Source organism: Ahaetulla prasina, chromosome 15 (assembly GCF_028640845.1).
Source record: "Ahaetulla prasina isolate Xishuangbanna chromosome 15, ASM2864084v1, whole genome shotgun sequence".
In the NCBI taxonomy this organism is placed as follows: Eukaryota; Metazoa; Chordata; class Lepidosauria; order Squamata; family Colubridae; genus Ahaetulla; species Ahaetulla prasina.
In genome coordinates, this window is record NC_080553.1 from 530,593 (window position 1) to 587,341 (window position 56,749).

At 45.9% G+C, this 56,749-nt stretch overlaps 1 protein-coding gene across 1 annotated transcript; it reads left to right on the forward strand.

The window, feature by feature from the left end:
• Positions 1 to 8,586: 8,586 nt before the first annotated feature.
• On the forward strand, positions 8,587 to 33,113 carry LOC131185832 (solute carrier family 2, facilitated glucose transporter member 11-like). The gene is made up of 12 exons (XM_058158737.1): positions 8,587 to 8,691; positions 9,586 to 9,684; positions 13,272 to 13,432; positions 13,961 to 14,085; positions 15,259 to 15,388; positions 15,465 to 15,613; positions 16,996 to 17,186; positions 18,387 to 18,497; positions 22,784 to 22,885; positions 25,483 to 25,558; positions 30,243 to 30,370; positions 32,910 to 33,113. The coding sequence occupies exons 1-12, from the start codon at positions 8,587 to 8,589 to the stop codon at positions 33,111 to 33,113; spliced, it is 1,581 nt and encodes a 526-aa protein (XP_058014720.1).
• The last annotated feature ends 23,636 nt before the right edge of the window (positions 33,114 to 56,749 follow it).

Genomic DNA, 56,749 nt, shown 5'->3' on the forward strand with positions numbered 1-56,749 from the left:
AGAAGCCTTCCCTGGACCCAGCTGTTTTAGGTAATTATCGTCCGGTCTCCAACCTTCGCTTTGTGGCGAAGGTTGTAGAGAGTGTGGTGGCACGTCAATTACCCCAGTACCTGGATGAAACTGTCTATCTAGACCCATTCCAGTCCGGCTTTCGGCCCGGATACAGCACGGAGACGGCTTTGGTCGCGTTGGTCGATGATCTCTGGAGGGCCAGGGATAGGGGTTATTCCTCTGCCCTGGTCCTATTAGATCTCTCAGCGGCTTTTGATACCATCGACCATGGTATCCTGCTGCACCGGTTGGAGGGATTGGGAGTGGGAGGCACCATTTTTCGGTGGTTCTCCTCCTATCTCTCTGATCGGTCTCAGACGGTGTTGACGGGAGGGCAGAGGTCGACCCCGAAGCACCTCACTTGTGGGGTGCCACAGGGGTCGATCCTCTCGCCCCTCCTGTTCAAAATCTATATGAAGCCGCTGGTTGAGATCATCAGTGGTTTCGGTGTGAGTTACCATCTCTATGCTGATGACACTCAGCTGTACTTTTCCACACCGGGCCACCCCAACGAAGCTGTCGAAGTGCTGTCCCGGTGCCTGGAGGCCGTACGGGTCTGGATGGGGAGAAACAGGCTCAGGCTCAATCCCTCCAAGACAGAGTGGCTGTGGATGCCGGCACCCCGGTACAGTCAGCTGCAATTGCGCCTGACTGTTGGGGGCGAGTTATTGGCCCCAATGGAAAGGGTGCGCAACTTGGGCGTTCTCCTGGATGGACGGCTGTCTTTTGAAGACCATTTGACGGCCGTCTCCAGGAGAGCCTTTTACCAGGTTCGCCTGGTTTGCCAGTTGCGCCCCTTCCTGGACCGGGATGCCTTATGCACGGTCACTCATGCTCTCATGACATCTCGCCTGAATTACTGTAATGCTCTCTACATGGGGCTTCCCTTGAGGAGCACCCGGAGGCTCCAGTTAGTCCAGAATGCGGCTGCGCAGGTGATAGAGGGAGCCCCTCGTGGCTCCCATGTGACACTACTCCTGCGCAGACTGCACTGGCTGCCTGTGGCCTTCCGGGTGTGCTTCAAGGTTTTGGTAACTATCTTCAAAGCGCTCCATGGCTTAGGGCCGGGTTACTTACGGGACCATCTGCTGCCACCAATTGCCTCCCACCGACCCGTACGCTCTCACAGGGAGGGTCTCCTTAGGGTGCCGTCTGTCAGGCAGTGCCGACTGGCGACGCCCAGGGGAAAGGCCTTCTCTGCAGGGGCTCCCACCCTCTGGAATGAACTTCCCCCAGGACTTCGTCAACTTCCTGACCTTCGAACCTTCCGCCGCGAGCTTAAAACACATCTATTTATTTGTGCAGGACTGGACTAGAATTTCAATTTTAAATTTAATTTTAATGGGGTTTTATCATTTTAATTGTAATTTTAAATTTTGGCCTATTTAAATAAGTTTTTTAATTAGTTTTTATTTTGTATTATATTTGTATTTTTATCGGGCTGTAAACCGCCCTGAGTCCTTCGGGAGATAGGGCGGTATAAAAATTCGATTAAATAAATAAATAAATAAATAAATAAATAAATAAATAAATAAATAAATAAATAAATAAATAAATAAATAAATAAATAGTAGATTAATATTTTAGATAAATTGATTCATTGTCTAACTGATTAATTAATTACAGTTATTAATGCAGCTTTAATTCCGTGCAGCTTCGCCGGGCTGCACGTGACTTCGGGAGGAGCCCTAGAGTGCTCTTCCCCCCCCACCGGCGACGGCCCGGCCTTTTTCAGCAGCGGCGGCCGCGGCCAGGCTTCTTCAGACCCTCCGGTGGCGGTGGCAGCGGCCGGGCTTCGCCGGGCTTTGTGTGGCTTCGGGAGGAGCCCCGGAGCTCTCTCCCCCTAGCGACAGCATCTCCCCCTAGCGACTCCCCCCGGCGGCCTGGCCTGGTCTTTTCCACCAATGGCGGCGGCGGCCGGGCGTTCAGTGGCAGCGGTGACGTTGGCTTGGCTCGGCGTTGCTTTGGGAGGAGCTCTGGAGCTCTCTCTCCCCAGTGGCAGTATCATCGGCGGCGGCGGCGGCCTGGCTTGACCGGTCTGGCATGGCTTGGCCTGATGGTGGGCGGCTGGGCCCGGCGAACTGGCTTGGTGGTTGGAGCCGGTAGCATGGTCCAGCAGGCCCAGCGGGCGAGTGGCCTATTCCAGCGGCCTATTCCAGCGGCCTAGTGGCCTTGGCCGGTTGGGTGGCCTGGCTTAGAGGCCGCAAATTAGCCCGATGGACGCCCTTTTGTGTCATCTTGAAGGCTGTCCACGGGTCCAGTGGACGCTCTCCTCTTTATCATCTTTATCATCCAGAGGACGTCTATGGGCCACCTATGGGGGGACCTTTTTAAGACCTTTTAAGACCTTTTTGAGATCTTTGTTTCCCCCCCCCCAGACTTTGGGAGAGAGATGGCTTGGCGGTTGAGCGGCTTGACCTAGTGGGTGCCCGTGGCCCAGCGGTGTGATGGCCTCCCCTTCCTCCTTAATCCACCCCTCGAGTCTGTATATGAGGGGCTGGTGAACTGTCTGAATCATGGCGGTTTTATTCATCTACCACCTAAGAACTATTCCTCACTGTGGCTCACCCGGATTAGCTGGCGTTGTCAGTTACCACCTTGACTGGTCCAGGATGGGCCTGTTTGGCGGACTCCTACTATGCGGACATTCACAGTGGCTGACCTTCTTGCCCTGCAAGATTCCCCTCTCTCGCGGGTTTGGCCCCCCACACTATCGAGGGCCCATCTTGAGGACGGGTTTTGGAACCCCGAGAGGTGGCATGCCAAAAATAGGAGACTCAGGGGATTTTTAATTAATTGTTTTAACCGTCTTTTTAAGGGGAATTTTAATGGGAATTTTAAGGGGAGGGTGGAAATTGACGGGTTTGGGTTGGGGGGGAAGGCGGGTGTTGGGGGAAACCCATCGGGGAGGGTATGTCCAGTCCCACCGCATGCTCACGACACCATTTTAGTTGGTCCGAAGACGAGGGGGGAAGGGATTGTACAGAGCAGAGAGTGTTATTCCATCTGTACGGTAAGTGGGAGGGGCAGATATGGCGGAGGCAGGGGGCCGTATCGTCCTTTGGGAGCACGTGTTCGATGTTTAAAAGCGATCACGTGCTCCGGCCCCTCAGTCCTCACTCGTTCCTCGGATGGTCAAGACCCTCAGAGCTTGGGTCTTCGGCTGATGCTTTGCAATGCCCGGTCCGTGGTTAATAAAGCTCCCCTGATTTGTGAACCTTATTCAGAGGGAGTCTGCGGACTTTATGGGCATTACGGAGACGTGGTTGGGCACAGAAGGGGGTGTACCCCTGGTTGAACTGTGCCCTCCGGGTTTCCGTGCATTCCATCAGCCGAGGGCCCAAGGTAGGGGTGGGGGGGTGGCAGTCGTGATTAAAGAAAGTCTGGAGCCGAGGGAGTCCACTGTTCCTCAGATAGCTGGCTGTGAATCCCTCCTTGTGAAGTGGGGCCATCGGAATCAGATGGGGCTGTTGATCACGTACCTGGCTCCTTGCTGCGTGTCTACAGCCCTACCTGAGCTACTAGAGGTGCTCGCTAGCGTGGCGGTTGAGATTCCCAGACTTTTGGTCTTGGGGGATTTCAACCTGCCATCGGCCGGCTTGTCATCGACGGTGGTTCAGGAGTTCCAGGCCTCCATGACAGCCTTGGACCTGATTCAAGTAACTGATGGCCCTACACACATTGGGGGAGGCGCGCTAGACCTGATTTTTATCTCTGGTCAGTGGGTTAATGATCTGGATTTAGGAGATATAATGAAAGAACCAGTGTCATGGTCAGATCATTTTCTTCTTCACCTAGACTTTCGGACCGCTGCTCACCACCGCAGGGAGACGTTGGTTCCGTCCCAGGTGCCTGATGGACCCGGAGAGGTTCCAGATAGAGCTTGGGCCGTTCCCTGAGGATCTTACCCACGGCACGACTGAAGAACTGGTTGCGGCTTGGGAACGGGCCGCGGCTGGGGCTTTGGACCGTGTCGTGCCTTTGCGGCCTCTGACCCAGCGTAGATCTCACTTGGCTCCCTGGTTTTCCGAGGAGCTGAGGGAGATGAAACGCCAGAGAAGACACCTAGAGAGTACCTGGAGGTCCAGCCGTTCCGAGGCTGACCGGACACTAGTGAGGTATTTTACTAAGACCTACCTAGTGGCAATGAGGGAGGCAAAACATTCCTACGTTTCCACCCTCATTGCATCGGCAGATAACCACCCAGCCGCTCTGTTTCGGGTGACCCGTTCCCTCCTTCAACAGGAGGGACGGGATGACCCCCTGCAGGGTCGAGCTGAGGAGTTTAATGGTTATCTATACGATAAAATCGTTCAGCTTCGGGACGGTTTGGACCAAGATTGCGATGATCCAACCGAGATGGCGGAGACACGTCTTGTTGAGGTCATTTGGGATGAGTTTGATTCTGTGGCTCTCGAGGACGTGGACAGGTTGCTGGGGAGGTTGCATGCAACTACATGTTTACTGGACCCGTGTCCTTCCTGGCTAGTGCTGGCTGCTCAGGAAGTGACACGAGGCTGGCTCCAGGGGATTATAAATGCTTCTTTGCTTGAAGGGGTTTTCCCCACCGCCTTGAAAGAGGCGGTGGTGAGACCTCTCCTGAAGAAGCCTTCCCTGGACCCAGCTATTTTGGGAAATTACCGTCCAGTCTCCAACCTTCGCTTCACGGAGAAGGTTGTAGAGAGTGTGGTTGCGTGGCAGCTCCCCCGGCACCTGGAGGAAGCTGTCTATCTAGACCCGTTCCAGTCCGGCTTCCGACCCGGTTACAGCACGGAGACGGCTTTGGTCGCGTTGGTGGATGACCTCTGGAGGGCCAGGGATAGGGGTTGCTCCTCTGCCTTGGTCCTATTAGATCTCTCAGCGGCTTTTGATACCATCGACCATGGTATCCTGCTGCGCCGGTTGGAGGGATTGGGAGTGGGAGGCACCGTTTATCGGTGGTTCTCCTCCTATCTCTCTGACCGGTCGCAGACGGTGTTGATGGGGGGGCAGAGGTCGTCCGCGAGGCGCCTCACTTGTGGGGTGCCTCAGGGGTCGATTCTCGCCTACCCTGTTCAAAATCTATATGAAGCCATTGGGTGAGGTCATCAGTGGTTTCGGGTGAGTTATCATCTATACGCTGATGATACTCAGCTGTATTTTCCACCCGGACCACCCCAACGAAGCGGTCAAGTGCTGTCCCGGTGCCTGGAAGCTGTACAGGTCTGGATGGGGAGAAACAGACTCAAGCTCAATCCCTCCAAGACGGAGTGGCTGTGGATGCCGGCACCCCGGTACAGTCAGCTGCATCCGCAGCTGACTGTTGGGGGTGAGTTAGTGGCCCCAAAGGAGGTGGTTCGCAACTTGGCCGTCCTCCTGGATGGTAGGCTGTCCTTTGATGAACATCTGGCGGCCGTCTCCAGGAGGGCCTTTTACCAAGTTCGCTTGGTGCGCCAGTTGCGTCCCTTCCTTATGCACAGTCACTCATGCTCTGGTTACGTCTCGGTTGGATACTGCAATGCTCTCTACATGGGGCTGCCCTTGAGGTGCACCCGGAGGCTGCAGTTAGTCCAGAAGAGTAGTAATGGGAGCCACTCGTGGCTCTCACGTAACACCACTGCTCCGTAGTCTGCACTGGCTTCCTGTGGTCTTTCGGGTGCGTTTCAAGATTTTGGTTACCACCTTTAAAGCGCTCCATGGCTTAGGACCTGGGTACTTACGAGACCGCCTGCTGTTACCCTATGCCTCCCACCGACCCGTATGCTCTCATAGAGAGGGTCTCCTCAGGGTGCCGTCCGCCAAACAGTGTCGGCTGACGGCCCCCAGGAGTAGGGCCTTCTCTGTGGGAGCATCAATGCTCTGGAATGAACTTCCCCCTGGCCTACGTCAAGTGCCTGATCTTCGGACCTTCCGTCGTGAGCTAAAAACATACTTATTTATTCAAGCGGGACTGGCATAATAGTTGATTTTAAATTGGGGTTTTATTAATATTTTTTTAAAAAAATGTAAATTTAAATTTTGATTATCAGCCTTTTTTTGTAATTTGCTATTTTTTAATTTGGTTTTAATTGTACATATTCTGTGTTTTATCTTTGGCTGTACACCGCCCTGAGTCCTTCGGGAGAAGGGCGGTATAAAAATTTGATAAATAAATAAATAATTAATTAATTGCCTACCATATTTATTAATTATTGTTACTGATTACCAACAAATAAGAGATTAAGTAATCCATACCCGCAAATAACAGATTATACATCTACAAAACAAATCCACCATGCCAAGCAAAAGATCCAAAAAAGCCACTACCAAAACCTCCCCAATAAAACACATCTCTGCCAACAATGACCTAAACAACTCCTGTACATGTTTTAAATGTTCTGCAACTATCAACAATAATGAAGATAACATTAAATGCCTTACATGTGACAATTACGCCCATCTCACCTGCTTAAAATTAACCAAACAATTAGCAAATTTCATACAAGCATCAAGTACACTTCTTCGTCAATGTCCATCATGTTTCGCTAAGCCAGACATTCAAAATGTCCCGTCTACATCCATTGACTCCATAGATGCACGCTTAGCAACATGTTTAGAAACAATTTTACAAGCAAGTTTACAAACATGTTGGGGAAAAAATATATAGAAATGATAAATACCTAAATGCTCAAAATACTACCTCAATTCAACAACCACTACCTCAATCACAACCACATGTAACCATCAACCCAGCAATTAATTCAAACCCACCAAATAATATGACCTTACTCATCAAAGATGCCACTGAACATGAACAAAAATGTCCAAATGCTATTTTATTTGGCCTGGAGGACAACGATGAATCCAATTATATCATTAAGGTTTGCAACATTATAAGAAACTCCAATAAACCAAACATCTCCCCTGATGACATCATCAAAATTTCAAGAGATGGCCCATGATTTTGCACTTATTTGCAAAAATGAGTCCATCAAACGCATATTCATACATATGATAAATTCAATTGCCAAAACCAACATCAGCCATAACAAACTTCGCTCGCGTTCCAGCTCATCCATATTGCAAAGAATCCGCTCCCATGAACTCTGATCAGAACTTAAAAAACATCAAGACCAAGGACATACTGACTTGTACATTGACTATTGTGCCGACTGTATCAAAAGAAAGTCCCACAACCCACATCCTAACATCCAATCTTCCTCCATCCAACCCCCCATCATCCAAAACTAGGCACGCACCCCCTGACTTCTTCTATATCAACTACTACTACTACTGATCTTAAATGCAAGCTACTTAATGCAAGAAGCCTTGTAAATAAAATACCCAAATTCCTCCTCTTACTAAATACTAAATATATTCGACATATATTTGTCTGTGAAACTGGGCTGAATACATCCCTCCCTGACTCCATTACAACAGTAAGAGACTATCATGTTTACCAGTCAGATCGTGAAATCCGTAGAGGAGGTGGTGTTGCTATCTTCTACAAAAAGTCTCTACATCTAAAAAATATTCAAGTTACACAGGAACTTCTCTTCCTGAGACCATCGTCTGCGACCTGTCCTTAAATACCACATTTCGATTCTTACTTTGTTACAGAGCCCCAGATTGCGACATCGAACATGCAAACACCCAAAAGAAAGTTCAAATCCCTGCCCCAGACCTACACGTCCATCACATGATCCAAAATGATACTGTAAAATCCCCATTCCCTCCACACTCTTGGGGAAGGATACTGCAAAATCTCCATTCTCATACCAAATACCAGAGGTGGTGTTTGCCGGTTCTCTGAACTACTCAAAATTTCCACTACCGGTTCTCCAGAACCTGTCAGAACCTGCTGAATAGCACCCCTGCCATAGGATCGGCCAGCAAGCACTTGCTGGCTGCATTTCACAGAGTCCAACGGAGCTCCACTATTTTCCAGCTGTTCTTACTGCGACATCAACCAGGACTAGATTATCCTTATGGTATGTTCCAATTCAACAATTCTGTGATTCTGTTATTCAGGACAGCTCTGATGTTCTCTGCCTTCTCGTGAACTGGAATCCATATTCTACATTCAGGCAGGAGAGTATCTTGGAGCTGTGAGCCTTCCTGAACCAAACTGGCGAGGATTAGTGAGCAGATTTTATAACTAGAAAAGGAAAGAGATCTATTTACAGGAAACGAATAATAAGATTTGGCCAACCCATCCTCCCAGGAGGTGAGTCCTGGAATGTGTGTCCATTCATATACCTGGGAAGGAAGGTGACATTGGGAGACACAGAAGGGGTACAGTGGAAATCCCCTCTTTAGCTGCCCCCTAAAGGCCAGTACGACATGAGGTGGCAAGGAACAAATTAGAACCAAAAGCATAGCAGGAGCACTAGCCTTGCAAGCATGAGGTTGGCTGGTAGGTTTGGGTTTCATGCCTAAATGAGTTTCAACTTTCTGCCATCAAGCATTCCACTCTTTTATTCTGCATATATTAATGGATGAATTATCCAACAATCTCATCTTACCCAATGAGCAAGAAGAGCAGAAACAGGCAAGGTTAATGATCACTCTGCTGTCATGGTTTCTGTAGCTCAGCGGAATGAAAACCAGCTGACCTTCCTCAGTCAAAGCTCTTTGGTGAAGAGGAATTACAGGATGATGCAGGGGCTCTTCTCCAACCTGGTGAGTAGGCAGGCAGTAAATGTGGCAGTCTGCAGCTGAGGCACATGGAGCACAGAATGGGCTTACTGGCCCATCCAGTGCAGCCCTACAGTCCACCTCTGGGTCAGCTGCTGGCTCCAAGGCCAGGATGGTATTTTCCTATGGGGCTCTGTGGCTTTGTCCAGCATGCTGTGGATGGCCTTGTGATTGATTGTTTGGTTGGTTCTAAGAGAGTCTAGCTGCCATCTGCCCATCATCCTACTTGTTTCTCTTGTCTTATGGACACACTCTACCTTACTACAGGAGTTATCCTTCTTCTCTCTTTTAGGCCTTTCCTGCTGTTCAGTCACTTACCTCAAAAATAGCTGTAAGCCATAATCATAATCATCAAAATCCATAAAACATAGAACACAGAATAATAGAGTTGGAGTGGACATTGTAGGTCTTCCAGTCCAATCCCTTACCCATGGCAGGAGATCCCATACCATTTTGGGCAAATGGCTGTCCAGTCTTTTTAAAAACCTCCAGTGATGGGGCACCCACAGCTTCTGGAGGGAAATCACTCACTGGTTAATTGTTCTCACTGTCAGGAAATTTCTTCTTAGTTCTAGGTCTGATCACTCTGTAATGATCTATCATCATTATGATAGTAATGATTATTATTAATTATATTATATTTAATGACCCATCATGCTTCCTGCCATGGGAAACAATTCTAAGCAACTTCTGAACATGTTTCCTTCTAATCACAGGACTTGAGCGTCTCTAACCCAGAGTACCCCCATGTTCTCTCCCCAACCCACCCCTCCCCACCACATTTTTTAAGGGTTTCCCAAGGTCAGAGGATCTTCTGAAAGAATCTGACTGGGGGCAACTTTTGTTTTAGTTCTCATCCATGCTTTGCTCTCTCTACAGGGTCATTACCAGAAGTTCTTTCAGATGATCCTTGTCCTGGGGATTGGTGGGAACCTTATCGTTGGCTACCAGATTTCTGTGATCAATTACCCCTCTGTGGTAAGAGATATCTCAAGCTGGTAGACTGGGAGGCAGAGACCCCTCTGTCAGATAGTATCCATCAGGGTTAGAGTTAGGGTTCATCCAAGGCTGCTTCCTGTCTTTTCTGGATCCAGGAGGCCACCGTATGTGTGTCCCGAACCCCACTGCCATGAATTAAGCCAATTCTCTTTCTGCGTGTTGAATGGTGTCATTCTAAGTCAGATGAAGACAGATAGCAAGTTAAAATGGATTGCACGCCCTTCATCTCCATATTGATGAATGTATTTGTCTGATAGGAGAAAGTGAAGGCCAGAATAGCTTTCAATTAGCAGCTTACCCTGATAGGTCTCAGCCAAAGTGCTGAGCAACCCCCAGTCAGGAGTGAAATAAATAGTCAGGAAGTGATGGAGCAGGATTGGTCTGCTTCCCTTTGAATTTATTTCCACAGCCTGCCCTTTCCTTAACTATAGGATGGAGCCAGTCCTGAGCCCACATGCTTCAAGCAGGGCTCTTGGGCTCTTCCTCATGGCTGCAGAGGATGCATTTTTCCAGGCCATGATCTTGCAGAAAAGCATGCCAACACAAGCTTCCCTCCCCACAAAGCTCAGCTTCCCCCACCCCCATTATGGGCTATCTAAATCAGCCAGAGGATTTTTAATCTTTGGTTTTTGCCCTGAGAAGCTCATCTACCAATCAGATGCAGATCAGTGGCTCCCTCCTACTATATTTGGCTCCTCCACGAAGTTCCACTGACTGCTCAGCCAAAACACTTTCTTTGCCATTTTTATTTTGCAAACGAAATGTGTCAATCAGGTCAGAACTTGCATGGATGTGGATCTTGCTTCATCCCACCCACTTCAGCTGCCAGCCAGAATTTTACTTATTTATTTCCCACATGATTCAATCAATCTCCTCCAATAACACTACTGCTTTGACTAAATAAATATATAAATACATTCTGGGTTGATAGGCTTGTTCTGTGCAAGCCAGATGCCCTGTCTGTCTTGCAGCCAAGCCCAAATGGACATGAGGATCTGTGCCCATCAAAAGGAAGCAGACCAAAAAACCCATCTGCCCATAAAGCTGGGACTCAGACAGGCTCCCAAGTCACTCAGGGCACTTCCTAACCAAGCACCCGACAGTTGAGATATTCCTGGTTAAAGGCAACAACAACAGCAGCAACTACAATATACAACCAGGTTCGCCTGGTTCGGCAGTTGCGCCCCTTCCTTGGTCGGGATGCCTTGTGCACGGTCACTCATGCGCTCGTTACCTCTCGCTTGGATTATTGTAATGCTCTCTACATGGGGCTCCCCTTGAAGTGCGCTCGGAGGCTTCAGTTAGTCCAGAATGCAGCTGCGCGGGTGATAGAGGGAGCTACGCGTAGCTCCCATGTAACACCGCTCCTGCGCAGACTGCACTGGCTACCTGTGGCCTTTCGAGTGCACTTTAAGGTGTTGGTTACGACCTTTAAAGCGCTCCATGGCTTAGGGCCTGGGTACTTATGGGACCGCCTGCTGTTACCACATGCCTCCCACCGTCCCGTACGCTCTCACAGAGAAGGACTTCTCAGGGTGCCGTCCGCCAAACAATGTCGGCTGGCGGCCCCCAGGGGAAGGGCCTTCTCTGTGGGGGCTCCCACACTCTGGAACGAACTTCCCCCGAGCTTACGCCAAATACCTGACCTTCGGACATTTCATCGCGAACTGAAGACACACCTTTTTATTCGCGCGGGGCTGGCTTGAATTGAATTTTAATCTTAAATTTTGTAAATTTGATTAATTTTAAATGGGGTTTTTAGTTCACGGCATATTTTAATTTTTTCAGGCTAATTTTAAAATAAGTTTTTTAAATGCATTTTAACTTGTACATTGTATGTTTTATCTTGCCTGTACACCGCCCTGAGTCCTTCGGGAGAAGGGCGGTATAAAAATCAAATAAATAAATAAATAAATAAATAAATATAGGATGCAAAAGGTAAGCGACTCATCTCTCTCCCAAGCAAGCCAAAATGTCCAGCAGTAGATAGACTTAAGCAGCTGGATTTCATCCTCTACACCATCACCGGCCATCTCACCAATGCATTGTAGTTGGTTCATATGGCAAGACATGGTTGGGAGAAGACTGTTTTAGTAGGCCATATTTGAACCACTCCTGGTAGTGATTAGACCATATCTTTGTGTTACAAAAAGCAGGATGTAAGAATGGGGCCAGTTTACCTGTTGCTAACCATAATAATGCTTTTTCTTTCTGTTCTATAAGTAAAAGAGAAGCAGGAAAAAGCCTAGGAAGAGAGCAAATTAAAGATGACTACTCCTGACCCACAGTCGGGGGTGAAATGCTCCCGGATCGGACTGGATCGTGCGATCTGGTAGCGATCGTGGCCGGTAGTTTGGTGATCCGGTAGTAATGGCGGAGCAAAGCTCCGCCCACCCACCTGGGTGTCATTACTTCCTGGTTTTAACCAGGAAGTAATGTGTTTTTACCTTCTGCGCATGTGCAGAAGGTTTTGTGCATGCACAGAAAGTCTGCGCACACACGGGGCGCATGCACTTCCGAGCCGGTAAGGAAGGTAAGTAGATTTCACCCCTGCCCACAGTGTATAGATCTGAAACAGCACAGCTGCAAAGAAAAAGTTGTTTGGAAGCCTTCATAAATTCATCTGGAATCACACCCCTCCCCCAAACATCTTCCTTGGCAGAGAAACAGGGGCTCTGGAGTCCCTCCCTGGTGCCCAATGCCATGGAGGCTTGGCAAAGACAGACAGGCATATCTACTTGGACATTTAGCCAGATATGGGTAGAGTGACTTGACCAAGACTTTGACCCAAAGCACTAATCTGGAGCTTCAGGTCTAGTAGTGGTTGGAATGGAAAAAAATTAAGAACAAAATTCATAAGCACCTCAAGGGAAGTCATAAGGGATGGCTGATCCTAGAACCAAGGCAGAGAATCTTAGGGTTGGAAGGGACCTTTCTAGTCCAGCTGCCAACGATCAGTGGAACAGCTTGCCTCTAGAGGTTTTGGTTGCTCCATCATTGGAGGCTGTTAAGAAAAAATGGTATAGGATCTCCTGCTCAAGCAGGGGATTGGACTAGAAGACTTCCAAGGTCTCTTTCAACTCTTTTAACTTTGTTATTCTGTATTCTATTCTGCCTCCCTCAACAAAGACCTGTCCAACCTTCATTGCAAATGATGGAGCTCCCAAAACCCCAGGAGGCAGCTGGCCCACTGCTTCATAGCTTCAAGAGCCCAATAGTCAGGCCAACTCTCCAGCCTCAAGGTTGACAGTTTCTTGGATTTGGGGCCTCAGACTGAAATGCTACAAATTTGTTTCAAATTTTCAAAGGGATCATTTGTTATGGCAGATAGTATTGCAGTTTTTTAAAAATAATATTACCTGTAACTATTACCTTGGTTTTACACCAGGCTTGCTCAGACACTTTCACATCATAGGACCTGCTTGTAGGCTTGGTGCGCAATGCAGCCAGCCACAGCTTGGGGCAGGTGGGGCGGGGAAGGTTGAGAATTCAACAGTAATTTAGTCTGGAGAATCATCATCATTATCATGCTTTTGGCTGGTGTCTCTTCTTCCCTCTGTTCTCAGTACATCAAGAGGTTCATGAATGAAACCTGGCTGGAGCGCACTGGAACCCCCCTCAGTGAAAAGACGCTGCTCTTCCTGTGGTCATTTGCTGTATCTGTCTATGGAGTAGGAGGCCTGCTGGGATGTCTCTGCAGCGGATTCCTGACCGTGAAATATGGGAAGTAGGTGTGCCCAACAGATGCCAGGAACCTGGCAGCTTCCTAGGGGCAGAGCTGAGAAACGAATGCATCCCTCAGTTGCATAAGAAATTGTTGGGCTGCTGGTCCAGAAAAAGCAGGAAGGACACAAAACAGCTGCAGGCTTCTTCAAAGAAGCCTACAGTTGTTTTATAAACTTTCTTTTGGTCTAATAAATATAGGAAATCAATGGGCTTATTCAAAATGCAAATGCAAAAGGGATTTTAAAAGGGATGTTTCCTGAACTGTTCGTATTCATCGTTGGCCCTGCTGGCATCTGGGGTGATGTCTCTGTTTTAGAAAGCCACCCTGATTCTCTCTTAAATCTTGTTCTCCCACCCTTGTCATTCGACTCTCTGTCACTTTTAGATGGGCAGGTATCAGGGCTTCAAGGGAGCAGTAGATGGAGACAGTCCCACGAAATAGGCTTGCAGGCAAGGCAGCCCAAGGCTACCTTGAGGTGGCTAATGTGTTAATTTCTCTCCTACCCTTTTTCTTGGCCCATGGGCACAGAAAGAAATGCCAGCTGAGCACAGACCTCCTGGTCATCCTGACGGCCATAGTCATGATCTGCAGCAAGAGAGCCAAGTGCTTTGAAATGGTTCTGCTTGGACGATTCGGTTACGGGATATGTGCTGGTAAGAAGCCTTAGAAGGCTGGGCTTTAATGTGGCTTTTGATATTCTCTGGAGAAATCCCAGGGTCAGTCAGAGTCAGTCTCCTGCCACATACCAGCCTGCCTGCCATGGAACCCCAAGACAGAAGGCGGCTGTTGCTGTGCCCATGTCCACTGATTCCCATGGTGATAACTAACTGGTCAGCTTTTGGAAGAAGAAGGCCATTAGCTGCATCTACCAGAGCTCTTCTGCCCTTCCAACAATATAGCTAGAAGGGACCTTGGAGGTCCTCTAGTCCAATCCCCTGCTCAAGCAGGAAACCCTATACCATTTCTGACAAGTGGCTGTCCAGCTTCTTCTTAAAAGCTTCCAGTGATGGAGAACCCATAACTTTTGGAGGCAAGCCGTTTCACTGGTTGATTGTTCTCACCGATAGGAAATTTCTCCTTAGTTCTAGGTTGCTTCTCTTCTTGATTAGTTTCCACCCATTGTTTCTTGTCCTGCCTTCAGATGCTTTGGAAAATAGGTTGACTCCCACTTCTTTGTGACAGCCCCTCAAATATTGGAAGATGCTATCATGTCCCACCCAGTCCTTCTTTTCACTAGACTAGACATACCCAATTCCTGCAACCATTCTTCATATTTTAGACTCTGACCCTTAATCATCTTAGTCGCTCTTCTTTGCATTCTTTCCAAAGTCTCAACATTTTTTTTAATAATGTGAATGATCAAAACTGGATGCAGTATTCCAAATGCAGTCTTACTAAGGTTTTATAAAGTGGTACTAATACTTCATGTGGTCTTGATACTTAATGTGATCATGACTCCATCCCTCTGTTTATGCATCCAAGGTTTTGCCTATTTATGCATTAGGTTTTTTGGCGGCAGCTGCACACTGCAATAAATGATGGTCCACTAGGTCTCCAAGATCTCTCTCTGATAAACTGGGCAATTGACTAATGATGGCGGCAAGAGAGGAGCCTGTATCAGATCCTGGGGAGAAAAAGTTAAAAGTTAAAGTCAAAAATTAAAGTTATAATTTGTGACATGAACACCCCACTGAAAAACCTCTGAGTGCCCCACTGATCTGATGCAGCTCTTGTCATCTGCCTAAGCCAGCAGACCACTCTGCTCCTGGGACCGTATGGTTATTTTAAATTTCATTGGTTTCTGTCTGTCCTTCCTTTCCTTCTAGGCCTCTGCCAGGCTGTTCATTCTCAGTACGTTGGAGAAATTTCCCCCAAGAAATGGAGAGGACTTGCAAATGCTACCTCAGGATTCTTTTGGTCTCTGGGGAAATGCTGGGGCCAAATCTTGGGACTCAGGTACAGAAGGAGCATGATGAGGAAAGCGGGAGGGGGCTGACCCTCCACCCCCAACCTTCAATTTCCTACTCTCCAGGGAACTCCTAGGAACTGATTCATCCTGGCCTCTGCTGCTGGCCTTCCCTGGTGTGGCAGCGTTCCTCCAGCTGCTCCTCCTGCCCTTCTTCCCTGAGTCTCCTTCTTATCTCTTAATCCAGGAGGGAGATGAGGAAGGCTGCCTGAAAGGTAAGTTGTCCTTTAAAAAATTGGTCTCACCTCAGAATGACCAAAGTGGAGCTGGTCTTGGCAAATGTATTGTCCAAACCTTTTGACTGGCCAGGATTAAGGAGGAGCTGGAGATGGTAGGGACTTCAGCTTTCCTGCCAATCTCTGCAACATCATCATCGTCTTCTTCTTCATTGTCATTATCTAGTGTTTCTTTTTAAGGGTCCAGAATGGGCTGTGCCATGTTGTGTGAATGTTAAAGGGAAAGGCAATAAGAGTGGCTTATTTGGCTAAGTATATATATGGGAGGTACTTAGTAGAATTCTGATCAATGTAATAGGAGAAGGCAGTCATGGAACACAATCCTTAAACAATCCTCCTATTGGCCCTTCGCTCACCTGGATCATCTTGAACAGAGTTGCTGGTCTGTAATTTGTGGCTGTCATAAGAACAGCAAAATTGTGGTGATTGGTGGTCTTGCTGCCACAGGATCACACCTAAGAGAGGTTCTTACATATGTTTTATTTCTTTTATGCACTCCTTGTGGAGCCTTTTTGGATACTTCATCTCCTGGAACTTTTCAAAAAAAAAACAGGATGGAAAACAAGATCTATGAACAGAAGGGGCCATCCAGGAATAACCTGGTAGAAGGGTGCTGTTGTCCACCATGATTCCAAGCAATAACTAAGGCCTCATTCATAGTACAAGACCCTCAAGAACAACCCCAAGGTCCTTTTGAAATACAGCATGGTCCATTGATCCACCCGAAGTGGACCAAAGGAAAGTTTCCAAGGTCCTACATCAGAGAGAAGCTGTGGAGAACTACAAAGCCATCAAAGAGTGATCTAATCATGATAAGAGATAGATATTAATATGTCCAGATCACATTGCCACTGGCCCAAGACAAAAAACAGATTGAACCTCTGTCATCTGCTAAGGCAAGTCCATGGTTACCACAGCCAGGGAAGCCAGGTGAAATCTCCCAGTGTTTGGGAAGCTTCACTGCCAACCTGACCAGAGAATCAGGCAGTTCAAACCTTTGTTCTTCTATCCAACTAGCCCAATCCTTAGCAAGCTGTGAGCTAGGGCAGTGGGTCTCAACTTCAGCAATCTAAAGAGGTGTGGATTTCAACTCTCAGAATTCCTCAGCCCCAAATCATAAAAGTTGATGAGGGGGAGAAACACTGAGCTACAGGACCAAGTTAGAGGGCAGCTCTCCCCACCCCCACCCGTGGCGTCCTTTCTCAGTGACCACTTAGAGGTTGGGCAGCTGCCTGCAAGGATGAGAACTGCTGCTCTGGGGCTCTTGTGATCTGTCAGGCTTTTCTGGCTGTGGGGGAAGGCTGCTGCTGCCAGGAATGACTTAGCTAACCTTTGTGACCTGCATCTTTTCTCTTCCCAAGCAATGCAGCAGCTGTGGGGCCAAGGGGATCACCAGGAAGAGCTTGGGGAGCTGAAGAAAGAAATGGCCCCAGGAGGGGAAAGGAGCAAAGTGCTTTGGCCAGGAGAGCTGCTCCATGATGCATCACTTCGCCAGCAGCTGAGCATCTTAGTGGCTGTCATTGTCACTGTGCAGCTCTGTGGCATCAATGCGGTTAAGTGTCCCTCTCTCACACAACCTTTATAGAATTGAGGAAGAGCCAGCTGGTGCCTGCAGCCTAGAAACTGCCCAGGCTTCTCCAGCAAAGCCCCTTGAAGGAGAGGCCTGGGTGGCTAGCCAGGCTAGGGAAAGGGATGACAACATATGGAGGGAGATGCACTGGATTTATAATATGGAAAAGCTAACACAAAAAAATGAATTAGCAAAGCAGCACAAACTCTACAAGAACTACAGCAGGGCATTCCCAAAGTTGCACAACTCCTGTTGCATGCCATCTTAATCAAGACTAGTGAAACTGGCAACCACCACATTTGGAGGAACAGCAAGGGGCATTCTCCAGGCCCCACTTCGGGCAAGAGCCCAACTAGACAGTCCCCTATGTGTTTTTCACTCTGGGGTCCATGGTTTTGTCTCAGCACTACACCGGACTTTCTCCCGCCCAACTCCTGGGCCGCCCTCCAGTCTAGGACAACTCACCAGTCAACTTGCTGTGGCCAACTCACCTTGGGAAAACTTGCTGCAGGACAAAATTGAGATAATATCAAAGAAACGGTGTAATATAATCATTAAAGAAAGGATGCAAAAGGAGGGACAGAATGAAATGTGAATGACAAAAATTAAAATAATTTTTAAATTATTTTAAATAATTAAATAAAAGTGTTGAATTGTCCCACAGTGAGTTGTCCATGGCAAGTTGGCCATGACAGGTTGTCCCATTCTCCTGAGGTCCCCTGAGGCAAGTATTTCAAGAGGGGGAAATGCTACTTCCTGAAGCCAGCTCCCATGATGCGAGAGCCTGGCATATTGGTCTGGGGAGGCAAAGGGTCCACCAGCCATCTCAGAGGGTAGCAGGGATCTTGAGCACAAAATCAGTGCCCTGTAGAAGAAAGTCCAGTCTTGGGTAACAAGCCTGGCCAGATTTGGCACATTTGCCCTTCAGCTGCTCCCCACCCCACCCCCACCCCACCGTATGTGAGTGAGCTGCTTCTAGGAAGGAGTCGAGCAGCCCCAACCCTCTCCAGCTCTCGTCTGTGGAGTCTTGTGAGCAGATTGGGGGTGGGGGTGGGGTGGAAAATGACAGCAGGCACTGCTAAATGCAGACCTTCACAAGGGACCGTAGCCCTGAGCTTCTGAGGCAGGGGCAGGTCTTCACTACTTCTTGGCAACTATTGGCATCTTCTTTTTTCCACTTAGGTTTATTTCTATGCTTTCGAAGTGCTTCACAATGCAGGTTTAGAAGAGAGACTTATCCCCTACATCTCCCTGGGCATCGGCTTCTCTGAGCTCTTCTCATCTTTCCTTTGTGTAAGACCTTTCTAAATAGTTTGTTTTATTCTGAAAACCTCCCTCCTCTCCCAGTGTTATGTTACCATTATGAATCTTCTTCTGTGCCGGTCACTATTCTTCTTCTTTTTTTTTTTATTGAAAAAGTTTTACAAAATTTTCCCCCCCTTCCCCCTTCCCCCCTCCCCCCCCCCGACTTCCCAGAACAAACACAAGGTATAGTAAAAATAAAGCAAACATATACTAAAAAATTTTCCTTCCTAACTAAATTATAATCCTACAATTCTCATCAATTCCTAACTTCCCCCAAAACAATCAAAAATAATACATCCTAATCATTCAAAGGCAGTCTGATAACTCTTAGTCTGATATCTGTTTTGAATATAGTCAATCCATTTTTTCCATTCACTTAAATATCTTTCTTGCGTATTGTCTTTCAAAAAGGCTGAGATTTTTGCCATCTCAGCCAAATTGGCAACTTTCAATATCCATTCTCCTATTGTAGGTACTTCTTTTTTCTTCCAATACTGTCCTATTAGTAATCTTGCCACTGTTATTAAATTTAAAATCAACTTAGTCTCAATTACTGTACAGTCTGTGATAATTCCCAGCAAAAAAACTTGTAGCAGGAACTTTATCTTCTTTTTCAGAACATTTTGTAGAATCCACCAAATTCTTATCCAAAAAGCCTTAATATAAAAATATGTAGCGTCATCACAATTACATCTCCAACATTTTGCTTGCATATCTGGATATAAACACGATAATTTCTTAGGATCTAAATGCCATCTGTAAAACATTTTATAAAAATTTTCCCTTAAATTCTGTGCCTGTGTAAATTTAACATTTCTAACCCAAATTTTTTCCCAAGTTTCCAATAATATTGGCTCCTGAAAATTTTGTGCCCACTTTATCATACAGTCCTTTACCAAGTCCCTTTCAGAGTCTATTTCAAGTAACACATTATACAATCTCTTTATAAGTTCCTGAGATTGATTTCTAATTTGCTTTACCAAATTTTCCTCATTCTGGACTATACCAATTTTCTGATCTTCCTTCCATCTAGCACATAATTGCCCGTATTGGAACCAAGTATAATTTTTCCCTTCTTTTTTTAATACGTGCAAAGATTTTAATTGCAAACTACCGCTTTCAGTATACAAAAGATCTTTATATGTAGTCATTTCCTGAGTCTGTTCTAAATTTATGTTTTCTATTGTATGTCTAGGACTTGCCCACATGGGAACCTTATAATTTAATTTATAAAAATATTTCTTCCAGACACGCAAGAGAGCAATTCTTAACACATGGTTTTTAAAAGCCTTATCCACTTTTTTATCATAAATTAAATATGCATGCCATCCATATAATAAATCATAACCTTCTATATTCAAAATTCTCTCCTCCGTTAAATTAAACCAATCACTTTTTGGAGAGAGAACAGCTGCTTCATAATATAATTTAAAATTAGGCATTTTTAAGCCTCCCCTTTCCCATGAATCTTGAATTATTTTCATTTTAACCCTTTTTACCTTCCCATATAAATTTGTTAATTCCAGTCTGCCAGTCCTCCAAATTTTTGTCTTTCTTAATTATTGGTATCATCTGAAAGAGGAATAAAAATCTAGGTAAAACGTTCATTTTAATAGCAGCTATTCTCCCCAACAACGATAACTGCAATTTTTTCCAAACCATCAAGTCCTTCTGAACTTTTTGCCATAAGACCTCATAATTATTCTTATACAATTTCACATTTGATGAAGTAATATAAACCCCTAAATATTTAAAGTTTTTTACAATTTCAAATCCTGTTATTTCCTCTAATTTTTCTTTCTGTTGTTTGGTCATATTTTTTATTATCACTTTTGTTTTATCCTGGTTTACCTTAAACCCTGAAACCTTTCCATATCGATCAATTATGTCCAACAGAGATACACTTGAATTTATAGGATTTGTTAGAGTAATCACCAAATCATCTGCAAAGGCTCTCACTTTATATTCATGTTGTCTAACTTTAATTCCCTCTGTCTCCTTTGATTCTCGTATTTTATCCAATAGTAGCTCCAGAGTTAAAATGAACAATAATGGTGATAAAGGACATCCCTGTCTTGTTCCTTTCGCAATCTTAAAAGCTTCTGTTAAGTTACCATTAATTATTATCTGGGCTGTTTGCTCTCCATAAATTGCTCTAATTATTCTTACAAAACCGTCTCCAAATTGCATTTTTTCTATTAATTTAAATAAAAAATCCCAATGCAATCAATCAAAAGCTTTCTCTGCATCCAAAAAGATAAATGCTGCTGATATAAAATTTTTCTTTTCTAAATATTCCAATAAATTAACAATCTGCCTAACATTATTCCTCATCTGTCTCCCTTTTATAAATCCAGATTGATCAGTATGAATTCTACGTTGTAAAACTAACATTAATCTGTTTGCTATTATTTTAACAAAAATCTTATAATCATTATTTAAAAGTGAAATTGGCCTATAAATTCGCAGGTTGGTTTATTTATTTATTTATTTATTTATTTATTTATTTATTTATTTATTTATTTAATTAGATTTTTATACCGCCCTTCTCCCGAAGGACTCAGGGCGGTGTACAGCCAATTTTAAAACAGTACAATATACAATTAAAACAAAGATTTAAAAAACATATTCCATAAATGGCCAGATTTTAAAATAATTAATTTTAAAACCTTTAAAATTCATAAAATAGTAACCCCAATTAAAAAATATTTAAAAATTTAAGCCAGTCCCGCTTGAATAAATAAGTGCGTTTTCAGCTCACGGCGAAAGGTCGGAAGATCAGGTAATTGACGCAAGCCAGGGGGAAGTTCGTTCCAAAGGGTAGGAACTCCAATAGAGAAGGCCCTTCCCCTGGGGGCTGCCAGCCAACATTGCTTGGCGGACGGCACCCTGAGAAGACCCTCTCTGTGTGAGCGTACGGGTTGGTGGGAGGCATAAGGTAACAGCAGGCGGTCCCGTAAGTACCCGGGCCCTAAGCCATGGAGCGCTTTAAAGGTGGTAACCAAAACCTTAAAGTGCACCCGAAAGACCACAGGTAGCCAGTGCAGTCTGCGCAGGAGCGGTGTTACATGGGAGTCACGTGTGGCTCCCTCAATCACCCGCGCAGCTGCATTCTGAACTAACTGAAGCCTCCGGGTGCACTTCAAGGGGAGCCCCATATAGAGAACATTGCAATAATCCAAATGAGAGGTAACAAGAGCGTGAGTGACCGTGCATAAGGCATCCTGGTCGAGGAAGGGGCGCAACTGGCGAACCAAGCGTACCTGGTAAAAAGCTCTCTTGGAGATGGCCGCCAAATGATCTTCAAACGACAGCCGTCCATCCAGGAGAACACCCAAGTTGCGCACCCTTTCCATTGGGGCCAATGACTCGCCCCCAACAGTCAGCTGTGGTTGCAGCTGCCTGTACCAGGGTGCCGGCATCCACAGCCATTCCGTCTTGGAGGGATTGAGCTTGAGCCTGTTTCTCCCCATCCAGACCCGTACAACAGGATTTAGAACAATCCTGTTCCTCTTTTGGTATCAATGAAATAAAAGAAGTTCTCCGTGAAGGGGGAATTCCCCCTCCTAATTGTATTTGATTAAATAATTCCTTAAGTGGACCTAACATCTCATCCTGTAAGTTCCTATAATAACTCACTATAAGCCCATCCGTACCAGGAATTTTCCCCATTTTTAATTGTTTAATTACCAAAATAATTTCTTCAGAAGTTATAGGCCAATTTAATTCTTCCCTTTCTTCTAAAGTTAAACTTTTAACCTTGTAATCTTTCAAATAATTATCAATATCCATATTCAATATTTTATCTTTAGCATATAAAGATATATCACTATTCTTCTCACACCCTCCGCCATGATTCCCCAGAGGCAGAGCCTACATCTCTGCTTGGAGCACGAGGTAGCAAGCCCAAACTCTGGCCAGGACCACTTGGCAAAGCCTTTGGCCAGCCTGGGTCCTCTGATGCTGGACATCCTGGCAGGGTCTGCCTCCTCAGACCCCTTGGAGGGAGAGGCACACGGTCCTGGGCTAAACCCCAGTCTGGAATCATCAGGCTCCCACAAAGAACAGTTTGACCATGCAATTCCACAGGGTTGAAAGGCTGGAGGTGCTTGGTCCACAATTCTCCAAAAGGAAAAAAGGGCCAACACATCATTTCTACTGTTCTGAATTTGAACATAAAGGTTCTGTTTGACACCTATTATTTGAATTTAGATGCCAGGAAATCCACCTGCGTTTCCCTGACATTGGCATATTCCCTAATTTCCCCTCTCCAGATATTTACTATTGAATGGTATGGACGGAGGCCGCTGCTGTGGAAAGGCTGTGGGTCAATGGCCTTGGTGCTCTTCTTCCTCACAGGGACACTTTCTCTGCAGGTAAGAAGAAAAGGCTTCTCTGGAAAGTCTCTGTTTGGCAGAGTAGGCAGCCTCGTTAGCCTCCTGTAGGAAATGAAAGCTTAGTGCCATCATCCCTTCACTTTAAGGTGAACATTTGTCTGCATTGTTTTGATAGTCCCATATAATTCTAATGATGAAATCCTAAAATCTTCTCTCAGTTTCTCACAAAAAGTCCAATGATGGTTTCCAGGCAGAAATAAAATTTGGCAAAGTGTTTTCTTTCATGGAGGCTGTCAATTTTGCCATCTCTGTCAATTCCACTAGCTTCAACATCCATTCCTCCGCTATAGATCTTTACAAGTCCTTCCACCTTCAGACGTTTAAAAATCTCAGTGCCATTGTCATAAATAAAAGCAAAGGTCCATGAGATGATTCCATTTGTTTGTCCATTAAGCCAACAAGAAAACTCTCTACTTTCAATTGTACCTTCACTTTTAAAATCTTCTGCATCAAAATAACCCCAGGAGGCAGATTGGCCCACTGCTTCATAGCTGATCAGCCCACAGCATTTTAGTGGGACATAGATCCAGCCTTTGACTTGGCTATTTCGAAACTGCCATTTCTCTCTCTTTTCAGTCATTCCTTGCTGTATTTATGTTTAAAGTCATGGTTATGGGAGAAGGCTGGCTGTTGTCAATATTGCAGGTTGGACCAGATATGAAACACAGCCACATTAACTAACTCCACTTTATTGTAAAGTTCCATTAACAAGAGTTCTCCTGCCATTACACTTACTGCTGAAGAACTTAAGGAGAGTCCCTCCTGGGCCTGTTTCTCCACCCACTAGGCAGCTCTGGACCATGCCCTCTCTTCTCTAACCTTTTCCTTTTCCCAAGGATTTTCCCACATACCTGGGATGCTTGACTTGGGATTCCTGCCCAAAATAGGGTGTCAGATTTGATGGCCTAATGGCCCTTCCAAGTCTGCAAGTCTGACTTTTGACCAGCTCTCCCAATCTGTCTCTTGATGAGACTGAACGCAGCTGCCTGGGCTACTGATGGGAAGGAGGATTCCTGCAGCAGTGGTTAGAGTACAGGCAGAGCTGTCAACCGTTTGAACCTTCTTCCAGACAAGATCCACAGTCTGGCTTTGCTTGGTGAAGTTATGTGAAAAGGATGCATTGATCAGAGAGCCCCATGTTGGGGGTGGGGCTGCTGCACATCCTGGTCTCCAAAGCTTCTAAACCGGGGTCCCCAACCTTTTGGACCTCAGGGACCACTAAATTCATAATTTTAAATCCCGTGGACCACTAATATGATCTACCTAATGACTGGCTGGGTGGGTGTGATTAGGTGGTCATGTGATTGGGTAGGCATGGCCAACTTGATGTCACTCACGTCAAGGGGCACCTTGCTGACCTCTACTCACACACACCCCAGTCCCAGCCACTCCTTGTCTGCCCGCCTGCTCGGGCTCCTTAGGTCCCCAATAGGAAGCAGTTGTTGGAGCTAAGCAGCCACCATGAGAAAGAGTTGTCAAAATAGCTGGCTCAGTTCAAATTGGATCTGGCCGAGAAGGAGGCTCAGCAGAAGCACCTCACTGAGGACTAGGAACATAGGCTTTCCAAACAGAGAAAAGACCTGCGGGAGTGCAAGGCCAGGTGTCGGTGCCTGGAGGCTCAGTGGGCTGAGATGGTCAGCCAATTCGGGGCCATGATGCAGTCCCACTAGAACAAGGCCCTCCGCCTCTTTACCACCAGTGGCGCTTCCCTCCAGCCTTTGTCCAAAACCTCGCACTAGGAGGCTGAAGCAGACCCAAGTTGGAATTTCTTCCCCCCTCCGACTCACAGAAAAAGATCCCGAAGGGGGAGACTATGCAGCAACACAAGCATTCATTGCAATTATCCAGCCCAGGGGCCATAGTTGAAGGACCCCTGATTTAGTGCAATATAAAAAATGCAAATAATTTTTCCGTGGACCACCAAAATTTTCTCACGGACCACCAGTTGGTGACCACTGTTCTAGGAAATCCGTAATGAGTCACAGAGAACAATTAGAAATAAAGAAACAATTAGAGAGCATTTCACCAAGGCAGCCTTCGTCGGCGCCACCTTGAAGGATTATTAATTATACTATTAATCTATTCATTATGTATTAATCTATTAATTGTAATATAATATTAATTATTAAAATATTAATAAAATATTAAAATAAAATATTAAAATAAAAATTATTAATTATTAAAATATTAATTTTAATATAATATTAATATTATATTAATTTTATATTAATCTATTAATTAATCTATTATTATACTATTTTCTCATAGTTCCCATCACCAATCTCTTTCCACTTATGACTGTATGACTGTAACTTTGTTGCTGGCAATCCTTATGATTTATATTGATATATTGACCATCAATTGTGTTGTAAATGTTGTACCTTGATGAACGTATCTTTTCTTTTATGTACGCTGAGAGCATATGCACCAAGACAAATTCCTTGTGTGTCCAATCACACTTGGCCAATAAAAAAATCTATTCTATTCTATTCTATTCTATTCTATTCTATTCTATTCTATTCTATTCTATTCTATTCACTGTTCTAGACTGCCTGTTCTCTTGTTCCCACCTCCAGAAAAACCTCCCCTGGATGTCTGTCTGCAGTGTCATCCTGATTTTCTTGCTTGTCATCCTCTTTGGAGTTGGACCAAGTAAGTATACAAGTCCTTTCACAAGTAGCCATGCAAAAAGAGAAAGAGGCATGATGGAGGGGGTGGAAGGAGGGGTGGGTGGGTCCTGCCAAGCCATAGCATTGGTGGAGAGAAATAAAGGCAGGAGCGAAGGTACTCCAAGCAGTAAAAGGGGTGAAGGCAGGCCTGGATAAGAACAAAGTGCCACACGTGGGAGAAAAACACTTTGTTGGAAGAAAAATCCAGTTCCAGTTCCAAGCCTGGGTTTGGAAGTAACTAGTTTTGGGTAACTATCGTCCAGTCTCCAACCTTCGCTTTGTGGCAAAGGTTGTAGAGAGTGTGGTGGCATGGCAGTTCCCTCAGTACCTGGAGGAAGCTGTCTATCTAGACCCGTTCCAGTCCGGCTTCCGGCCCGGGTATAGCACGGAGACAGCTTTGGTCGCGTTGGTGGATGACCTCTGGAGGGCCAGGGATAGGGGTTCTTCCTCTGCCCTGGTCCTGTTGGATCTCTCATCGGCTTTTGATACCATCGACCATGGTATCCTGCTGCGCTGGTTGGAGGGGTTGGGAGTGGAAGGCACCGTTTATCGGTGGTTCTCCTCCTACCTCTCCGACCGGTCGCAGACGGTGTTGACAGGGGGGCAGAGATCGGCCGCGAGGCGCCTCACTTGTGGGGTGCCACAGGGGTCGATTCTCTCGCCTCTCCTGTTCAACATCTACATGAAGCCGCTGGGCGAGGTCATCAGTGGCTTTGGGGTGAGTTATCATTTGTACGCTGATGATACCCAGCTGTACTTCTCCACCCCAGGCCACCCCAGCGAAGCTGTCGAAGTGCTGTCCCGTTGTTTGGAGGCCGTACGGGTCTGGATGGGGAGAAACAGACTCAGACTCAATCCATCCAAGATGGAGTGGCTGTGGATGCCGGCATCCCGGTACAGTCAGCTGCAACCGCGGCTGACTGTTGGGGGCGAGTCACTGGCCCCAACGGAAAGGGTGTGCAACTTGGGCGTTCTCCTGGATGGACGGCTGTCGTTTGAAGATCACTTGACGGCCGTCTCCAGGAGAGCTTTTTACCAGGTTCGCCTGGTCCGCCAGTTGCGCCCCTTTCTTGACCGGGATGCCTTATGCACGGTCACTCATGCTCTCGTCACTTCTCGCCTGGATTATTGCAATGCTCTCTACATGGGGCTACCCCTGAAGTGTACTCGGAGACTTCAGTTAGTCCAGAATGCAGCTGCGCAGGTGATTGAGGGTGCACCACGTTGCTCCCGGGTAACACCACTTCTGCGCAGTCTGCACTGGCTACCTGTGGTCTTCCGGGTGCGCTTCAAGGTTTTGGTTACTACCTTTAAAGCGCTCCATGGCTTAGGGCCCGGGTACTTACGGGACCGCCTGCTGTTTCCACATGCCTCCCACCGACCCGTACGCTCTCACAGAGAGGGTCTTCTCAGGGTGCCGTCCGCCAAGCAGTGTTGGCTGGCGGCCCCCAGGGGAAGGTCCTTCTCTGTGGGAGCACCTACCCTCTGGAACGAACTTCCCCCCGGTTTACGCCAATTGCCTGACCTTCGGACCTTTCGCCGGGAACTGAAAACTTATTTATTTACTCAAGCGGGACTGGCCTGATTTTTAAACTCTAAATTTTAAATCTTAAATTTTTAATTGTAATTTTATTGGGTATTTTATATGGTCTATTAGACGGTTTTAATTTCGGCCTTTTATTGAATAAGCTTTTTAATTGTTATTTTAGTATGTATATTAATTGTTTTAAATGAAGGCTGTACACCGCCCTGAGTCCTTCGGGAGAAGGGTGGTATAAAAGTTTAATTAAATAAATAAATAATTAATAAATAAATAAAAGCCGGAAATAAAATGGAGCCTGCTGAAGAAAGAAACTGTATTGATGAGTAGAATCATCAACAACATATGGTTCCTGGACAGCTGACAAATTGGCTGATTGAGTGGATGAATCTTTATAGATTTCTGTGATGCTGCTGGGGATTGTGCAATGTCTGACATGTCTCTAGGGCCATGATGGCAAACCTAGGGCATACCATGCCAGATGTGGCACACAGAGCCTTTTCTGTGGGCACGCACACAGTTGCCCCAGCCCAGCTACAATTGCATTTTCCATCGTGTTTCTTTCAATCAATTCCAACTTTTTGCAAAAGAAAAATATCTCGCAAAGTTGGAATTGAGTGAACTTTTTCACTCGCCCGCTTCACAATGGGGGAGAAGGCATCCCGTCCTCCGCCTGAAGCCCATTACGACCCAGAGCCACAATGCAACCCTGGGTCGGGTCGGCTTGGCAAAAAAAAAAGCAGTTTCTTTTCCTGCAGAGCTGCCGGTTTTGGGATGCCCAGCCTCCCCGCCGGGCAGCTGGATTCTTCAGGCACTTATCTTGCCCACCTATTTGCTCCACCCTACCCTCCAGCTCAGCGAGTGGCGTGCAAAAGTTCGTCCAGACTCCTCGAGAGACGGAGTTTGCAGGGGGCCCATCTAGCACCCGGGCTGCTGGCTACAGACAAACGTTCATTCTCGGCTTTGGGATTCCTAGCTGCAATGGGCAGCAAAACTAGGTTCGTCCCCCTCCGCCGACCCGGCAGACAAAACAGGAAAACGGGATCGAGAGAAACAGTCCTGTTGCCAAGCTACGCACGGGTCGGAGGGAGGCAGAAATTCTAACTTCAGCCTCCTGGTGAGGCGCGGGGCTTTGGGTGAAGACTGGAAGGAAGCACCACTGGTTTGCTCGCGCTCTCTCCCTCCCCAGTCTAGCTTGACGCAGGTGGCAACGCAGCTCCCATTGCCCTTTGCAAGCCCACTGTCAGTGAAGCTGGGCATGGTGAGGGCTGGCTTTTTGCCAAGCTTTTTCCGGCTGTGGGGGGGGGGAAGGCCTGCGACAGGAAAGACGGGGAAAGCTGGCTGCGAGAGGAAGAGAAGCCAGGTGAGCCAGACCCAGACACTTCCCAAGTCCCCGAGTCCCAGAAGCAGTCCCTCGCTCTCCCTCTGCTAGCCTCCTTCTTCACAGGATCACCCAGCAGCAGCAACGGAGTGGGAGAAGGGGCAGCGACAGATGCTAGCATTGAGGAAGAGTGCCACACAGAAACGGCAGCACGCAGGAAAACTGCCTCCCTCCCCAATCTAGCTTGACGCAGGTGGCAACGCAGCTCATATTGCCCTTTGCAAGCCCACTGTCAGTGAAGCTGGGCATGGTGAGGGCTGGCTTTTTGCCAAGCTTTTTCCGGCTGTGGGGGGTGGGGGGGAAGCCTGCGTCAAGCTAGACTGGGAAAGCTGGCTGCGAGAGGAAGAGAAGCCAGGTGAGCCAGACCCAGACACTTCCCAAGTCCCCGAGTCCCAGAAGCAGTCCCTCGCTCTCTCCCCTCTCTGCTAGCCTCCTTCTTCACACGGGATCACCCAGCAGCGGCAACGGAGTGGGAGAAGGGGGCAGCGACAGATGCTAGCATTGAGGGAAGAGTGCCACACAGAAACGGCAGCACGCAGGAAAACCGCCCTCTCCTCCCTCCTCGTAAAGCGGGGTGGGGGGGCGTGATATTGAAGCAACCGAGGCATCTCTGGAAGCTTTCAAGGACATCGGGTGTGGCTAGCTGTTTTCTCATAACAATATGAACAGAAGCTATTGGACTGTGGGCGGCCCAGAGGAAAAAGGGAGAAATGTTGAGACTCTAGAAAAAGTGCAGAGAAGAGTAACCAGGATGATTAGCGGGCTGGAGACTAAAACATCCGATGAACATACGATGGTTGCAGAAACCAGGCACAACTAGTCTAATGAAGAGAAGGACCAGGGGAGACATGACACCAGTCTTCTGATATTTGAGGGGCTGCCACAGAGAGGAGGGGGTCAAGCTATTTTCCAAGGCACCCGAAGGCCAGACAAGGAATAATGGGTGGAAACTGATCAAGGAGAGATTCAACCTAGAAATAAGGAGAAATTTTCTGACAGTGAGAAGTTGCCTTCGGAAGTTGTGGTTGCTTCATCACTGGAGGCTTTCAAGAAGAGACTGGACTGCCATTTGTCAGAAATGGTGTAGGGTCTCCTGCTTAGGCGGGGAAGGTTGGACTAGATGACCTACAGGGTCCCTTCCAGCTCTGTTAATTGGTTAAATCTGTTAAATAACTATGCTTGTGTTTGCATGGGAAATCCAGAGCTGGTTTTGCTTCTTCTGTGCCAATGTAGTTTTTCAGTAAAATATTATATCTTGGTAAAATTATGTCCCAGGAGTTTCTTTTTTTGGAAATGCCAACTAAATAGTTGACAGTGGGTTGGCCGGAGAGAGCCTTTTAATATCATCTGCATCAATTGCAGAAAATGACATAAATGGAAGCAAATAAGGTAAGAATATCAATTATGGAAATGACCTAAGTTGATGTAAATGATGTAAAAGTTAATTCTGCAGATTACCCCAATTAAGATTTGACTGCCATTGGACTATAATGGATACCCCTTGCCCCCAATACTCCATTATATTGAACTGAACCAAATGAAAATTAGCAACTGATTGAGTTATTGAGGGTTTTTTCCCCCCATTTCTGGATGTTACTGTTGGTGTTTTTTGTTTATTGACCCAAAGAAGGCTGTGGGTTGCCATGCCACTGCTAATGGTTCTCCAGATAAATGAATTCTTGCTCATCCTGGGTTAAAAAGGGTCTCTCTGGGTCCAAAAATATTTCTCTACATTGTCCCCCTTAGATGGAGCCTCGTTCTCTATTATGATGGAAATTTTCAGCCAGTCCTCCAGGCCAGCAGCGTTCACAGTCGGTGGTTGTCTAAGCTGGGCAGGCCTCTTCATTGTCGGAATCGCCTTCCCCTTTGCCGAGGTCAGTTTTTCCCAGCCCTCCATTTCTGTCCCCTGAGTGGGCTCCACATGGCAGCAATCTTCAGGAACTGGGTTGGGCTGCAGGTAGGGAGATGCACCACATAGAGGCCCATCTTGGTTTTTCAGCCAGTCCAGGGCAGTTACTAAATGTGTCTGAAGCTGCTAGAAATAGCAATAATGCCAACAATACAGAACAATAATAATTGTTATTTAGGCGGAAGCTAAACCATATGATGAATGACTGAAGGAGCTGGGTATGTCCAGTCTAATGAAGAGAAGGACTAAGGGTAATATGATAGCAGTCTTCCAGTTACTGAAGGGCTCTCACAGAGAGCAGGGGGGCAATCTATTCTCCAAAGAGTCTGAGGACAGAACCTGTAGTAATGGTGGAAAATCATTAGAGATTCAGTTTAGAACTAATGACATTTCTTAACAGTGAGCACATTTAATCAGTGGAATGACTTGCTTCCAGAAACTGTGAGTGCTCCAACACTGGAGATTTTTAAGAAGAGATTGAACAACCATGGGGTGCATGGGGTATCCCATATAGACCATGCAGTGTGGGTCAAGAAAGATGCATGGAGATCACAGAGAGGTCTGACAGGTGTTGCATAAGTTTAGTAACATGCACAAAGGGATAGCATAGATCAAGTAGGATGTATGAGGGTCACAGAGTTGTGTAATGTGTCACATTGGTCAGGAAGGGCATCGGTGGTATTCAGCCAGTTCAGGCAAACTAGTAGTGGCAATTTTAATGGGTTCGCCGAACCAGTAAATACCACCTTAGGTTGGTCCCACCTCTGCCCACCCGCTTGCCGCTCACTCGCCCACCCACCCTCTTGCTGCTCGCTCACCCCACCCACCTGCTCAATGCTCACCCCACCCATCCCCACCCTGTATATGTTGCCTTCACCACGCGGCCCGGCTAATCACCCCACCAGTTGCCTCCGCACCTCACCCACTCTACTCAGTTCACCAAAGGTAAGCATGCCACCCGCTCACCCTTCGCCTTGGGTCAAAAGACTGCATGGGCTGCGAAAGATTCTTTCCACCCTGTTCCTTTCTCCTTCCCACCCTCCCTTCCTTTCTTCCTTCCTTCCCCCACCCCACCTTCACTTTCCAGCAGACAAGAAAGGGGCTGCTGCTGGGTGGGGGATTGAGCAAGGGATTGTGAGACTTGCTGGGAAACTGTCACAGAATATTAAAAATGAAGATCACAGGACAGCAGCAATGGCCCAGAGCCAATAACACTAAAGTAGCCACAACTTTCCCAAATTTAATTTCCTTGGGAGTTTTGGGTACCAGATTTTGGACATATTTATTTATTTATTTTATTTATTATTTAGATTTTTATACCGCCCTTCTCCCGAAGGACTCAGGGCGGTGTACAGCCAGATTTAAAACAATACAATATACAGATTAAAACAACAGTTAAAATAACATATTCTATTAGTGGCCGAAATTTAAAACTGTCAAATTTGACCCATAAATAAAATACCCCAATTAAAATTATTAAAATTAAAAAAATTAAAAAAATTAAGCCACTTGGATAAACAAGTGCGTTTTCAATTCACGGTGAAAGGTATATTGTATATGTTAGCCTATCTGAGGTACCTTGATTATTTATTTATTTATTTATTTATTTATTTATTTATTTTGTCATAACAATATACGTAGGTATCATACAAAAAGATTATATAATATATAAACACATATATGGGTAAATGTAAAGAGGTATAAGCATATATGTATATAGGAAGAAGAAAAGAAAAACAATAGGACAATCTATATTATAAAATGGTTGCCCTACAATGCACTGTTCTGTCTAGTTAAAAGCCATGAAACAAATAATAGAGACATCAGTTCAAGAGATCACTGATGACACAATCACAAATGAGCCTGAATGTCAAAGCTCTGCCTTTAAAAAGTTTCTGCATACCACAGATGAAGTAGCAATACGTTCAATGGGAGCGTCTAGAGATGGTTTCCTTGAATGTCTGCCAAATTAGCTTCTGTGGTTGGTGTCTCAAAAGAATTCCTTGACATTACAAAGATTTACAGGGAAGAATGAAATCTTTCTGGTAAACTCTTCCCAGTTGTAGGAAGTTTCAATTGTACTCAGAAACAAAATGCATGTAAAAAACGAAGATAGAGAAGTTGAAGCAAAGATGCAACACACAGATAATAAATAGGCTTGAACCAGCTGACCTGTCCAAGCATCACACAGAGCAACTTAGCAGTGATGGTATCTGGGCACCATCCTTAACCTGATTACTAGATTTACTCATTTTCAGCATTCACATTAAGCCATAAAGCTGTCAGCCTCACACACTCTTAATAATGTCAGTTTCATCTGATGTGCCCTTTTCTCCGTCTTCTCTTTTAATGACCCAGAGATGCTTGTAGCTTTCTCTAGATGCAGTTTCTGTTTCTTCACCACTAGACCGCAATTCCTGCTTGAACTTTGGAGAGGGTGGAGATAAAGAGGGGATTTGTTCAGACACTAATGAGACTGTTACTGTTTATTGTGTCCATTCCAGGAAAGTCTGGGCCCCTTTTGCTTCCTTCTCTTTGCCACCGTGCTCTCTGGCTCTGGGATATTCTTCTACTTATTCCTTCCAGAGACAAAAGGCAAATCTGCACTAGAGATCACAGAAGAATTCAACAGATCATCTTTGGGAAAGAAACTTGCTGTTCTCAGGAAAAATTTCAGCGAGGACCATTCGGTCTACTCCAGTTTCTGAGTTGCATCTGCCAAGGAAGAACCTCTGGAAGGAACTCCTGATTTAAAAGGGTATGGGAATCACAAAGGGCTCTGCTGCGAAGATGAACTTTTCCCCTCTCTCATGATGCAGCAGTTTTGGCTCACCCACCCACCCAGAAATGTCACTCTTCATTTTAATCTGAACACAATGGCCACCTACAGACAGCCACCTTGTAACCCCCATCCTTCATGGCATTGAGGTGTCTTGCTGAGCACCTATTGATCCCTCCCAACATGTTATCATGTTGCTGCTGTTTGCTGGATTCATTTCTGTTCAAGCTCAAATGCTTTTCCTGCACGTAGTTTTCTTTATTGTTTTTCACTGGTTGGGAAAGCAACTCATTGGCTCTGCTCAAATCTCAAGTCGATCAATTAAACCAAGCTAGTTAATGTGTAAAAATGGCTGCTTAAGAGTTGCTGCTTGGAATTATTTCCTTCCATCCCTTCTGTCTTTCTTTCTGCTTTATGACTTAAACAAATAACATACCCAAGGGTTTAACTAACAATTTATTTCTGAGCAACTTGGAATATACTAACAGTAGAATAAAAATGAAAAAAAGGACAGTAATTCAATTCCAAGATGCTCCCTGTCCAAGTCCAATTCACTCAAAACATAGTGTGTACAATTGTTTTCAGCAAGAGGGCTGAAACATTTGGCTTTTGACTCAATTCCTGGGTTTTTCTTCGTTCTAAACTATAGCTGTGCAGTGTTGCCTAAGTTTCCATTAAGTAATCTTTATCAAATCTCTACTTAGAGCAGGGAAAAGTAACTTTTACTTCAGAATTCAGGTTTGGGGCCTGACAGGGGATCTTTCAGGATCCCAACTGAAGATAAGTCAACCATATTCAAAGGTCTGGAGCACCAGGGAACTAACAGAGGACTGGAAAAGAGCTGATCTGGTTCCTATCTTCCAAAAACGGGGGGAAATGGATACAGGAAACCATAACCTAATCAGCTTCACATTAATAACTGGGAAGATTCTGGAAAAGATAATCAAGCAAAAGATTTGCAAATACCAAGAAACAAGCAAAGCAATTACCAGAAGCCAAAATGGGTATGTCCAAAACAGATCATGCCAGGCAAACTTTTATCCTTTGATAAAGTGGCTAAATTAGCAGAACAACAAAACCAATGAATTGAGCTGGAAGGGATTCTTGGAGGTCTTCTAGCCCAACCCCCTGCTCAAGCAAGAAACCCTATACCATTTTGGACAAGTGACTGTCCAGTCTCTTCTTAAAAACCTGCACTGATGAAGCACCAATAACTTTGGAAGGTGAGCTGTTCCACTGGTTAATTGTTCTCAGTCGTTAGGAAGCGGGGAACCTGTACTCAAGGAGATGGGAATTGGAAACTTTTCTTCCAACTCGCACAAATAAGGAAATTCAGTATCCAGTTACATAAAGGAGTATTAAAACCTAATAGACCCAGTTTGTTCACCAAATGCTGAGGAATGATTATGTTGAACGCCGAACTAAAATCAACAAACAGCATTTGCACCAGGGGCCATCTTGGGTGAAGTGCAGCCGCTTTTACATTGTGTGTGAGTCAGTTGTGTTGTGTTGTGTGTGTGTAAAGTGTGAAAGTTGGTTTTTGAGCTTTCTGTGGCGTGTGAGGTTCCTGCTTGTTGCAGGGGCCATCTTGGGTGAAGTGCAGCTGCTTTTACATTATGTGTGAGTCTGTTGTGTTGTATTGTGTGTGTGTGTGTGTGTGTGTTTGTGTGTGTGTGTGTGTCCCTTCACAAGGACTTGGAGGCAGCTCCTCTGAGGAAGAGAGGAGGCCACGAAGCTCTGGCTGTTCCCTGGGAGAAATCGCCTGTCTCTGCAGCATTGGTCATGTGACTGAGTGGGCGTGGCCAACTTGATGTCACTCACAGCAAGGTGCCGCCCCACCTTGTCCTGAGTGACTTCAAGTTGGCCACGCCCACTCAGTCACATGACCACCAAGCCATGCCCACCAAATAAGCTACGCCCATAGAACCCACCCTGATTTGCACATGAATATTCTTCTCCTCTAGGTGTGCCAAGCTAAGATGAAGCACATAGGAAAGTGCAATCTCTATAGAGCGGTTCTTCCGATTGGCAAACTGTAATGAGTCAAAAGAGTCAAATATATATATTTGTATAATTTTTTTTACACTAAAATATGCTCTTTTTTTATTCCCAGTTAAGCTGAGATTTTATTTTACTTTCCAAATTTTATTGATCTGTCATTTTCAGTATATGTGTAGATTATAAACTATATCAAGATAGCCACACCAAGAAGGAAGGATTCTTGAATCCTTCCTTCTTGATGTTGAATTCTTCCTGTAGATTCTTGATTCTACAGGAAGGAAGAAAAGGAGAATTTAGGACTCCTAGAACAAAAATAAAATTTCCTGATAGTGTAGACATTTGACTAGTGGAACAGCTTGACTTCAGAGGATGTGGGTACCTATCACTGGATGTTTTTGAGAGAAAATTGGACAGCCATTTGTCCAGAATGGTATAAGTCCCTTCACCATTGTTACTCTATTATTCTGGAAGACTAACATTTAAGAATAGAAATGTCACTTCAAAATTTATTTATTTTTTTTAAAAAATCTTCTAAATCTTGGGAACTTTGAAAATAAACTTGTAGAATTTTTAAAATTTTGAGGGGGAAATCCTTTTACCAAAGTGACAGGCAACCCAGCTGAGAAGTGTCGCAACTGAGAATCAGCCCAGTGGCCCAACAGAGGTGGCCTAGTAGCCTTCAGCTCAGTGACCCAGCCCAACACCTGAGCGGAGACAGTATAGTACAAATGGAGGCCACTGAGCAGTGGCAAAATGGAGCTAGGTGGCAGCAGGCTAATGGCTGTGAGCAGCACAGCAGGCCTTGAGGAACAGCGGTGCAGAGCTAAGTGGCAGACAAGCAAAACATCAAGAGTAACAACTAAGAGCAGTGCAGTGAACCAGCAGTGGCTGAGAGCAGCACAACAGACCATCTGAGCAGCAGCACCCACAGCAGTGTCTGAGAGCAGTGTAGCAGATCAGCAGCAGCTGAGAGCAGTGCAGCGGACCTGCTAAGCAGAGCAGAGTGCCCACATCCACATATTGTAGCTGAAAACCTTGGCAGTGGTCAGGCAACCGAAGGACAAGAAAGCAGGAGGAAAGGATAAGTACATTGGTGGACAGGGAGGAAAGGCAGGGAATAGAGGGTTAAGAACAAAATATCTGAGGTTTCCAACAAAAAAGAAGGGCATATTACTTCATAAATGGTCAAGAACTTTTATAAATCCTTAGATTTTAAAATATCTGAATTCCTTTTTCTTAAAAAAATCTTTTTTCAAATTTTTAAATCCTTTTTTCAATTTTTAATCTTTTTTCAACCCTTAAATATAATGTATAATTTTTTCAATTTTTAAATATTTTTCCATTTTAAATTTCTTTTTCAATTTTTTAAAAAATCTTTTCAATTTTTAAATGTTTTTAATTTTTAATTTTTTTTCAATTAAAAAATGGAAAAAACAATTTCTTTATTTTATTTCTTTAGAAATTTTTAAATTCTTAATAAAAAAAGTGGGGGAAAACCACAGAAAAAGAGGCAGACACTTAAAACAGGGAAGATAGAGGTGAATTTTTCAAGGCAGAGAACAAAAGGCCAAGAACTCTTGTAAACTATAAACTGACACTGCAACAGGAAAAATATTTAGTTTTTAGATATTTTGATTTTTTTAACAAACAAACAAAAAAGTCATGGAAATAGAGACTGACACTATAGTGACTTGCAAAGTGTGCCATATGTTTCAGCCTATGTATCAATTTCAATTACTTGAATTACCAGAAGAAAAAGTAAAGGGTCTACAGCAGGGGTGAAATCTAAAAATTTTCCCTGCCGGTTCTGTGGGCGTGGCTTAATTGGTATGCCTTGGTGGTCAGATGACTGGGTGGGCGTGGCCAATAAAAATAAATAATAAAGATAATAAACAAAGTATACAAAACAATAAGAGGTACCAAAAACCAACTTTCACACTTTACACACACACAACACAACACAACTGACTCACACACAATGTAAAAGCAACTGCACTTCACCAAAAATGGCCCCTGCAACAAGCAGGAACCTCACACAGCCACAAAAAGCTCAAAAACCAACTTTCACACTTTACACACACACAACACAACACAACACAACTGACACACACACACACACAAAATGCCACATACAGCTTTGTGAGATTTTGTGAGTTTGTGTAGTTAGAGTGAAACACTACAGAAACACACCAAATCTCAGAAAGCTGCACAAATATTTTATTTTATTATTTTATTTATTTATATTTTTTAGATTGGGGTCTCCAACCTTAGTAACTTTAAGGTTTGTGGACTTAAATTCCCAGAGTTCCTCAGCCACCAAAGCAGGAAAATTGAGTTGCTGACTGAGATGGATTTGAGGCAGGCAGCTTCAGTTGCTAGCTGATGCAACTGATGTAAAGCATGGCTTTCCCAGCCGGAAAGGAGCAGCGTAAGGTAAGTGCTTCATCACAGCCCAGAACCTCTTAAAAGGATTTTTTCTACAAGCTCTTCGGCCGAAGAGCTTGTAGAAAACATGTTTTTTAAGGTTTTGGTGATGAGGAACTCAGCTGTGATTGCCAGAGGAGCCTTTTAAGACCTTTTCGGTTGAAGAGGTTGTTTAAAAAAAAAACTTTTAAAGGGTTCTGACGATCTCAGCTGAGCCGCGGGATCCTCAAAGGCTTTTTTTTTACTTTTCAAGGCATGTTTTTGGCTGAAGAAAACTGCTTTTAAAAGTAAAAAAAAAACCACTTTCTGATGATGGTGCAGCTCAGCAGGGGCAGGGGGCGGGGCTAGGGATTTTTGCTACCGGTTCTCTGAACCACCAGCTGCCATCGCTACCGGATCGAGCGAGCCAGTCCAAACCAGGAGCATTTCACCCCTGGTCTATAGGCAACTCTAGCTACTCTGAAATGCAGTGAACAAAGTGAGAAATCCCAACCTAAACAAGAAGACTACACCAAAATAAAATACAATAGGGAGCAAACAGCTTCTTTAAAGAATGACCCCATATATGAACGCACAGAAGAAAACCAATACACCCATATTGAACACAATAAGGAACAAAAAGCTTCCATAAAAAATGACCTTACATATGTCCCTAAAGACAAGACCAATTGAAACATGTCACTTTTAGAAGAAAAGAACAATCAAGAGCAAAGCCCTTACTATCTATCCTAGCTCACTCCAATGAAGTCCCTCTGGAACTGAACAATCACTTTCATAACCTCCCCTTGAGGAAAATATGTACACACATGCAAAAGGGCATTCATCAGTAGTTTCTAAAAAAAAAAGAGGCACAATTCAGCATTCCTGCGACAGGAAGAAAAGTATTGCAGACTTTCCTAGGGGGGAAAAGTGAACATTGGTGATAGGAGATTCAATTCTTAGGTGAACAGAAACTATAGTCTGCAGACCAGGCAGTCAATCTAGGGAGGTATATTGTCTCTCAGGTGCAGAAGTAACTGAGTACCTTACTAAAATAATCAACCCCGCAGATTACTATCCCTTTCTTCTCCTACATGTGGAGACCAATGACACAACAATGAATCTAAAACAATAACAAGGTATTGTAAACAGCAGGGAAGAAAGTTAAAGATTTAGCAGCACAAGTGGTGTTTTCATTTATACTTCCAACAAAAAGCCAACTTTACTGAAACTTGGTGAGATGAAACTAATGAGTAGAATGTATTGATGGAAGGATACAAACCAGGGGTGAAATCTAAAAATTTTCCCTACCAGTTCTGTGGACAGGGCTTAAATGGTAGGCGTGGCTTGGTGGTCAGATGACTGGGTGGGTGTGGCCAATGACAATAAATAATAAAGATAATAAACAAAGTATACAAAACAATAAGAGGTACCAGAATTCTTTGGCATTTGACAAAGTAGACTACAACCTACTTTTTAGTAAAACTATCAAGAGTATCAAATTTCAATGTTTGAGGGGCTGTTACAAAGAAGAGTGGATTAATCTATTTTCCAAAGCACCTGAGAGCAAGACAAGAAGTAACGGATGGAAGATCATTAAAGGGAGAAATTTCCTGACAGTGAGAAGAATTAATCAGTGAAAAAGCTTGCCTCCAGAAGTTGTGGGTGCTCCATCACCGGAGGTTTACAAGAAGAGATTGGACACCCATTTGTCTAGAATGGTAAAAGGTCTCCTGCTTGAGCAGGGGGTTAAAATAGAATAGAGCTGGCAAGGACCTTGGAGGTCTTCTAGTCCAGCCCCCTGCTCAAGCAGGAGAACCTATACTATTTCAGATCTGTGTAGTCCCTTCTTAAAAATCTCCAGTGATGGGTTGGACTAGAATTGGTCCTTCCAATTCTGTTATTCTGTATTATGTATAATCTATCCTGTTAAGTTCGGGCAATGAAGAGGCAGGAGACGATACAAGTGACAACAGCTCTTTGGTTTATTGTGGTCCCAGCAAAAGCAAACAGGCAAAAACCCCTCTTTAAATAGTATTTTGGCTGAGGCATCAGCCAATCAGCAACGTGCATTTTCCCGCCCAACTTTCCCTCCTAAAATTCAAATACATTACACACCTCCCCTCCCAGAACACTTTTTACCATATTTACGTAGTTTTTGCATAACATTTGCATGTTATTTTTTCCACATAGTCATGCACGTAGACAGGGCGTCTCCTAACTCTTTCTGACCTGCGCAATTCATCCCTGGGAGTGAGTCAAGCTGGTCGGAGGGACTGTTTGTTCCTCCCAGCTCCTCCTCTGAGCCATCCGGCCCTGGATTATTGGCAGAGTCGTCCCTGCTGTCCTCCAGAGGAGCCGGTTGGCGTCGCTGGACTTCTTCAGACTCAGCTAAGTCCTCCGATCGCCTCTGGGTTGAGTTAGCTGTTGGTTCAAATATTGTGTAGTCAGGGTCTGGCTGTTTGGTTCCTGGATTGTTTTGTATTCTTTTTCGTAATTGATCTATGTGGCGTCTCCACACTCGGCCATCCCCCATGTCAGCTATGTATGACTTTGGGCCCGTCTGTCAGGCCTGGAAACCATACTAGATTTAGGGTTCAAGACGCTGCCACATTTTTCCCCTGAGGGAAAGAAGGGGGGTTGAGGGGTATGGTAACATTCTTCAAGCGGTCAAGGTCGGATGGTGTTCACATCTGCAGGGAGAGTGGCGAGAAGATATTCGAATGAACTGGGGGAACGTGGGACCATGTGACCAGCAAAGGGGTCAGGGGGGTGGGACTCTTGGGGTTTGTATAACTGGGAAAAGAATCTGGAAGTTCAGTTTTGGAATTTCACTCCTCGTGTGCCAGTTTCCTCATGCTAGTAAAGAACTCTGAAAGACAATGGCTTCTGAGGTTTTTTTATGCAGAAGAGGTTTTTCTGGAACCTTGACATTATTCCAAAACTCATAACTTTCTTTTGCTTAACGGTACCCTCTCCTCCGCTCAGAGGAGGCCCGTTAGGGGGGTGCTGGGCCCCAGCCTCCGCAACCTCCACAGCGGTGCAAAGACCCAGCGAAGATGGAAGGGCAGCAAGCTGAAAGCGTGGAAGTAGCACAGAAGTTGGAATCTGAGGACTTAGTTGAAATCACCTACTTCCCATCGGAAGATATGACTCAAAACCCGAAGTGGTAGAGCCTGCTTGTCAGCTTGGTGCACGGCCCAAAGACTCTGATTCATGGGTAAGCTGTCGTTCGGGAGAAAACATTTCCTCGGGGCGGAATGGAGAGCCCCCTCCCTCTTCTCAACCTCGATGGAGGACAGTAAAACCTGGAGAATCGGGAGAGTCACTGGATTGGGACCTGAGAAACCCCCTGAAATCCCAGTCCCTATTAGACCTCCCAGAAACTTTTGAGTGTTTGGAAGTGAGGCCTCGTATAAGCTCAGCTCACCCAGCTCGAGAGCCTTTAGCTCAGCCTAAATTCTCCCACCAGAGAGGGAGAAATTACTGAAGCTCAAAGCCGTTCCGATGAATGCAGGAGGGACCTCCCTTCCCTCCTTCAGATGGCAGGGAGTTCAGGCAGCACCAGGGACTTGGGGGGAATCGCAACTCCCCCCTCAAAATTGACTTTTCCCGCTAACAGAGGCCTACGCTGCCTCCTGCTGCTTCTATTCCTCCTGGTTGGGCATTTTATCCTGGACAAGGATGGATCCAATACCAATGACAACCAGCAAGTTCAGCACCTTTCTTTCCTGGGGGCCCCAGGCCGATTTTTACCTCGTCAACTGAAGCATTTCAAGGACTTCCTTCTCAGCAGCCAGGGGGATTTCCACCCCCCTTCACAACTCAGCAGCCAGCCACAATAGCAACGGCCCTCCCACAAATCCCTCTTCAACCGCAATCAGGCCAGCTAAACCCACCTGCACCCCCTCACCCAACCCCTCCCCCTTTCAAACCAACCTTTGATGGGAATCCACACCATCTGGCTTACTTTCTCAGCAGAATTGAGGCTTACGTTGAACAATATAGACATCAATACCCGTAGCCGAACCCACCAGACCCTGGGAAGAGATTGCCATGGATTTTATTGTTGAACTCCCACCTAGTGGGGGAAATACGGTGATATGGACCGTAATGGACTTGTTCTCTAAACAGGCCCACTTCACTGTGTGCAGCGGATTGCCATCGGCGAGAAAATTAGCAAAGCTCTTCATCAAACACATCTACAGACTGCATGGAGTTCCTAAAAGGATAATATCCGACAGGGGTGTTCAATTCACAGCCAAGGTCTGGAAGGAGTTCCTACGGTTCATTGGGTCGTTTCAAGGACTTAGTTCTGGGTTCCATCTGGAGACCAATGGGGCGGCTGAAAAATTAAACTCGATGGTGGAACAATACATATGGTGTTATGTAAATTACCAACAAGAAAACTGGTCAGATTTGTTACCATTTGCAGAAGTCGCATATAATAATGCTGCAGCACGGGGTTAACCCCTTTTCAAGTAACCATCGGCATGGACTTTGTTCCAATGCCTGAACTCCCTGTGCAACCCCCCACTTCCATTTCCCTAACGGACTGGATGAATTCGTTGAAAAAAGGTTGGCGTCAGGCCTGGAAACCATACTAGACTTTAGGTTTCCAGACGCTGCCACATTTTTCCCCTGAGGGGAAGAAGGGGGGCTGAGGGGTATGGTAACATTCTTCAGGCGGTCAAGGTCAGATGGTGTTTACATCTGCAGGAAGAGTGGCGAGAAGATATTCGAATGAACTGGGAGAACGTGGGACCATGTGACCATCAAAGGGGTCAGGGGGGTGGGACTCTTGGGGTTTGTATAACTGGGAAAAGAATCCGGAAGTTCAGTTTTGGAATTTCACTCATCGTGTGCCAGTTTCCTCATGCTAGTAAAGAACTCTGAAAGACAATGGCTTCTGAGGTTTTTTTATGCAGAAGAGGTTTTTCTGGAACCTTGACACCGTCACTCCTACAATTGTTCCCTTTAGCCACGCTGGGCCCTCACTATAGTTATGTGCCCATACCGGGTCACCTGTTGTCATTGTTCTGGTTCTTCCCTTTATGCTTTGGTACCCATCAGGGGAGTATGTTGGGTTTAACCGATCTAGGGGGCACCGGAGTCTTCTACCCATTAATAACTCCGCTGGGCTGCGGCCGGTGGTCACACAGGGGGTTCTATTTTGGACTGCCAGGAAAGTATCAATTTTGGATTGCCAATCTCCTGGGCTAATTCTAGATAGCGCTTCCTTTGCACTGCGTACGAAACGTTCTGCAAGTCCGTTCGTCGCCGGGTGGAAAGGTGCTGAGAGGACATGTCGGATGCCCTCTTCTGCCAAGTACCCCTCAAACTGGGTGGCCGTGAACTGTGGGCCGTTATCGGACACTAGAGTGTCGGGCAACCCGTGTGTCACAAATAGGTGCCTCAAGACTGTGATTACAGCTTCCACTGTTGTGGTTTTCATGAGTAAAATTTCTAACCACTTCAAGTAGGCATCTACCACAATTAAGAAGGTTTGCCCATGGAATGGCCTGGCAAAATCTATGTGGATCCTGGACCAAGGACCCTGGGGTTTCTCCCAATCCCTTATGGAGGCTGTTGGGGGTAGTGGCCTTGATTCTTGACATGCTTGGCATTTCCCTACCCGGTCGCTAATGTCTTTATCCATTTGTGGCCACCACACATAACTTCTCGCTAGGCTTTTCATCCTCACAATCCCCGGGTGGCCCACATGCAATAGTTCCAACACATGCCCTCGTAATTTGTCCGGAATAACCACTCTATCCCCCCATAACAGACAACCCCCTTGTACTGACAGTTCCGAATGCTTTTTTGTAAACTCTTTGAAACAATCCCCCCGGTGCAGCGGGCCATCCCCTCTGCACCCAACCGATCACAGTTCTTACGACAATGTCTTTGTAAGATGCCCTAGTCACTTCCGTAGATGTGACTGGGCCAGAGTCCAAAAAGTCAATTAACAAGACGGGCGTCCCTGGGGTTGGGTCTTCAATAGTCTCTGGCAACGGGCATCTACTTAAAGCATCCGCATGTCCCAAGTCCTTGCCCAGTCGGTGAAACAGTTTGTACGAATATGCTGCCAGGAAAATAGTCCAATGGGTCAGCCTGGGTGATAATGCAACTGGTGTTGGACGGTCCCCCGCCAAGAGTCCCAATAAAGGTCTATGGTCTGTGACTATTCCAAATTGCCGCCCAAACAGGTACTCGTGGAATTTTTTAACCCCAGAAACTATAGCCAGGGCTTCCCGGTCCAGTTGGCTATAGTTCCTTTTCGCTGCGGACATCGTGCGAGAAAAATATGCGATAGGGGCTTCTGAACCGTTCAGTAACCTGTGGCTGAGGACAGCCCCTACCCCGTAGGGTGATGCATCACAAACTAGTACTAGTGGCAACGTCCCATTGTACTGAATTAGAAGGCTATCGCTGGACAGGAGATTCTTAACACCTTCAAATGCCTTAGCCTCAACCCTGCCCCAAGTCCAAACAGCTTTTTGCGCTAGCAGTTTATGTAGCGGTTCGGCTACCGTTGCCTTATTTTTTTAAAATACCGCATAGAAGTTTACAAGCCCCAAAAATGCTTGTAATTCTGTTTTGTTTTTGGGGGTTGGAGCCTTTCTAATGGCTCGCACTTTGCTCTCATTTGGGTGGATGCCTTCCTTATCTATCCGGTAACCCAAGAATTCTACAGATTCAACTCCTATCTGGCATTTGTTGAGTTTAACCTTAAGCCCCGCAGACCTGAAAATGCCCAAAACCTTCCGCAATTTGACCCCTAATTCTTCCAAGTTTTCTGCTGATACCAGTACTTCGTCGAAATATGGAACTACTCCCGGTAGACCCTGTAGGAGCCATTCCATTAGGTTTTGGAATAACCCGGGGGCTACACTAACTCCGAACTGAAGTCGAGTGCATTTAAAAGCGCCCCGATGTGTGACAATCGTCTGCGCTTCGGCCGTTCCATTGTCAACTGGTAATTGTTGGTAGGCTTGAGCCAGATCGAGTTTGGCAAAGACCTGTCCCTGCCCTAACGAGTGCAACAAATGTTGCACTACGGGAACGGGGTAAGCACTCTTTTGCAATGCTTTGTTAAGCGTTGCCTTATAGTCAGCGCAAATCCGGACTGATCCGTCCGGTTTGACTGGGGTCACTATTGGTGTCTCCCATTTTGCATGGTCGATGGGGACTAGTATTCCCTGGCTTACTAATTTATCTAGTTCCCTGTCAATCTTGGGTTTGAGGGCGAACGGGACCCTCCTAGCTTTTAATCTAATGGGAGCCACCTGGGGGTCCAAATTGAATGAAATGGGGGTCCCCACGTACTTGCCCAGGCTGTCTTGAAAAACGTCCTCGAATTCCTTCAACAATTCGTCCTTCAGGTTGACTCCATTGCTGTGGATCCCGGTTATGCCCATTCCTAGGGCTCGAAACCAGTCCAGTCCCAGTAAACTGGGCAGGTTTCCGTCAACGATGGTGATCAACAGGGTTTTCTTGAATTGCCCATATCTTACTCTGACCGTTGTGACTCCTTTAACGGGGATCCGGTTTCCCTGGTAGTCTTGCGCTCTCAGCTTTTGGGGTTGCAGCTGTCATTTTGCGACTTCTGGCAGGTCCCGTGCGATTGTGTCCCAGGACATAATCGTGATTGATGAGCCGGTATCCACCTCCATTTTACACTGCACTCCTTCGATGTAGGTCTTAGTGAATATTTTCTTTTCTAGTTGTGTCGATGCGTGGCCCACTCGCACAGTGGTGTGATTCGACTTCGCGCCTTTTTTGAACTGGCCAATCCCTGGCCACTTCGCTGAACCGGCACCCTGTTGATTGGCCGGTTTGAATCTTTGGCGGGAAGGTTGGGAGGCTCGACAGGCCTGAGCTATGTGTCCTTTCTTTTCACACCGCCGACAAATCGCATCTTTGAATCTGCAATTCTGTCGTTGGTGTTGGCCTCTGCAACTCACGCACTCGTCCCGGTTGCCTCTCTCCAGCCTCCCGGGGTGGAAAACCTCTTCCTCTTCCTCACCGTCCAATTCGGCCTGGATTTCTTCGCTGTGGACTGGCGTTGCTTTCGCCGCGGCATTCGGCGTGTTCGGCTTTTGTAAGGTTTCCGCCGCTTTGGTGGACATCTCATGTGCCCTGGCCTCATCCAGGGCTATCGCCAGGGTTAGGTTGCTTTTCGACAGCAGCCGCCTCTGTAGCTGGATGTCCCTGACCCCACAAATGAGTTGTTCTAATAAAGAGCCCTCCAAGTCTCTATACTCACAGTGGTTTGCGGCTTTCCTTAATGCAGCCATGTACACGCTTATCGATTCGCCCTCTCGCTGAACTCTTTGCCTCAACTCAAACCGTTGTACAAACTTCGATGGCACCGGCGCGTAGTGTGCTCGTAGTGTCGTCTGTAGTGTTTGCCATGGCACCGACTGTACCGGCGTTGGTTCCGACAGCAATTCGGCGGTATCGAAGACTTCTGGCCCACAGTGGCTCAGGAAGTAAGCGCGCTTCCGATTATCCAATACTCCTTGCAGTTCGTTAGCTTCGAGGAAACACTCAAAACGAGCCATGTACGACCCCCATTTCTCCTTGGCTGGGTCGAATGGCGCTGGCGGCGTATAGCTAGATATCGCTATGTATCCGCTCTTGATACTGGCTGGGTTTGAAATTACGTTGCTCCTTCAGCTGTTTTCCTAGTCTCACTGCCTTCAATATCCCACCTTTGTTGCCAATGTTAAGTTCGGGCAATGAAGAGGCAGGAGACGATACAAGTGACAACAGCTCTTTGGTTTATTGTGGTTCCAGCAAAAGCCAACAGGCAAAAACCCCTCTTTAAATAGTATTTTGGCTGAGGCATCAGCCAATCAGCAACGTGCATTTTCCCGCCCAAATTTCCCTCCTAAAATTCAAATACATTACATATCCCATTTCTCCCTGGGGCTGGGTGCAAGACATCTGCTAATCTGAGGCACACCTAGTCCACTATCAGAGGCCATGTCTCAGAATTAGGCCTACGCAGTCCTGCAGTCATGTACTTGACTTTTCCCATCCAAATACAGGATCTGTCAAGGTTCCAGAAAAACCTCTTCTGCATAAAAAAACCTCAGAAGCCATTGTCTTTCAGAGTTCTTTACTAGCATGAGGAAACTGGCACACGATGAGTGAAATTCCAAAACTGAACTTCCGGATTCTTTTCCCAGTTATACAAACCCCAAGAGTCCCACCCCCCTAACCCCTTTGATGGTCACATGGTCCCACGTTCTCCCAGTTCATTCGAATATCTTCTCACCACTCTTCCTGCAGATGTGAACACCATCCGACCTTGACCGCTTGAAGAATGTTACCATACCCCTCAACTCCCCTTCTTCCCCTCAGGGGAAAAATGTGGCAGCGTCTGGAACCCTAAAGTCTAGTATGGTTTCCAGGCCTGACAGGCGTCCCCCCTTGGAAAATGAAGCTATATCCTAGGAAAGAAAACAAAGAGTTGATAAAGAAGAGTGTCAGTGGTCCACACTTCCCTTCTACCCCCCCTCCCCACTCCAAGAGGTTTTTTAGGTTTGTCAGGGAAAGTGTCGTGAAATTGTTTAATCAAATTGTCCGCATTTACTTTCCAACTTTTGACCCAAGTAGATTCAGATAATGGATATCCCTTCCAGTGGACTAAATATTGTAATTGACCTCTGTATAGTCTAGAGTCAAGGATTTTCTTGATTTCATAGTGGGTTTCACCTTGGATTATCAAGGGTGGTGGGGGAGCGGCAGGTTGAGGTCTCAGACCAGACTGTCTAGCAGGTTTTAATAAGCTGGTATGGAATACCGGGTGTATTTTCCCCAACATTCGAGGGAGCTTGAGTTGGATGGTAACGGGATTAATAATTTTTACAATGGGGAAAGGACCCAAAAATTTTGGACCGAATTTTCTGCTGGGTATTCCCAACCTCAGATACTTAGTAGATAAAAAGATTTTATCTCCAATGCGAAAAGGGGGTTGAAGGGAACGGTGTTTGTCAGCTTGGGCTTTGTAATTCCGAGCTGTCACAGCTAAGGCCTTTTTTGTATTTTCCCAACCTTTTTTTAACGAATTCATCCAGTCCGTTAGGGAAACGGAAGTGGGGGGTTGCACAGGGAGTTCAGGCATTGGAACAAAGTCCATGCCAGAGGTTACTTGAAAAGGGGTTAACCCCGTGCTGCTGTGTACAGCATTATTATATGCGACTTCTGCAAATGGTAACAAATCTGACCAGTTTTCTTGTTGGTAATTTACATAACACCGTATGTATTGTTCCACCATCGAGTTCAAGTTTTCAGCCGCTCCATTGGTCTCCGGATGGAACTCAAAACTAAGTCCTTGAGACGACCCAATGGACCGTAGGAAATCCCCCTGGCTGCTGAGAAGGAAGTCCTTGAAATGCTTCAGCTGATGGGGCAAACATCGCCCTGGGGCCCCCAGGAAAGAAAGGTGCTGAACTGGCTGGTTGCCATTGGTATTGGATCCACCCTTGTCCAGGATAAAATGCCCAACCAGGAGGAATAGAAGCTGCTGGAGGCAGCGTAGGCCTCTGTTGGCGGGAAAAGTCAATTGGAGGGGGGAGTTGCGATTCCCCCCAAGTCCCTAGTGCTGCCTGAACTCCCTGCCATCTGAAGGAGGGAAGGGAGGTCCTCCTGCGTTCATCGGAACGGCTTTGAGCTTCAGTAATTTCTCCCTCTCTGGTGGGAGGGAAGGTGAATTTAGGCTGAGCTAAAGGCTCTCGAGGTGGGTGAGTCGAGCTTATACGAGGCCTCACTTCCAAACACTCAAAAGTTTCAGGGAGGTCTAATAGAGACTGGGATTTCAGGGGGTTTCTCAGGTCCCAATCCAGTGACTCTCCCGATTCTCCGGGTTTTACTGTCCTCCAGTGAGGTTGAGAAGAGGGAGGGGGCTCTCCATTCCGCCCCAGGGAAATGTTTTCTCCCGAACGACAGCTTACCCATGAATCAGAGTCTTTGGGTTGTGCTCCAAGCTGACAAGCAGGCTCTACCACTTCGGGTTTTTGAGTCATATCTTCCGACGGGAAGTAGGTGATTTCAACTAAATTGTCAGATTCAAGCTTCTCTGCTACTTCTATGTTTTCAGCTTGCTGCCCTTCCATCTTCGCTGGGTCTTTGCACCGCTGTGGAGGTTGCGGAGGCTGGGGCCCAGCACCCCCCTAACGGGCCCCCTCTGAGCGAAGGAGAGGGTACCGTTAGCAAAAGAAAATTAGGAGTTTTGGAATAATGTCAAGGTTCCAGAAAAACCTTTTCTGCATAAAGAAAACTCAGAAGCGATTGTCTTTAAGAGTTCTTTACTAGCATGAGGAAACTGGCACATGATGAGTGAAATTCCAAAACTGAACTTCCGGATTCTTTTCCCAGTTATACAAACCCCAAGAGTCCCACCCCCCTGACCCCTTTGATGGTCACATGGTCCCACGTTCTCCCAGTTCATTCGAATATCTTCTCGCCACTCTTCCTGCAGATGTAAACACCATCTGACCTTGACCGCCTGAAGAATGTTACCATACCCCTCAGCCCCCCTTCTTCCCCTCAGGGGAAAAATGTGGCAGCGTCTGGAAACCTAAAGTCTAGTATGGTTTCCAGGCCTGACGCCAACCTTTTTTCAACGAATTCATCCAGTCCGTTAGGGAAACGGAAGTGGGGGGTTGCACAGGGAGTTCAGGCATTGGAACGAAGTCCATGCCGGTGGTTACTTGAAAAGGGGTTAACCCCGTGCTGCTGTGTACAGCATTATTATATGTGACCTCTGCAAATGGTAACAAATCTGACCAGTTTTCTTGTTGGTAATTTACATAACACCGTATGTATTGTTCCACCATCGAGTTCAATTTTTCAGCCGCTCCATTGGTCTCCGGATGGAAACCAGAACTAAGTCCTTGAGACGACCCAATGGACCGTAGGAACTCCCTCCAGAACTTGGCTGTGAATTGAACACCCCTGTCGGATATTATCCTTTTAGGAACTCCATGCAGTCTGTAGATGTGTTTGACGAAGAGCTTTGCTAATTTTCTCACCAATGGAAATCCGCTGCACGCAGTGAAATGGGCCTGTTTAGAGAACAAGTCCACTACGGTCCATATCACTGTATTTCCCCCACTAGATGGGAGTTCAACAATAAAATCCATGGCAATCTCTTTTCAGGGTCTGGTGAGTTCGGCTACGGGTTGTAGGAGTCCAGGCGGTTTCCCTGGTCTGGACTTCATGGTGGCGCAGGTAGCACAGCTCCGGACATAGTCTTCGACATCTGATTTCATTTTTGGCCTCCAGAATTGTCTTCTAGCCAAGTGGAGAGTCTTTAAAAATCCAAAGTGACCTCCTAGGCGAGAGTTGTGGCTTCTCTGTAGTATAGGCAGCCGCATAGCGACGGGTACATAAATCTTGGTTCCCTTCCAGGGTATCCCATCCTTTAAGGTGAGGTGTGGCAAGTTTTCTTTAAACCAAGCATCATCAGTGAGTGCTGATTTTAATTCCGCTAGTAGTTTATTTGGTGGGATGTTAGTACTACGGTGTGATCGCGGTCGAGTAATTGCTTGGCTGGCCAGTTCCCTATCGGGAATCATCGCATGTATTACCTCTTCGCGTTGGCTGTCAAATTGTGATTTCCTAGATAGGGCGTCAGCCAGTAGATTTTGGTCACTGGGGATGTATTTGAGAGTGAAATGGAACCGTTCGAAAAACTGAGCCCATCGAACTTGTTTGGGAGAAAGCTTTCGAGGAGTTTTTAAGTATTCGAGGTTTTTGTGGTCGGTCCACACCTCGAATGGTTCTTTTCCCCCTTCAAGGAAGTGTCTCCAGGAGAGGAGTGCCCAGCACACTGCAAAGGCTTCCTTTTCCCAAACTGCCCATCTGCGTTCAGTGTCCGTCAGTTTTTTAGACACGTACGCGCAGGGCATTAGATTGTTGTTGATATTCCGTTGTAATAAGACAGCGGCTACTGCTATATCACTTGCATCAGCTTGGACTACAAAAGGTTTATTTGGATCCGGGTGTTGAAGAATTGGTTCCATCGAGAATAGGCGTTTCAGGTGTTCAAAGGAACATTGGCAGTCCATTGTCCAAGGTAGGGGTTGGGTAGGTTTGGGTTTGGCGGGTAATAATAATAATAATAATAATAATTTAATTTTTATACCACCCTTCTCCCGAAGGACTCAGAGCGGTGAACAGGCAGATAAAAATAATACAATACATTACAATAAAAACACTATTTAAAAAACTTATTCAATAAAGCCTAAATTTAAAATACAATACAAAATATAAAATAAACCCCAATAAAATCCATGTTTAAAAACCCTATTAAGCCAGTCCTGCTCGGAAGAATAGATATGTTTTAAGCTCGTGGCGAAAGGTCCGGAGGTCAGGAAGTTGTCAAAGTCCTGGGGGAAGCTCATTCCAGAGGGTAGGTGCCCCCACAGAGAAGGCTCTCCCCCTGGGGGTCGCCAGCCTACACTTTTTGGCTGACGGCACCCTGAGAAGACCCTCTCTATGGGAGTGTACCGGCCGGTGGGAGGCATGTGGTAACAGAAGGCGGTCCAGAAGATGGCCCAGTTTTTAGCAATTCTGTTAATGGTAGAGCTACTTCTGCGAAAGAAGGAATGAATTTGCGGTAAAAATTCGCGAATCCCAAGAAACTTTGAAGTTGCTTACGTGTGCGTGGCGGTTGCCAATCCAACACCACTTTTACTTTTCCTGGGTCCATTTCGATACCTTTGTTTGATATCCGGTAACCTAGGTAGTCTAGGGATTCCTTATGGAATTCGCATTTGGAAAGTTTGACATATAACTTGGCCGCTAGGAGCTTTTTAAGGACTTGTGTGACCAATTTGATGTGTTCTTCGATATTGTTTGTGTAGATAAGAATATCATCTTGGCTTAGGACCGGGATACCTTCGAGACCGCCTTCTGCCGCCAATTGCCTCCCAACGACCTGTGCGCTCCCACAGAGTGGGCCTCCTCAGGGTGCCGTCGACCAAACAATGTAGGTTGGCGACCCCCAGGGGGAGGGCCTTCTCTGTGGCGGCACCAGCCCTGTGGAATGAGCTTCCTCCGGGATTACGACAACTCCCCAACCTCCGGACCTTCAGACGTGAACTGAAGACTCTATTATTTCAGCGTGCGGGACTAGCCTAAGAACAAAATGTTTTAGTTTAAATTTTAATGGGGGTTTTACTGGTTTTTACTTTTTAGTGATCAGGCTATGATAATATTTAGTTTTAACTGGGTTTTAATGTTTATTTATTATATTGTTTTTATATTGTTTTTAATATGCCTGTGAACCGCCCTGAGTCCTACGGGAGATGGTGCGGTATATAAGTTTGATAAATAAATAAAATAAATAAATAAATCATCTTAGTAGACAAGAACCCCATTGTAGAGATGGGGGTGCAGGGTTTCATTAATTAGTTGCATAAAAACAGCTGGAGCCCCTTGGAGGCCAAAAGGCATGACACGGTATTGGAAACTGCCCAAGGGGCAGTTGAAAGCTGTTTTCCATTCATCACCTTCCTTGATGCGGACCCAGTAATAGGCTTCCCTTAAATCCAATCTGGTGAAAATTTTGCCTTTTGATAAGTGGTTCAACAAATCGTGCATAAGTGGTAAAGGGTATGTGTTTTGTATGCAAATTGCATTGATATTTTTGAAGTCAATACACAATCTAAGCGAACCATCTTTCTTTTGTTTAAATGGCACGGGCGCAGCTACAAGTGATTTTGCTGGTTCAATGAACCCTCTGGCTAGGTTAGTGTCAATGTATTTTCTTAGTTCAGACATTTCGGCTGGTGTCATTGAATACATTTTGGGTTTTGGTAATTTTGCCCCTGGGTGAAATTCAATTGCGCAATCAGTTTGTCGGTGGGGGGGTAAGAGATTACATTCATCCTCGCTAAAAACGTTTGATAAATCCATGTATGCTTTAGGGATGCGTGGTTCATTAGGAGATGGATTGGATATGGTGGTTGTTGGTTCCCTCTGGTGGTCATTTTGGATAAGGTTTTTTTCGGTAGGGGGAATTGGATCTAAGGGTCTGAAAGTCCATATAATTTTCCTGAATCCATCCTCCCATTTGATTGTGGGTTCCCATTTGTCTAACCAAGCTAAACCCAGGATGATGGATTCTGACATCTTCGGAATTACTATGAATCTTATAAGTTCATGATGGGCTCCAATTTCTAAGCGAACCAGTTGTGTGATTTGGATTGCTGGAATGCCACCAATCAAGGTTCCATCTACTTGGTGGAATTTAATTGGGTGTTTCAAGGGGAATGTTTTTATACGGAGTTGGGCGACCGTAGAGGTTGAAATTAGGCATCTGGTGCATCCTGTGTCCACAATAGCCTCTAAATCTTTTTTGGCCCCTCCCCCTGGAATTATTAAGTTTACTTTGATAGCAAAAGGAGGAATGGGTGCACTCACCAGTGGGTCGTTTTCTGCTTGGTTTGAGTCGTCAGGAGGTGAATCAGATGACGGAAGGTCAGTAGGCAGGTCTATGGCTTGTCTCGCAAAGCAACTGGTATTCGGATTCTTTCGAGGGGGTTTGCGTGAACGGGTAGCAGTTGGTGGGTGATACTGTGGGAGGGGTGTTGGGACTAGGCAAACTGACGCCCGATGTCCTAGTTTTCCACAACGGTAGCATTTATTTATTTATTTATTTATTTATTTGATTTTTATACCGCCCTTCTCCCGAAAGACTCAGGGCGGTGTACAGGCAGAATAAAACGAACAATACAAAATACAATTAAAACAGAATTTAAGAAACTTATTTAAATTAGCCTGAAAATTTAAAAATTTACCATACACTAAAACCCCTTTTAAAATTAATAAAATTTAACATTTAAAATTCAATTTAAGCCAGCCCCGCGCGGATAAAAAGGTGCGTCTTCAGTTCGCGGCGGAAAGTCCGAAGGTCAGGTATTTGGCGTAAACCTGGGGGAAGCTCGTTCCAGAGTGTGGAATTTGATTATTGTTGAAGGCTGAAAGGTGGAGGGTGTGGTTGGTCTTAAGAGGGAGGGTCTTGTAGGCAGTCGTTGTGGAGTTGTAGTTGGTGATTGGCTTTGGAGGGGGTTGAATTCTCTGTCCAGAGCTATGGACACGTTGTACCAGTCATTTAGTTGTTCTGGGATTCCTCTGGTGGAGCAGGCTTTTCTGATGTTTTGATCGATGGCCTCTTTGAAGTAGTGGAGGAAGACTCGATCTGGCCAATGTCTAAGATTGCCAGCAACCCTTCTGAAATCCCATACAAATTGTTTTAGAGGCTTGTTACCTTGCTTCATCGTTTTTAAGGTGGTTTCACATTCTGCAATTAGGTCATCATCTTGAAACCGGTTGCGAAGCAGTGCCATAAATCCGTGAACATCTTTTAGTTCTGGTGCACGTTCATTGTGTAGTTGAGGCTAGCCCCACGTTCATACCATCCGAGATGGCGTTGATTAGGCTTCTTTCTGATGGGTATTGATGTCTATATTGTTCAACGTAAGCCTCAATTCTGCTGAGAAAGTAAGCCAGGTGGTGTGGATTCCCATCAAAGGTTGGTTTGAAAAGGGGAGGGGCTGGGTGAGGGGGTGCAGGTGGGTTTAGCTGGCCTGCTTGCGGTTGAAGAGGGATTTGGGGGACGGCCGTTGCTGTTGTGGCTGGTTGCTGAGTTGTGAAGGGGGGTAGAAATCCCCCTGGCTGCTGAGAAGGAAGTCCTTGAAATGCTTCAGTTGACAAGGCAAAAATCGGCCTCGGGCCCCCAGGAAAGAAAGGTGCTGAACTGGCTGGTTGCCATTGGTATTGGATCCACCCTTGTCCAGGATAAAATGCCCAACCAGGAGGAATAGAAGCAGCTGGAGGCAGCGTAGGCCTCTGTTGGCGGGAAAAGTCAATTGGAGGGGGGAGTTGCGATTCCCCCCAAGTCCCTGGTGCTGCCTGAACTCCCTGCCGTCTGAAGGAGGGAAGGGAGGTCCTCCTGCATTCATCGGAACGGCTTTGAGCTTCAGTAATTTCTCCCTCTCTGGTGGGAGGGAAGGTGAATTTAGGCTGAGCTAAAGGCTCTCGAGGTGGGTGAGCTGAGCTTATACGAGTCCTCACTTCCAAACGCTCAAAAGTTTCTGGGAGGTCTAATAGGGACTGGGATTTCAGGGGGTTTCTCAGGTCCCAATCCAGTGACTCTCCCGATTCTCCGGGTTTTACTGTCCTCCAGTGAGGTTGAGAAGAGGGAGGGGGCTCTCCATTCCGCCCCGGGGAAATGTTTTCTCCTGAACATGAATCCTTACCCATGAAGAGTCCTTACCCATGAATCGGAGTCTTTGGGCCGTGCTCCAAGCTGACAAGCAGGCTCTACCACTTCGGGTTTTTGAGTCATATCTTCCGATGGGAAGTAGGTGATTTCAACTAAATCATCAGATTCAAGCTTCTGTGTTACTTCCACACTTTCAGCTTGCTGCTCTTCCATCTTCGCTGGGTCTTTCCACCGCTTTGGAGGTTGTGGAGGCTGGGGCCCAGCACCCCCCTAACAGGCCCCCTCTGAGCGGAGGAGAGGGTACCGTTAGCAAAAGAAAGTTAGGAGTTTTGGAATATTGTCAAGGTTCCAGAAAAACCTCTTCTGCATAAAAAAACCTCAGAAGCCATTGTCTTTCAGAGTTCTTTACTAGCATGAGGAAACTGGCACACGATGAGTGAAATTCCAAAACTCCCGGATTCTTTTCCCAGTTATACAAACCCCAAGAATCCCACCCCCCTGACCCCTTTGATGGTCACATGGTCCCACGTTCTCCCAGTTCATTCGAATATCTTCTCGCCACTCTTCCTGCAGATGTGAACACCATCCGACCTTGACCGCTTGAAGAATGTTACCATACCCCTCAGCCCCCCTTCTTCCCCTCAGGGGAAAAATGTGGCAGCGTCTGGAACCCTAAAGTCTAGTATGGTTTCCAGGCCTGACAAGATCTTTGCTGAACATCATTCTTTGGGAATTGCCCCATTGATCCAGCCTGACAAGATCCTTCTGAATTGTGATTTTATCTTCTAACCAAGCTCCATAGCTTGCTTACAAGTACACCCATCTGTAAACTGGAAACCATACTAGGCCTTAGGTTTCCAAACGCTGCCTGAGGGGAAGAAGGGGGGTTGAGGGGTATGGTAACATTCTTCAAGCAGTCAAGGTCGGATTGTGTTCACATCTGCAGAAGGAGTGGCAAGAAGAGGTTTCGAATAAAGTGGAAGAACGTTGGACCATGTGACCAGCAAAGGGGTTAAGGGGGTGGGACTCTTGGGGTTTGTATAACTGGGAAAAGAATCCGGAAGTTCAGTTTTGGAATTTCACTCATCCTGTGCCAGTTTCCTTATGCTAGTAAAGAACTCTGAAAGACAATGGCTTCTGAGTTTTTTTTATGCAGAGGAGGTTTTTCTGGAACCTTGACAAACTGTTGATGAAGATGCTGAACAACGGCACAAGCAGAGCACTCTGGACTTCAAAACTCATAGGTCAAGCCCTCACCTGTGTTTTCTAATATTCATGCTTCATCATATCACTCCCTGAATTCAAACTGCTTGTTCACACCTCGGGGTTATAGCTTTCTCTTGCTGACTTCTCTTTTTAGGTTGGAAACAAGCAGAAAATGGTAAAAAATGATGACTTCATCAGAGGCAAAGAAAAAATGGGTCCTATGTCAGAAGGGACATTGCTGGGATTCCTGCTCTAAGTCTAACCCTAACCTCCTGGACTGATTACACCACATTTATCCAACTTGTCCACCCGGTATATATAACAAGACCTTCTCAAATGTTTTACAGAACTTGTGACACACACATACACACAAGACTTCCAAATTCATCCATTATTACTGAGCCTGTAGAACCACTAAGGCCAGGGCCCCCTCTTGTCTCTGAGGCCAAACGCTCCACTGGAAGGAATGCCCACAGAAGATGCTGCTTCCACATACCCCGTTGATGGACATACCCCTCACTGGGTCCTCAAATGAAGCGTGTGGGAGTGCTTGTCCTCCTTGCTGCCCAGTCTCAGAAAGGCTGCAGCCAAAGCAAAAGCCCCCCTAGCCCCAGCCTTCATTTGCTCCTTGAGCAACTGCTAGAAGTGCCTAAATCCAAAGTTGACATAATCCAGAAACAAGTAGCCTTTGCAGTCAATAGTTGCTAGCT

Coding starts and splice junctions, on each gene's coding strand:
- LOC131185832 (XM_058158737.1), top strand. CDS start 8,587: ATGGTTTCTGTAGCTCAGCGGAATGAAAACCAGCTGACCTTCCTCAGT. Junction 13,433..13,960: donor CTGACCGTGAAATATGGGAA/GTAGGTGTGCCC, acceptor CCATGGGCACAG/AAAGAAATGCCAGCTGAGCA. Junction 14,086..15,258: donor CGGTTACGGGATATGTGCTG/GTAAGAAGCCTT, acceptor CTTTCCTTCTAG/GCCTCTGCCAGGCTGTTCAT.